A 72,089-nucleotide genomic window follows, 5' to 3' on the forward strand; every position below is an offset into this window, starting at 1 on the left:
CCTTCTACATGGAAAAGAAAATTATGAGTGCAGTGTGAATGGAAATGGACATCCCTTGCTGTTCAATACAAAACACTTTAATCATCACCTACTCCCTACAAAATCACAGCCTGATTTCCTACTTGGCTGCCATCTATTTTTGGTGGGAGTCTTCCAGCATGTTTTGTTCAAGGTCTCCAGTGGATTCTCCCAGAGCAATTGGCTAACAACAATGCCACCTTCCTACAACATGAATGGAAACCTCTGCTCTGGAGGGAACGCTGATAAAACAAGAGCTGCCCTCCACCAAATTATTCCAGTGCAATATTCCCGAAGTAGTAGAGAGAGATATGGAATACTAATAAACAAAGCCCTAGAAATACAACAATAAGACAACCTCCTTCATATACACCTGTTCATTTATTTTGTTCTGTCCCTTCATTTTCTTATGCTTTTCTCAAAGAAGATGTTTATTACCCTGGATGGTCTTGTATGGACAGTGCCTGAGAGAACAAGAAGCAGAGTCGCTCTGGCACTAGCACCGCAGGACTGTTGGACCTCCAATGAGCAGCTGTACCTCCACGAAAGGACATCATCCTTTTGTGGAGCTACAGGTTCTCAGGTGGCAATTGTCCTTGCTCAAAATCCAGCCACAGCTTCTTCCCACATGGTGAAATTAATTGTTGGGGGAAGGAACACTACATACTCTTGTCCAGAGGAAAACATCCAAGGGATCCTACATATCAAAGACTCCTACACATCAGTACATGTGTGTACACATATGTGCAACTATTCTATGTGCAAACACACACACAGAACAGGACTACACAGTTGCTTCCCAACCTGACCTGAAGGAAAATACAGCATGCAATTGGCAGTGGTCATCCAACTGGGATGAGGTGTTCCTCCTGCTGGTATCGAAACGCTCACTTGAAAATGAACTGCTTGGCAGTGGAAACACTCCACAGCTGGAAACCATGAACAAGTGAAAGCAGACAAACAATCCCAAAATTAGGTTTAAACCAGAGAATTAAAAATTTCGAACATAATTTGAAATTGTACTGAAATTGGCTGGTGTCTAAGAGAGCATTTAGTAGCTCAGCACTTCTCTGCTGCACTTCAGAAATCAAGGAGAGAAACAGAGAAACAGTCTTAGATGAAGCAATAAATAATGGACACTTTCAACACATAATTTGCATTTGAATTAACTAGGCGGCTAAATTAATTCATCCATTATGAAAGGAGAATTTTACTGTCTATATTTTCAGGCTCCCTACTGTGCTAAGTTAAATGGGCATTGAGGCAGGGACTACTGGCTTCATAGAAATTGCTACTAAATTAGTTTCCTCCTGATTATTATCTAGTTCACACTCACAATTTGAAGCGTAATGCTGGTAGAAAGAATTGTCCCAGGGCCTTGTTTTCATTCCACTGTTCATACTGGTGAGGGTGTACAGCTATGATGGCACTTTCTGGTAATATGGGACTAACTCAAAGGTTTTTGCCCGAAACATTTTTCCAGGCCTCACTCCCCATAAGGGTTAAATCATGTAACCAAGGTTATTTTGTATTAAATATCATTGTAAAAGTCTGGGAAGGCTGAGGGGTGATTTCTTTGCAGCATTAGTTCAAATGCTCCCTAGAGAAAACATCAACTAATCTTAAAATAGATAGTTGATGGAATATATGACAATAGATTATTAATTAGATAGCTCATAGCATCAAGAGATATCTGAACAAACTTGGAGATTTACAGAGTAGTAAATATATTACATTGTTCTTAATAGTGCATTAACATTGTGTTTGCAACTGCACAGAATTTATATTTTCAGGAACTGCACCATCAGGATTTTCAAAATCATGGTCAAAAATGTTGAAAACATTTGAAGAAAAGGAAAAGTATTGTCATCTCCCCTTTGCAAACAAACAGCAGCAGAGGAGGGCCTGTAGCTCACGCTTCTGTGAGCATTGTGCCTTATATCCTGGTCTACTTCCTTCCTCTCCCCAAGCAAACTTTCTATTTTTCCCCCCTTTAATTTTTTCATAATGTAGAATAGAATCATGACAGTCCTCACAATGCCAGAATATTCTTGCGTCAGCTCATAGAGTTTGCTCACTCCACATGAACCTTCAGAGTGGTGTGAAGAGGAGACAGGCAGAAAACAGGAGGGCAATAACTCAGTGCTGAACTCCTTGTAATGGGACCATGATCCACCATCTAGACAGCTCTAGCACCAAGAGCAAACAGTTTGAAACAATTAAGCTCTTTCTTTGGAATGCCATGATAAAAAAGGCTGCATGAATCAATGCCTACTAAAGCCACCCAAATAATTTCCACTGTCCTTCCTCACTATCTATCAATTTCTTCCATGCGGAAAGCAAAGCATGTTGCAGCAGAAAACAACACTGTTACATAAAGTCCAAAAGGACTGGTCTCCTTCACTGTCTGCTTTTGACAGTGAGAAGATGGGACCAGGATTTGTGACAATGTCATTGCTGCCCATGTCACTTCAATACCAAACAGGACATTGTGTATATGTATTTTCAGCATTAAACATAAGAAGCAAGATATGTCGGCCTGTAAGTCACATTCATCAAGCTCTAAATCCATTTACAGAATTGCTAAGGTTTCTTCCCTTGCTTTTAGTTCCAGAGGAGATTAAAAAATTTACATTTAAACAGAGTGACCTGAACACCCTAACAGGATGGGACGTAAAATACTGATTTTCTTATTAGTAGAAGGTTACAGCACAAAGCTTCCAGCACACACAGAGCAAGGATAGACTGACATCCTCTAGACCAGCTAACGCCCTGGAACATTAAAGGATAACTTTAAAAGTATACACTAAATGAGGAGCATAGAAATTACTTGGGTGAATACAGTTAAGCTACCCGAAATGATTGGCATTTGCAATTGATACTTCCAACAGTTACACTAAGAGCAAACTCTGGCTGCACTTGGGTGGAAAACGAGCAGAGCAGATTGCTTCCCCAAAAGGCTCTCTGATCTATATCAGCCTGCAAAAATTTAAAGACACAGACTTGTAGCTATGATGTATCTAAACATCCCTTTCATCACCACCAGCCTTTGGCTGGGAAGGTGACACTCCCTTTAGGGGCATTCTCAAATACTAAGCAATTCAGTATCAGAGATAAGAAAGAAGTATCTCACAAATTACAATTACGAGAAGAGGATTTCTTCAAGATTCATTTCAAAGATTCAATATATATTTTATATTAAATATTATTTGTGCATTCCTTGAGCCTTTTAACTGAGGGGAAAACCCCTGCCTTTCCCAAGCTAACATGAATAAGGTAGTTTCCTTCCATATCAGAAGCATTTCAGAAAATTAATCGTGTATCTCTGAAAAGGTCATTTATTCAGGATGAGTGACAGGTGCCATAAAATTACTGGTATGTGAGTTCAGCTCAACTGAACACAAAGTAAATCAATTCAGCCTGGTCAAGTATAATTACCTGCTGGAGCAGGATACATAGTTTTGCATTTATTATTAACAATGCCACAGAAGCACTAAGATCAACAACAATTTTGATTAGTGTGAGGTCGTACATAGCTCTTCTTTCCCAAGTGCTTCCTTCTCCTGGAGTTTACAATATGATCATTACAGTATAATAATTTTACTATTTGTACTGCAATAGCCATTAACTTCCAATTTTAAATGAACAAATTACCTTAGATTAGCCCTAGATCAGCAGGACCAAGATTTTTGTTGGAGGGCAAAAAGGCTCAAGGGGATATTTCTAAGAGCTGGAAGCCTGCATGTGCTCACAGGACTTGGATCTGGGGCCTCAGCTCCACTTTTTTCTATTGCCTTGAAACATTTTGGCTTTGTTTTATTTTTTTCCCTAACGTGTAGAGAATACACATATTCTGGGTGAATTGCTTCACCAGCTCTAATCACCATTGGTTATAAAAACCCTCAGCACTCACTGCTACACTGTGCCACTTAAAGGACTTAAAAGTTGCACCACATCAATTTATCAATGAAATGTATGTCTTTGCTTTTAAAATGTTTTCACTGATTGTCATTATTTAATTTAACAATTTAATTGAAAATTACATATGCTTTCCAATAAACTAACATACTATGACAGGGAACATCATTCTAGATTTGGTTTTTGTCCCCACTTTCTGGTATCACATAGTTTTGGAAGACTGGGTGTTTAAACACAAATGTTTTTTAATCTGTTTGTTTTGTTGTCACTTTAACAACAAATGCTTGTAAATGGGATACACATCAACATAAAGGTTAAACATACTTATATGACGTTTAAAACTCTAAGAGAAAAGAGAAAGGCTATAGAGAATAAAGCGATTGATGGCAAACAGCCAAAAACTTCAGATAAATTAGGCTAATATTTTCCATATGTACAACATAGTCAATCACAAAGTTAGGAAGCTAGGAAGTAACTGAAGCATCCCTGTATAGGTAAAGTGCCTACCAGCCTGCAGCATAATTGTGTTGTTACTTAGTAATGCTTATGTCAGTTTTGGTTTTGTATGTAATGGCAAAAGTGTTCCATTATAATAAAATTAAATTATTGTTTAATAATAAGAAAAAACCAATTTGAAATAAAAATAAATCACAAAGACAGAAACATTACACAACACAGATAACAAATTACAAAGGCTGACCTCACTGGACTCGTTGCTAAACCACCCTGCAGGCAAATTTGACAGCATGCATCAGACTACAATTTCCCTGATGCCCCTCCAGAGCATCAGAAACTACCAAGGTTCCCAAGGAGTTCTCTAATCATATGCTGAATAGCATTCAGGCAAGTTATAAGACGTTTAAAGAACAAAGAGTGTAATTCTATACAATACAGAATGCAATTTGTCTTATTTTGTATGGTTTCTGCTGAAGTCCTGGCTCTCGAGGTAGCGTAGTCAAAATCAATTCACACCTCCATTCATTGTGCCTCAGGGATGAATGGATGCAGTCTTTGTGTCACATCCATAAGAGCCACTTCCATTATTCTCCAATCCCCCCAAAACAAGTATAATTCAATTGATTTTCTCCGTGCCTCCGAGGAGGTTACAAAGGACAAAGCTAGCCAAAATGAAAGAGAGCAGCACCCTCCCGGTAGAGCTCTGAAAGTGCTAGGAAGCGACAGTTAACAGAGGGTGTTCATATGCAGGGGTGTCTGGGAGATGGGGGCTGCAAAGATCTGTCTTTCTAAAACTCTGGCAACAAGAATGACAAAGGAACATGCTTTTAATTTTGCTGTCTTTGTCCAGTTATGAAAATGGCAATTCTCCGCTTACATATTTTTATCATTTAATTGACACAATGCATAATGGGCTTCTTCAGGAACCAGTTTCTTATTTTACTCACCATTAGATGCTCCTAAACTACGAAGAACATCTACATAGCCCCAGGATCCTTCCATTTTTACCTTCTTTACTGGAAAAAATTAACATTTTCTTTAAGATAATTTTACCATCAGAACTAATGGGTTAGCCAGAAAATTTCAAGCTATGGGAAAAACACCATTTTTGATTACTTTTATTTTTCTATCAAGAGAATCTAAATGAAAAATAGTATTTTCAAGTCCAGAATTTGAAAACAAGCATTTTAAATTTAATACTAACTACTCTTTGAGAACAAAAAGGAAAAACAAAACAAACCCAACACATCTCACTCTTCCGAATCATATTGTTCGTTTAGATCTCAATATTTACTGTGCATGGGACAAACCAGCATTATTATTCTTATTTATATGACAGCCTGTCATCAGAATATGGATATACTCACATGAACCTTATCAACTGTGTGTATAAGGACTACGTGTTCCCAAATTTTCTGTTTATTCAGCGTAGAAAAGTGTCATTGCCTCTCTCAAATTCATGTAAGCTGTTATAAAATTTGAAAAGCTTCTAGATAAAGCCTTTTGTACATATAGTGAGGAACAGGGAACAGAAATACTGTTGACCTAGGAACATATAGACTGAATATTTTAATTAAAAACTTAGTGTGACTTTCATAGTGTAATAGACATTTTTAGAAGTTCAGTGCCATGATCTATACGGCTTGAGGGATTTCACCTGCGAGATCTATAGATAGACTTACATATACACTTTCAACCTTGAACTCACTTTAAAAAAATCTCAAAAAAATTTAGATCACATAATTTTAGGTCTTGCCATACCAGCTGAAGACAACGGTAGCCTCCAATCTAGCTTCTTCCTTCCTTAAAAGGAGGTTTATGCTGTGGCTGAGGTTTTGGTCTGGTAAACACCTATGGATTTATTCTTTGTGACCAAAACCAGAAACCATGATATTCCTCAGGTTGAAATGCTGGATTTCCTTCTTCCCTTCCAAAACCATAATTCAAACAAAACCAAAATGCCTTAGAAGTTAATTGCTAAAGAAAAAAATCCCACCGCAGCTCATCAGACATGTAGGCTGATACCTCTCTGACATTTCAGATCTCCCTTGTTCTGACTTGGTGAACTCAGCACCCTTTACTCTTAAATTAAATTAGACCTGATGATCTTCTAGTTGGTTATTGAAGAGAGCACGAATGCTCCAGGCTCAGAATGGCCCTCTGCTGCTGAGGAAAAGACCCCAAAAAGCATATGGATGTTAGAAGCCAAAACTCAGCCTCCTTATTTTTCATACGTTTTTTCAAACTTTTCCTAATCTATATCTCTGCAAATATTTTTTTCTCAACAGAAGCTCCAGCTTGGGTGTGTGTGTGAAAAGATGATAGAACATTGCACAGGTGTTAGTAAAATAATTTTACAGATTACATTGGAAAGAAACCAAATGTTTCTTACATGTTTTGAAGAGTTCCTATCTCCACATTTTTCCAGCAGTGGTAGGGCTGTAATTATTTCTGTACCACCCATCTGGATCTTAAGAAGACTGAGTTAAACAATTTATAATCTTTTAGGGAAAACAGTAAATGATAGCCTGAGCTCTCTTGTGAAAGAACATTAGTAACAACTCAGAGGTATTGTCATCCAAACAAAAGAGAGAGGTCTTACCACAGGGACTCTACCTGCACATGTCCCCAAACAACTTGCTTTCTTCAGATGAATAGCACTTGATGAGACAAGGGCTAAATTCACTATTACCTACATATTGTATGAAGTCATAATTAGCTGCAATATATATCCTTCACTTGAAAAAGCTATGAATAGATAGAGTAAATGCCAGGGACTGCCATCTGCTCCCTAAGCCATAATTAACTGCCTGATTACAAAATACATATATATTTATCTAATTAGTTTTAATAGTGCTGCTTTTGCTGGTGCTGCACCAAAAATAAGGGGAAGCAGCAAGTCCTACTGCTTAACGGAGAGAGGCTGGAGATGTGAACAGCTCTCATGGGGAGCTGCTCCAGAGGCCAGCATGGCCTTGATGGGGGTGCAAGAAGGGTGTTAAGGGACACCCAAAACAGCAAGCTGCTACCCACCAGAAGGTTCAGCAAGACAGCACCCAGGGCATTGCTAAGACAGCCTCTCTCTGCCTGTCCCAGCATGGAGCATGATGCAAACCTTGTCTTGGATCTCAGACAAAACTCACAGTACTGTGAGTGACAATGAGAGATGAGAAGCCAAGACAATAGGTGCACAGACGGGCATAGCCATCCTCCACCAATGGCAGACAATAACCAAAAGCTGCTTTCTAAAACAACTCGAGATTACAGATTATCTGAGCCCATATAATTTTATCGGCAACATAGTCCAGAAAGACTTTCTATGGAGATTGGGATACTTAGCTATTTTATTCAGAAAAATATTATCTCTTAATATGTATTTTCCCCAGCACTCTCAGCAGTATAACTGGTGATGCATCCACTGTTAATTTCATGGTAAGTAGCACTAATGCTTTGCCACAGGACAGATTTTGTCATAAATTCTACATTTTGATTGCAACTCAGACACTTTCTGCAGGATAAATACATTTAGGGCCAGATTTTTTAAGTATTTCAGATGCCGAAGGGTACATTTGACATTGATTTCCGGGAAAGCTGCGAATCCAAATGCATCAAAATCCACTTGTTCAGCCCAACCCCGCTGAATCACTCACTGAGTTTCCAAGGGCTATGGGCTAGCTGAATTTCAACTTTAGATTAGGAAAAGATGTCATTATGGTAAGCATGGGACTTCTCATACCAGTCTATACACGGAAAGTCTCCACTAAAGGAACAGACCCACACTGTGATTTGGCAGGACCCTACCTGTCAGTTTCTCTCCTGGATACCAACAGCACACATTAATTATACCTCCTCTGTATGTTTGGTATCTCCCTATTTTAAAGTCCATGCCTTTTTCCTGGAAGCAGAAAAGTCCATCCGTGAGGTAGGAAGTTAATGTGAAATCCTGCCCAGGGCAGTGGTGGAATTACCACCCCTGGAAGTGTTAAAAAAAAACCACATAGATGAGGTCCTTAGTGACATGGGTTAGTGGTGGCCTTGATAGTCGTGGGGTAACGGTTGGACTTGATGATCTTAAAGGTCTTTTCCAGCCTGGTTGATTCTATGATTCTAAGCTGCTGTAGCAACTTGCAGACCTTCCCTACCCTTCCCTGACTATGGCTGGGATCTCTGCCCAGCGCTGCCTCTCCCCTAGGGATTACAGCTTCCCCCTTTACACCGCCACACTGGTGGCACTGGGACGTATCACCTGCTCCCATGTCATTTACACGAGAGAAGAGTCTGTCATCCCAGCCAGTGATTTCACCAAATCCATCATCAAAGCCTGGGAAATGAAGTGTGACAGACTTGTTCTCACTTAATGCCCACAGTGGTGCCAGATGACAGGAGTGGCACTGACGTGACTATCCCACAGCAGAGCAGGTACATTTAGTGACACATTTGCCTGTCTCTATTTTATAGATATCTCCCTCTCCATTCTCCCCCCCCTCCTCCCATATAACTAGCTGTGGATGCCATTAATTCCAGCCTAGCGGGTTAAAAATGTATCCTCAGAAGTCCCTTTATTTCAGCAGATGGGCCGAAATCTCCTGAGTCCCAGAGAGCCTGCACATCCATAGCTTTGCGTGTTGGTGAAGGTGGAATAATTCCAACTGCAGTTCCTTTACTTTTGTGGGGAGATAAAGGCCCCTTGCAAGTCTAGATGAAATATTATTGCTCTGGTATTGTCATTATATGCTGTACAAAACTGATTTTATTGCCAATTACAAGTGGGAGGAGACTGAGATCAGAGGTCTTTTTTGGAGGAGGTGAGGGAATGTAATTTTTCAAATGAGACCAATAAGATCAGACAGCCCTCTTTAGAGCCTGTTCCTTAAATGCCGCTCACGACCTCTCTGACTCATAACAAGACAACTGCTTGAATAACAGAATAGATATTTCTGTTGTTCCAGTAAATAACCTGGGACAGGCTTAATTCTCACCTCTCCTGCAGAGCCTACCAGCAGCGAGCTGAGCAAGAGGGTTTTATCCTGTAAGATTAAGACATGTAGTGAGCTAAAAAAAATTAATTACAGAAAACCCTTGCCATCACCCTGGGCCTGTGTCTCTACTGAGAAACATACAGAGCTCTGTTCCTTTGGCCACAAGCATCCTGCTCCCCATTCTTATCTTTATTCATGAAATTAGGATCCTATTCTTTAAGGCCATCAGCTAAAGCAACTTTACCGCTCTAATAGCTTCTGCAAGTCCTCACATCTGACTCCTGATGGCCTCTCTCCAGAAAAGCACTTAAGTATATCCCTCTGTAGTCAAGGGAACATCCTCTTTGTGGCTTCATGGGAACTTCTCAAACACTGGGATTCACAAGCACACTATCAAATCAGGGCCTCCCGCTTATCTGTCCAATTAACTGCATCAGGCTTCTTAATTATAAGCAAAGCCAGGCAGATATTGCATGCTGTTTGTTGGGGCAATTTTGCATGTTCTGTGAAAAAAAAAAAAAAAAAAAAAAAAAAAAAAAAAAAATCACTATTTTCTTAAAAATATATATACACACATCAATTATTAAAACCATCCTGCATTTTCAGAAAGATTTTTTTGGCCCCACAACATCAGAGGTCTCTGTCTATCAGGATCAGGGATACTGGGGTCTCAACCTACACATGGTATTAGAGAGGGATGTCTGAGTGACAGGACCACTCTTCATAATCATCTTGGACAATAAAAATGAAGCAAACACCTCGGATGGAACAAGAAGGACCACTTTCCCTCTGTTAATTTATATTTCATCATAGATTTCAATTAAGCTGGCCACCAAAGCATGCAGAATTCACATGTCTCTTGCTGCTGCCTCTACAGACAAGAGCAGAGCCAAAGCTGTGTGTTCCCATGATCCCAACAGCCAAGCTTTCACAGCTGTGCAAAATGTTCCTGCTTCCTCCGCATGCCTTGGCATTGAGTTGTTTGCTTTCTCTGCCAGATCGGATGAAGTCTTCTCCTCTGCCTACTGATTTTGCCACATGACCTGCAAACAACCATCTGCCTTATGAAGCCACATTACCTTTAGCAGGGCCAGAAATTTCTCAGTGCTGGCCAATGGTAAGCATTCTTATTTCCCTCTTTCAAAGCAGACCTGAGCATACCTTTGCCTAGGGAGAACAAGCAACCCTCCATCTCTCCACACACCTCAAATAAATGCCGAGCTTCCTCCCAGACGTGAGATTTCTTTTTACTGTAATCCATCTCTAAGTCTCATTTTCACATTCTCCAGGCTTCTCTAAATGGAAAAGCCCAGAGACAGTAGAAGCATGGACATTTAGATGACCAGAGTAATGACAAGCTAACAGTGCATTAATAACTACAAAGTATGAGCTTTGCCATGTTCAGAAAGAGCCTGCTGTGAAAGTAAGAGCAAATGCCTTTTCCCCCATTACTTGCTGAAGGCACAGCACTGCTGCACTGAGCTAATGCCATCCAACTCTCCTGATCCAGGCCAGCCCTGTGGTGATTTTCAATTGGCTTTTTGTCACCTCCTTAATCCAGAAGCTGGCTTCTTGACAGTGGGCAATGAGTGTCTAAGTGCTCTCAGGTAGCTCTCCTAGCAAGAGTCTTTCCTTAGTCAAAAATTGGATGACAGCATGATGCCTTTACCTGTCAACATCCCTGACATCAACCACTTTTCTTATCGATCAAGCACTTCTCTGGCAAGACTTAACCAGGGGCCAAGCAGCTGTGATCTATGTGCAGGGGACATTGCAAGAAAACTTAGTGAAAAGCACTCAACTCTAAGTTTCTCAGGAGGTGTGGAATAATATTGGTGAAATATTTTATCCCCCAAACCTATTAATGAGCCACATTTAAAGCAAAACCATTCTCTCGGGCAAGACTGCCAAGCCAAGGCAATTTCAGTCTCCTGAAGCTGTGTGGACATGAGGGCATCACGCAACATGCTATGGACAGCAGACTTTTGCTGGGAAGCTGTGGTTATTCCTAAAACTCTGGGATAAAGGCTAAAACCTTGAGGGAATGACAAGACTGAAATTTGTTGCCCTTCCTCCACAGTCACAAACAGCTCTTGCTTGCTCAAGGGAAAGATCAGGTGAGTACAGCAGCCTTGGTACTGTTAAAGCTCAGCACCACACGAATTTCTTTTAGACCCTTGTAAAGTGGCTCAAGGCCCAGTAGGAGGAAGGGGAAAGTGTATTTGATGGCTGGGACAGAGAGGCCGATGGGAAGCCATGTACTCTACTGCTGGGCAATTCCACCAGTACTGCCACTGCAATAAAATTGGTAGCACAGCAGCAAGAATTAGCTGAGATTTGTACCTGTACGAAGTTAAAAGCTTTGCCCGAAGATAGTGATTGGGTCCAGTGTAGAAGGAGAACCTATTTTGCAGAATTGCAGCTCTTCGCTTTTCTTCCCTCTTGAATTGGTCTCCCTCTGTGCTGCTCTAGGCGTATGCCTCCATGCTCAGCTACTATTAATTCTGTAAAGCTGTTAGGAACCCATTCACATAAGAAATGGTGAAAGCACATCATCATTCTTGTCTAAACTTAAGAACTTGAGACAAAATCAAAACAAAACCCCACAAAAAATGGGTCCAAATAAGAGTGCTTGAAAAAAATCCAGACAAACTTACAGGGCAAATTCCTCACTGTAACCAGATTCACATATATCAAACCAAGAGCTGAAAAGCTTGGATTTTCTATTTTTATTATTCCATAAAAGAAGAGGAAAAAACAAGCCACAGAGCCTCATTGCTGAGTGAGTGACAGCCTGGAAGAGGTCACCTTCTTTCACAAGGACAGTTACCTTCTTTCTCTAAAGGAACAGGAAGTCTTGACATCTTCTGAAGGACAGAGCATGCTACAGATACAACCTTCCTATTCATAGTAGAGAGCAGGCCAAGGCAGGTATACGTGCCTTTGGTTCCCTGATGTTTTCCTGCATAACACTAGAAATAAAGGATTTTTACCCAGACAGGCTTCTTTTATGGGTTTCATCTGCAGACAGCCTAACTACTTTAATAATTCAGTCAAAAAGCACCATTCATCTATGCTAGTTTGTGCATTGAGTTTCTATCAAGTTACAACACACTCCTTTCAGAAATGAAGTTATTGCAGCTATTCAACCAAAAAATACAATATCAGCTCTCAAACAACCTCTATTTGATGTTTATTCTTGGACCACTGTAACTTGCTAATCCTGCTAATAACTCCCCAGATACAGCTGACAAAGTGATGAGCAACACCTGCCTCCCAGCAGTAACAAACAGTTTTGCTAAGCTGCGAATGTCAAGAGAGAGGTTTTAATACCAGTATTTGAACAGCATTAAAGGCCAAGGTCCTTCTCAAACAATTTCAAGTCAGGAGCTACAGGATTCATACCCTTCCTGCTCAAAGCGAGAGTCTGTGTTTCATACAGGCAGGTTGTATATTTTAAAAGCTAGGCTCGCTTTCGTTCTTAGATAATGAAATTTGTTTCTTTAGACAAGTTATTATTCAAACAAGTTCTCATAGAATTTGAACAGGACTGAAGACAATTTCAGGAAAAGCACAGCACTCACATTGGGTGTAGAAAGGGCACAGCGTTTGAGGCAGCCATCTGCAGCACTTTATCTCCTCATCAAATCTATAAACCAAGGGACTGTACTTTAGAAAAGAATTGTTTGAGAAAGGGTTACACCTCAGGAAACTCAGCTGTGGCTGCGTTACTCATAAAGATCAAGTTCTTTTCCAGAGTGGATTTTGTGCAGAAATCCTGTTGTTTTGAACAAGAAAGGTCACATTGATAAAAACATACAAAAAGCCCCTAACAATACCTGAGAGTTTAGTCTTTGAAATAGTACAAGGGAGAGATTCCTGGTTCCTGCTGGTCCCCTGCCCTCACTGTCCCCAAATGAGCCGATCTGAGCTCATGGCTATGTAGGAACACTGCCAAGCCTTGCTGGAAGAGCAGCCACAGGGATCAATGCACCGTGAGACAGTGCTTGGGCTTTATTGTCCTTCTCAACACAGATAACCTGGTGGTCTCTAGATCAAGTGGGAAGTTTCCATCACACGGGTTCCTCCTCCAAAAAAGTGCACTCAACAGAAATAACATCTAGGAAATAATTATGGAGCTTATTTTATTTGATTCACTTTAATCTTAATATCAAAACAACCTGGCGGAGTAAAAAAGTTACAATAAATTGAAAACACAGTGGCTTTCGCCTTTGCAAAAACTCTTCATTTTCATCTCCGTTTGTCTTCAGGGCAAAACAGAAGGTCAACATCTATGAATTTCTTCAAGGAGAGAAACTCTTTTCTCAGCCCTCTCTTAATGCCATCGCTTTCCCAAAGCTACGAGTTAAATAAAGTTCAGCGACCTGCATAATCAGAAGGTATAACTTACAGGAGACGTAACTACTCCACACTGCATCTATAAATGCAGAACCTGATTTCTCTCTGCCACCAAGACAAGCACCATTTCACGTTTCTTCTTGCCCATGAAATAACTGCATTCTCTCAGCCCCACAGAGGCAGAAAACGGTATTCTCCCCAAACCTCATGCAAACATGGAGGCATCATCCCTTCAGGGCTGAAGAGGAACGACTACAAGATGTCCCTCACCAGCACACACCAGCTCTGCCACTGTAGCCCAAGTTTCCTGGCTTGGCCCTAATAACAATTTGTCACAAGCCACTTTCTACATATATCATAGGAAGTATTTTTGCACTGTGAGAAAGTTGCAGGCCAAAGACACAAGATTTGAACATGACACAACCTCCAGACCAGAAAGCCTTGGCTTGCCAGAGGCGTGGAGAGCACACACCAGTACACATGTTGTGCTCAGAGGTGGTAGGACAAATGAGGCATCGGGTGTGGAAAAAGGTGTGAAAAGAAAAAAGGTGAGGGAAAGTGGTTATTTTGGGAAGCACATCTTGCATTTCACCTAGGGTTCTCCATCAGCGTGTGCTGTTCAGAGGGAGTAGCTTTTCCAGGAGACAGCCAAGCCAGCTGCTAAACACTGGTTTTTGTTTCTAAAGCACCACTTATCAGTCAGGACAGCTGCACATTTTTTTTCTACATTAATTCTCTACAAAAAACATTCCCAAGTACATTTGTATGATGCTGCTTTGCAGTTGAAGGTGAGTAGCTGCACGATATTTCCTACTGTCCCGCAGAGGCAGAGGCTGGTTCAGGCAAAGAGAGCACCCAGTACATCCAATGTAGACAAGGGACACTGAGCCCAGCCCACGAATGGTTCCAGTCACCTCAAGACTGGACCACTTGAAACCTCAGATATGAAGGATAGTATTTTAAACTGCTTCCAAAAGGAAAGACCCCACCTAGCACAGAAATCCAGCATAAAGCATCTCTGGGCTTCATCCAGTCCTGAAAGATGGGTCCAACCAGCCTGGACATTTCTGACCCTGCCAGAGTGCTCACATCTGGGATTTAACCCTTATCCATGAAAGGCATTTTTGGGTCCTTTCTGGCCTTTGAGAAAGGACCATCTCACAGTGCCTCTGCAGTCAGAGTGCTGGCAGAGGCAGGCACGTCTTTCTGCTCTCCTCTGGCTTGCAGCAAGGCAGATCAAGGGACTGACTCTCAGACAGAGGTCTTGCAGTCTGTGGCTAGCTGGAGACAAAAGCAGCCTTTCACTTTCAAAACTGCATTTGTAGATCTGCCTGCAATGTTATAAAGCACTACAGCTTCTGAAAAAAAGAATGGAGGTGTCATGACACACTTCCTCTACACATGCACAAACCCAGCATATGTTGGTTTTCACATGGAAATGACAAATACAGGATAGATGTGTTAATTCTGATTCTTTTAAACCATCCTGAAGACCAGAATGAAGCCCTGCTCTTCTTTTAAAGGACAAACATACCACTTCCACAACCACTTCCTCCAAGTTGCAGTCATCTGGCGATGAACTACACCTTGCATGGGAATCACCCTGCTCGGTGGGTGTCCTGTTGTGGTTTCTGTTAGCAGCATATGAACATCACCCACACGTAATCCCCTTTAAATGGTCCTAAGGTTACCAAAGCAAAGCCTACAAAAGACACACAACACCAGATTAACGATTGGCCTGGATGGGTTTAACTCCCTGAAAACCAATAGTTTTTAATTATATCATCCTTTGGTGATTACATCCCACAAAGGACTCACCACCACCTCCATCCTCTGCCCCAGCTTTCCCCTCCTCAGGCACAGCAGGATTAGACAATGCCATACAACTCCTGTCATATCCAGCCACCGCAGAGCTGTTCCTATGGGCCATCTCATGTTTCCATGTTCTGTGTTCACCCTCAGCCTGCTTCCCCCTCCTCACCCTGGCAAGAAGAATATAAATACCTTACAACCACTTTACTATACAAACAGACCATGCTTTCTCATTGTTATCTTGCTCCCTGAGACAGCAAGGATATCTCTAAAGAGCTCAGCCTGAGGCAGACTTTTGGTCATGGAAAATGCCAGGTCAGACATGGAGAGCTATAAACAGCAGTGAAGTCCAAGGTAGAGGCAGGTAACTGCCACTTGTGTCAGGCAATGTCAAGTTCAGCTACTTCTTTCATGAAATAAAAAAATACAGGAAAGAAATTTACTTGTTTGACTAAGCTTTGTCATTTTGCAGTTGGTTTGGAGAGCACCAAATTGAATTTGAAAATGCTATTATGAGAAAGGTAAATAACAAAACAAATATATTTGAGTAGATACAACCTTTGGGGCTATTTTATCTTCCCTGAGCCAGCTCACTCACTTCTCAGAGTCAATATATCTGAAAAGAATAATTTATAAGCTTTAATGAGGATATTGATTTGCAAAGTCCCCTCTATTCAAGTGAATGAGGAGGGGGCTACAGGGGAAGGAACCTTGTGTGCTGTGGCCAGGGCCTTGTCAGACGTTATAAACCTTCTTGGGGCACAGAGAGCCTGCGCTGGCAGGGGGAAGGTGCAGGATGCAGCTAGCCTGGACAGCAGCCTCACCTCTCCCAGCAAGGACTGACACCAGTGTTTCCAAACAACTCACCATCTAATTTGTACTTATGCAAAAGAGCCATCCCATAACACAAATCATCAAGCAATTAACATGCAACACTTCAGCGAGACTCTCCGTTGCTTGTTGTTGAACTATCTTCAATGCCATTAATGAGAGCTAATTAAATCAATCAAGTCACCACCATACTCAAACATGACTGTAGTTACTGAACCAGTATCAGATCGGGAGTGTTTTCTCAGGCACTGTAAATATCAAGATGCACATTTATCATGCTGTCCTTCCAGCATACATCTGTTCTCACTGCTGCGCGCTTCATTTATCATATGTTGTCACCGTCCCCACCCCCAATACATCTAGGTGTCAATTAATTCTTCCTCGTGCAGCTCAAGTGCATCGTACTGAATAATCTCTATCTTAATATGTATCCACAAGGTCTCCTTAGAGGGGAGCAGCAACGCTCAGCCACGGCCCCCAAATTACATGACTGTGACCATAACCTCTCCATCTCTGTACTGTGAGTTATTAAAACCTCAAACCACCTCCACACACATGGGTATTTTGCAGGGGAAGTGATGGCAGGTTTGACTCTCTTTTCCCCCTTGCAAGGCTTAGCAGGAGATTCGCAGCACAATTCAACAAAATAAACTTTTGTGAGAAGAGTTTCCAGGAAAACCCTTCAAGTAGGTAATTTCAAAATGCTTTTAATAATTATGAGTATTCGAAAAACAGATTTACCCCAATATCTGCAGTATTAGGCAATGACATTTCTGCTATACCACAACTTCATGTTCCTACTGCTCTGTTACCATGAGCATGCAGGGGAGCGATAGTATTTTTCTAAACAGGAGCATCATCTCTCATTATATTATAACATTTGGTCTCTATTTATGTTTCTGCTCTGTCTGGCTAACTCTCCTTTTTATTTACAAATCAGATATATTAATGTGCTTTAATTTTAACACTGGTTGTTTATTTTACAGATAAATCAGTTGGCAAAGAGAAAAAAAAAAACACACCCTAACAGAAAGCAGCACCAGCTCTGACACTATATATACATTTGTCTTTGCTCAATAGTAGACTTAAAATTAATGGTTTTTTTAACTTCACAAACATTCCTGGTGGTGTTTTCCATGTTTTAATTATAAAAATACTGACTCACAACTCAGAGGGAACAGCTAACTAATGCACCATTAATTTCTCGTGCACCTCTTGGCCATAGAAGTGTATTCCCTGCTCTGCCAAAACAAAGAGAGATGGGATGAAGATCCTGTGTGTGTCCCAGACAGAAGGACGGGGGAAATGCACAGGAACCCACACACAAAAAAGGGGTCCCTGTGAAGAGCCACACTGAGAATCTTGGGAGAGCTGGAAGTAAATCCCACCCCATACACAAGCAATTACAGAAATAATACCTCATAAGAGGTAGCAGCAGCAAGTCACAAGCTGGCAATTTCATCAATGGGCACAAATCCTAGATGAATTTACAGGTGAGTTTGCCCTGGCTGTGCAGCCACACGAGGAATAACAGGCACATAATCCTTGTGCCTTGATTTCTCTGAGATCATTTCCCTGGGGGCAAAGGAGAGAAATGCTTCAGATCGACTGCCTTTCACTGGTGTGAGACAAGACTATGGCTGAACAGAGGATCAGTTCTTACCTCTCTGACTAAAAGGCTTTCACAGCCTCATCTGAACACAGCCAAAGGAATAATAATTTGAGTCATTATTATTATGACTGTATGTAATGTCCCAGCAGAGATTAATGCCAGGGGATCCCTTTTCACCCCTCATCCAGATGCAGAAGGACCCAAGATGTGAAATTGAGGCTTTCTGATGGCAGATGACAGCCATAGTTATTGCCATACGCAAAAAGCAAGTGGTATTTTCAGTGTCTGATCTCTCTGGGTACAGAGAACAAGAGTTTCTTTCTTTCCTTCCCTCAAACCCAATTTCTTCTGCCACTGCGCAAAGAAAGTTAAAGATGCTTTGGAAGAGACCGGCAGAGCACGTACCTGCTTTAGCACTGCTAAATCCACAGAGCAGCAGCTAAGCCTGCATTCGGAAAACATTCAGGAGAGCTGATAACCAAAAAGAAAAATCTCAAAGAAAATGTGGAAAACACAATATATTTACAATATTTGGTTATTCTGGGGTTTGCATTCTGCTGACACCCATTTTCTATCATGAAAGTTACATGGGGAGAACAATCCTCACCCCTTGCAGTGATGAAAACAAAGACCCAGTGTCCAAATCCCAAGTCACATAGTGCTATATCTCAGAGAAACTTCAGTCCTGACCCCACCATGTTAATGAGCTGATCAACTGTTAATACAAGTTCCTCCTGCATCTTTTTGTACTGCTGCACTAAGTTGAAGGCCAGGGCAGACTTGTTTATTGAATAAATACATGTGACTGCATAGCTCTTTCCAACTGCAGAGAGGATCAATTAAATTCTTTACTTAAGAGTCTGATGAAATTCTTGGTTTAATCCACCCAATATCATTTAGTCGAGTAAATTCATGTGGCTAAATGCATTCCGGCAGTTAGAAGCATTTCGTCAGGCGCATACACATAATTTTGGTGACAAAGTGATTTTTGTCAACAAAATACTGCCTGGCACACGTACAGAAGCTTGTTTAGCAGCAAGTGAGCACACAGTAAAGGCAGGAATCAGATCCTGAAGATTATGCAGTTATAAAAAGAGAAGAGGGAGAGAGAAATTATCTGTTTGTGCCAGACTGTGGGAAGCAGTTTACATGAAAGGAGAGGGAGTTTACAAGGCAACACCAGCTTCCTATGGGCCTTCAACATTAGTGTAAATCAAATCACCGACACAGAACCACCGTTGCATTGCATGGGTGTTTCTTTTCCTGCTCTGCTTTTGATCCTGCGGTCAGTAGATCTGTTTAATGTGTTAATTGCAAACTCCTCTGGTCTTTATCCAACATTTCTTCTGTTTGTTGGTGTGTCTGGCATCAGAAACATGCAAATAAGGTGACAAAACTCTTCTGCCTGTTGCGGATCATCATTCCTTCATCTAGTCTGCTTTGAAAAAGCACCAGCAGCTGAACCTTGGTCCTCAGTCTGTAACCCTGTGGATACTGGAAGTAAAATCCCACTCAGCCCCATGCGTGGGATCCAACAGTCGTGGCAGGACTATTGCAGGCCCCCACTGGGCTGGATCCCCAAGCAAGGAAGGACGAACCATGTCACTGGGCAATAGCTTAACAGTCCTGGCTCCTGACCTTCCCAAGGTCTCGTGCTCCCACCCTGAAGTGCAGTCACTGAAGGGATTGATTTACTTTTCTGATCAACTTAAACCAGGTGCTTTGTTAAGATAGAGCCTAAATCACACCCTAAGACTGAAGAAACCATTGGTACCACCTCTGGGTACTTGGGTGGCATTGCCGTCAGGGGGGAGATCAGAATCTGAGCCAATATTAGTATTTGTAATCATCTAACAGAAAACCTATTGGTTTAGTCTATACAAAAATAAGTTTATTGTTGTATTTCACTGGCTTGATGCATGACAGTTCTCACTAACACATCAATAAATGGCTGGGTTTTAGGCATAGGAGACGACTGCCTTACACTGGTGTGAGACAGACTATGGCTGAACAGAGGATCAGTTCTTACCTCGCTGACTAAAAGGCTTTCACAGGAAAGCCTCCTCCAGACACAGGAGACGTGTCTGGAGGAAGCAAGGAGCAAGAATCACAGGCAGGTCACAGTGAGGAGCTGGGTGCTGTGTGAAATAATCCATGAGTATAGGGAAAAGAAGAAAAAGCATAAGGGAGGATACAGCTGGTCCGTGCTAAGGAAGCTGAGCTTCAAGGGGTAACACATGCAGGAGCAAGGACTTTCCTACAGCAAAAAGGGAGCGCACACCAATACAAACACATGAAAAAGGAGAAGTGAAGCTTACAGCAGAGAACAGAGCTATTGAACATCATCTATCCTCGGGAGATGCTGGTGGATAGAGGAAGGAGGAAACCTCGGAGCAGCTTAATTTATTTCTGGAAGTGCTTTTGACTTCCAACTGCACCAGAGCTGCAGCAGGAATCCCCAGCCACGGAGAGGCTGTGTGGGGCACACTGGTATTTGCACACCCAAGTCAAAGTGAAGCAGCTTGTGCTGAGCCTCCAGGGTGGTACAGAAATGTTTTACTTTCCAGCTCCCCGAGGTCAATGGAGCAGCTGGGGAAAGGCTTCCAGAGTGCTGAGAAGCAAGAAAACATCCTTCAGTAGGTCTCAAAACCTTGTTTGTGACATGAAAAAACATTGAGGTTTCTTCAGGAATTAGGAGCTGAGTTTTGCCTGCCTCCTGCAGAGAAACACCTTGCCATGCCCCCCAGCACTCACCATTTGCCTTGCAGTACCGTACAGCAGTTTTTACTAACCAATGCATCTCTTTCAGCAAACCTTCTCTTTAGTCACTGTAATAGCTTCTTCAACACAGTTTTGAAGCCTTTGAGCTGTACTTGCAGTTAGGAGTTTGCAAGGTGGGCTGAAGTGCTCCGATAGGAGAAGCTTAACTAACAAGCCCTGATTTTCAGACTGGTCCACTTGGAGATGTACATCTGGCAGCAGGGTTTACATACCTGGGTAATGACGGTCCAGAAAAGAAATTAAATTAGTCTCATCCTTCTCCCTCTGTGGCAGCACTTCAGCTGAAGTGGTAATAAACAAAAATCTCATCAACTAGCCACTGGCCACCAGTGTAATTTGTCTGCTATCGATCTGCAGTGTGATTTAATGGGGTAGAAAAGCAGGTACAGGAGGGCTGTTTCGTCCCTCTCTAGGTTAAGCAGGGCTTTCCAGAGCCTCACTTCCTTATGGGCTCCACTGGCCCTGCCCTGCTCCCACCATGTCACGCTCATGGGTGCTCAGCTCGGGCCCTGCACACACATTTCACCTCCTAGTGTCCCAGAGCCCAAAGTCCCGGGGACTTGCAAGAAGGGGAAATGATTCAATTCTGTGCTTAGCTGCTGAACCTGAGGCTCTGCAGGTTTCATCTCTACCTGCCACAAGATGGGAAGGGGTTTAACATACATCAGGCAATTTTTGCAGGCTCTCACACCCAAACATTTGCCTTGGGAAAAGGGTTTGCACTTACTCTGCTTGCTGGCATTTGCATTCTCTACACCAACGATTGAAAGCTGAAGCTTCACCACAAAACACCTTGAGATTTATGACTATTGTCATCAACAGGAACTGTAAAATTAAAACACAAGACCCCCCTATCCACAACCCAGCTCTGCCTAAGCCATGCAAGCGCCATAAAAAGGAGCCACATGCACCAGCCCATAAATCCCAGCTGTCCTGTTTCCCTGGCTTAATACCAAGTGATAAAGATGCCCTAGAATTTATACGGCTGTCAGTGCCCCCCCCCCCCGCCTTGCTGATCATATACATAAATAAAGCCACAATGATCTCATTTGAGTCCCTTAACCAGCAGAAGCCAGTTCTAGGAGCCCCAGCCAGTCTAGCTGGAGCGACTCACAGTGAGCTTTGATTGAAGCTGACTATTAGTGGATACAATTAAGATGCCGTTTCAGTTTAAAGATGAATTGGCTGTGCAGCAGCAAATTGTGAATGCTTATTGCTGCCACGCTGAGGCAGGTAATCAGGGAATGAAGCTGTAATTGTGGCACCTCTTGTTTTGCTTCTGCTGGAGCACAAGAACGCGAGATTCAATTTAACAAACAATTTGCCACATGGCTCATGCCTGCTGGGTGGGAAAGCAAAGCTTGCTGGCAAGGCTCCCTTTGAGTTTTGCTCCTTTTTAAGCCTGTTATAAGCAAACCTGGCACTTGCTTTAACCTTTGCACCAAAGCAGAAAGGAAGAGGAGAAAGCCAGGAGCATCACTGATGATTTGAGAGCGTATCTTGGGCTTCAGCCAGAGATGATAAAAACCACTCACACACGGTGGAAAGTGCCATCATTCTTTTGATGCTCTTTGGGTCTTTGCAAGCTTCTCTGGAGAAACTAAAGGGTAGCTGGGCCAGCATCCTGGAGCAGCAAACACTGATGTGTGCAAGCGGGTAGGGTTTTACACATGCTGAGAGTCGCTCTCCCTCTGCAGGAGATTCAAGATGGAGACCCTGGGTGATCTTTAAGCCAATTGTCCTTCCCCCACCCCCGAAGGGAGGGAAGAATGAACTGAAGAAGCAGCTACATATAGGTATAGCAGTTCCTCAGCAGCCTGCCTCTGTCCTGCTGCAAGGGATGAGTGCAGAGACACTCTCCAGGGCCTAAGGAACTGGCATTTAAAGGACTCCAAAAGATGTTAGTGCAGAGATTTCCTGGACCAGGCTCATGGAGCAGGGCTTTCTTGGCTTCATTTAGCGCTGTTTGAGATCCACCCTTGCATACAAGAACTGCCTCCAAGTTTCTAGTCCAGACTTGGCTCCTCCAACAAGGCCAATTCCATGGATGTGTTACTGCTGTTAGGGATTCATAATCAAGCAAATAACTTAAAAACTTATTTAAAACCCTGAATCTCAAGGATTCTATTCTATCTTTTCAAGGCTTACATGTGCTTACGTGTTTACATATCTTAGTGACATGGTTTAGTGGTGGACTTGGCAGTCCTGGGGTAAACGTTGGACTTGATGATCTTGAAGGTCTTTTCCAACCTACTTGATCCTATGATTCTATGCTTTGAGACCTCAGAGCCAATCAGAACCTTGGTACTTTTCCAGGATGCAGACATTGGCACAACTTTTTTGGTCAAAAGAAGGACAAAGAAAACTGTCCTCTAGTTGCTAGTCCAACCTAGCTCAGAAAATGAGGACATCAGCTGTCACAGAGAGGTCTTTTTTGTCAATCAGTTTGTCTTTGTAAGTGGTTCTATTTCTCCTCCCCACACACATACAGGAATCAGAGAAAATCAAAGAGCACAGAGGAACATTTAGTGGTTGGTAACTAGAGAGGCTCCAACAGAAACCTTAAAGAAAACAAAACGAAGACCAAAACAAAAGAGACAAAGCACCCTCTGCCGTATTCTGAAGTTCTGCTGGTCACAGTCTTCAGAGAAGGCATTTTCTTGCCTACAAGTACAATAAGGGACTCGCCATCAGTTGGAACCTGCTCTTCACTCCTCATCAGCCTTGGAAAAGCCCCAGGAGAGCCAGCAGCAAAATTTCATGGGACTTTAGGCAGGTGCAACCCAAAGGGGAGGAAAGCTCATCTAATTGAAGTCCAGAGTTTGGACGGACAGAAGCTATCAATGCCGAGAGCTGTGTGCTCTAGCAAAACAAGAAGCAGAGAAGCACAAACAAATGCTTCATGATTTGTAGGTCAGCAGCACCAAGCACTTGAGGGAGGATGAGGGTGTTGAAAGGGAATGATGTCCACATTGGTGAATGCTCCTTTCCAACACTTCCCACCACCAGCCAGCCTGGCCTTCTTACAGAGCTTTCCCTTGCTCAGATGTCTTGCAGGAGACTAAGCCCTGGCCAAGGTGTGATATCCATTACAGAGCTATCATTCTGAGGCAAGATGATGCCTTTTTATTGATCCTTATCAAATAATCACCGTTGCACCATGAGGTTTAGTTTGCTGCTCTGTAGTCATACAGCTGAGGCAGATGCCCTCCACTGGAGAGGCACAACACATTACAGAAAACCAAGCCTAAACTTACTCCTAAGCAGCTCTCCCACCTCTCCCAGCCAGATAAGAATGCATCTTGTTCTTTCAGACAACCTAGTCACAGGTTTCTATTTGAAGGAGGTGAGAATGGACAGCAAAGAAGCATTTGGACTCATCCCAGTGCATATATTCCATGCAAAGCTTTTGGGCTGGTCAAACAAGAGTTTCAGGTATTTTGGTGTGAAGGCTGCACCTTGAGGTATCTCCACAGCTCAAGCCCTCAGTAACCCTTGTACTGCAGAGGCTATTTAGCACCTGCACAAGGAAAGGTAACTGGCTTGGTCTGTAATCCCCATCTGTCCCTTGGCAGCAGGACCTGCTCCCTGGCCAAAGACTGAGAACTGTGATTTTAGGTCACTGGGGAGGAAGGGGGCAGATGCGGCAATTCATAATGCCTCCTTCGGGCTGCCCCAGGCACCTAACGCAGGTACAGATTACAAGGAAAAGAGGTATATGTGTCCCAAAAGGTACCTATCTCAGATGCCCCAAGTTGGCTAGAGATAGACACTGCAAATATCTTTCCCTTCTGACACAAGTAGGTCATGTTCACTGCTCTGCTGTACAGCTGGGCAGGGAAATCAGGCAGAGAAAGGTCAAATACTTCACCTTGCAAATGCTTGCATGAATGCTTAATCTCTCTCCTGTGAGCAGTCTCACCAGCTTCAACACAACCATAGGTATTTCATAAAGAAGATGAAAGATCTCTAACCCACGGCATGGCTCTGAGGCTATCTGGGGAGACAGGCAACAGATATCCCAGTTCCTCACCTAAGCCAAACCCCCATTTTGCACCAGCATCCTGCAGCATAATTCCAGCACCAAGCCTGACCCAAACATCACCACCACCATGTTTTCAGTTATACAAAATCCTGGCAGAGCTGAGTCCCTCTGGTTTTAATACACAAAAGGTTACACTCCTGGCAAACAACTCCATCATCTTAGGCCCCAGACACAGCACGCAATGCTCTCTGATCCAATAAACCATGAGCTCTACTAAAACAAAAGAAAAAAATACCAAAAACACTCCAAACAAAACAACCACACGATGAAAACACACCAGAAAACTCACCTCCATTGGGCTTAGCTCCCTGTAACATGAGTGAATCTCCAAGCTCTATACCACAAACCTCCCACCCAGACAAAAACCTGCAAACACCCCAACCCACCAGCTGACGCCACTTGAGTCTTCTAATGAGACAGATTGGGCAGCCCTGAGTCCATCCCCAGCTCTACCTCACCTCAGCCTTGGCCAGCTGGTGGGTGATTTGGGAGCCCCTCAGCATCCTCAGTGAGTTGAAGCCTTGAAAGGTAACACCTCAAATCAGCCATCCCTTCCAAACGGCAGGTGACCTCTCTAAGGATGCACCCACTGGTGCTTGCCCTTCAGGACTCATGGGGTCAAAAAGGGACCGGGGCTGAGCCTCCAAAAAGCTCTTGGGAATCACTACAAGTGCAATTTGTGCCCTGGTTGGAGCTGAGGAAGAGCAAGAGCACTTCAAGTTGCTCAAGCTCCTCATGTCATGGAGACATCAGCCCTGCTGAACCACAACTCATTGTTCTTATCTTCTTGGGGCAGGTGACAAAGTTATACAGAAAATGTTAACTACAAACACCTTTATTTGGAAACAAATACATATGTTACTGCACTAAATTAAGTTGGCTAAGGAGATGGAAATTAGATCATTTAAAAGCAGAGAGCTCTCCCATATTGTTTCAGCAGAATCATCTCTTTTGATGCCAGGCAAGGGGCTCATCTGGGGGGAAAACAAACACATCTTTTATGATTATGGCCATTCAAAGCGGTTTCTTGCATTCTAAATTGTCTAACATGAAGGATCAATGGTGTCCTAAAATGATGATTTAATTAAATCTCCGCCTTTCTTCCAGTTGAGATCTGCAAAACGGCTCTGGATGGCTGACGGATGGTTTGCCATTGCCTTGCCTGCTTGCTTCTCAGTGGCTTTTCAGACTTTTAATTGCTGCCATTTGAGGATTATTGATTAACTGTAATTGCTCCTTTCTCAGGCATCTCCCTAGTTATCTCCAGCTATGTGGTCTATGCAAAAGATGAAAGCAGAGTGCTTTAGAACCAGTAATGGTTTTTCTTGTCTGTTAATGAAGATACAGATAGCTTGATTATGTGTGTGTTCGACTCCCGCGCCTGGACCCTGCGTTGGCTTGAACTTGAAAGTGTATCAGCCTGCAAAATCTTTTTCTTTAAGGAAAACACAACAAAAGACCACCCCCCCCCCCCCCCGACCTTTTTATAGTCCAGTCACATTAGACAGAAACTAGACCAATGGACTCTTTAAAGAGAAATTCCCCTCTGCGTTCCAGGCCAGGCAAAGGGAGGACAGTTACTCCTCCTCCTGTACCTTTGTATTTCAGGTACGTTTAAGAGTTCATGTTTCAAAATACAGGGCTATTGCACAGGAATCATCACCTGCAACAGGCTTGAAGCTGCTCTTTGTTGCAGGTTTAAGGTCATGCTTTTAGTTTGAGGATTATGATCTCAGACTGCAGTGTTATTGGAAGGCAGGAAATAATCCTGTCAGAGTTGATCTGATAAGTCTGGTGTACCTTTGTGTATAGATTGTGTGACTAAACCAAAACCCCACCCTGCATCATTAATTCCAGAGCAATCACTTTTAGAAGCTGATTATCAGCTAAGTAGGAGTCCAGTAGCAGTATCTGTCTAGAAATAAGTTTTAGATAGCGAGTGGCTGTCCCACAAGACATAAATAACAACAGTCATTAAATACAGTAATAGAAATTATTCCCTTTAATTTTTTCCCTGGCGATGCCTGTGCCCCGACACTGACCTGCAACCAGTGGGGAAGCCAACACCACACTCAGCTCTGCCCTAGATGCACCATTGCAACCAGGTTCCATCATGCCATGGGAAATCGCTCTCGTCCATGGACTTCATGGGCATCCGCAGCCCTAGGAAAATTGAAGACAAGAAGTGGCAGCAGTCAGAAGTTGCAGAAGCTTTGGCACCTGCACCCTGCAATGGGCTCAACAAACCATTCACCTTTCCATGGTATAACCAGGCAGCACACCACTTGTATATATACTGCTGGAAATGTAAATTAAAGTGTAGCAAGCAGCAAGGAGACATATGAAGGGAATCACGGATATCTGATCCGGTTTAGACAACACAGCTTGGGTAGGCAGTTAATTGGGAGCCAAGGGAAAGAGCTTTCCCGGCTGAGGCAGCTCGTGGAGAGAGAAGCTATAGGGTTTCTGCATGAAGAAGCTGACTGTTAAATCGAGTATGGTATTGATGGCAAATGCATTTCATCACCACATTATGTATGTATATTAAAAAAAATACAGCAGAGAAAATGAAAACTAAGAATTTATCAAGCCTTCTGTGCCTTTTTTGAACTTTCTAGGGAATGTTTTCTTCCAGTACACAGGGAGAGACAGCACAGGAGGGAATGCTTTCACTTAAATAAATGTCAGTAAGCTAAAGCAATTCCTTATGTTTATGTTCAATAAAAAAGAAATTAAGTACTGAGACTAATTCAGTAAATATGATGGTCAGGATGATGTTTTTGGTTTCTACACATTAAAACAATTCTTATAGTTCTGCATTTTGAAGAAGGCAGCATTTCTTCTGTATAGAACCATAAAGATTCATCATTACTTTACTGGGGTGACCTTCATTATTAAATCTCTGCTCTGCAGTGAGCAGTGGACACTCTTCAGGCACATGCTGGGAACTTCAGCTGCCTTTACCCTTGAGTTGTTCTTTAGTCCCACAAAGCAAGACTAACATCAAAACAAGAGAAAAAAGATCATGAAAGGAATTAAGAGGTTCCTCTGGGTACAGAAGACAACCTTAAGTGTTGGACAATCCCGTCAATGCGAGTCACACATTCATTTAAGGACTGTAGAAACTTAAAGAATTAAGAGGGGAAAGATCCCATTTCTTTTGACAATAAAGCATCTTTTGTAAGGTTGTAACAGAGCAGAACATGGCATTGAAATAAAGGGGCAAAGACCAAAGTGGGAAGGAAGCAATAAAGGATTTCGCAGGTGAGCTCCACCTTGAAAGCTTACCATAAATGTAATTCCTGTTCAATTAAAGGAAGTTTCTTGCAGTCCTTTAGCAAGTCCTCTTTTCCCTTGTTGTCATCAAAATACGTTTCAATAGATTTTTTTTTTTTATGTGATTCAAGGAGATTCATAGTAGAATTTTTTCAAAAGCACCTTATTTTAATAAAACATTTCCGTTAAACTCAAAATTCTATCATGGACCCCATTCCTTTGGAAGGAAATAGCATTTTTACTTTTGGCTTCAGTCAGGCTATAGGATGATGATGAAATGGAATTACAGTGTATATGTGTATTGTGGACATCTGTGTATCGATAGCAGAGAAGATAAACTGAATTCCTAAGTGCTTAGAGAAACTGGAGCTGGTCCCACAAGCAGGGACAGGAAAGGGCTTATTCACATAATGTCAATGAGCCCAAATCAAGAGCCAGATACAAACATAAGTAAGAGTGATACAGAGCACTTACACTGGAACACTGACTGTATTAGACAGGCATCTTTATTCGATGTATAAATTTAGATGATGGGAATACCCACCCGAGTGTGAAACCCATCCCTAGTGTAACACACTTAGGGCAAGGGCATGCATTTGACCATCTGACTAAGCAATTTGAAGGCAGATTCACTGCTAACTGAAGTAATACATCAAACCTTGACTTATTTCACCAATATGATGGAAAAGCAGCACGTTGTGCAAAGGGAGAGCAGGCAGCCTGCAGCCACTAGGTGGGATAACAGCCTAGCAGGCAACGTGGCTGGGAGATCACTGAAACAGAGCCTGCACCCAGCCTTTGGCCAGCATTGCTCACAAGGGATGGGCAAGTCGAGCACCACGTTATGTGTTAAACCTGCCTCGAGCAGGGAGGAGCTTTAGGAGACTACAATATCTCTTTAAATACTCATTAATGTTCTCTGTAATTGCTTTGTTCCCATTCAAGTGGGTTTATAACTTGACTATTGCATAGTTCTGTCATTGAACTTGACACATTTGTGAACATCCTAACAGGGCTGGTTCAGAGCTCTTGCACAAATTGTAATGCTGTAGTAAAGGAAATGGGCAAAACTCTTGAAATCAAAGGAACTGGCTTAATTTGCGTCAGAGGGATTTGACCTGGAGATTTTTGTGCTATGTTTTATGGAGTAAGGAAAAAAAAAAAAAGGTGATAGTTCCTCTTTAATATTTACAACACATCTTCCATGCACCTTTAACAGCATTGTTTATTAAAAATGCATTAATAGTTCTGTTTTCCTTCAGGCAGGGGGATCCTTTACAGGACAGGCAGCTTAATTTGGATCTTAATGATGACAATGTTCCACATCTGTTCCGTGAATTAATGCATCTGAGAGATGAACTCCAGAGCAAAGATGTAAGAGCAGGAGCTTGGCCTTTGCACATAAATATGCTTAAGGACAAAGCAAGAGCTTTTTCTCCTTACAGCTTAAAGCAGCTCAGAAAGCTCCCAAAAAGAGGAAAGACAACTGCTGAGTAGGAACAGAGCTAAAATAAGTCTTAATTATTAACACCATCACCCCCGTAGTTTGTATATGTGAGTGGTTTTCCTCACTCTGTTTTTCATATATAGAATTGTTGCGTTCCTTTATTTTCCTTTGTACAAGTATGCTCTTAAAATAGGTAGTTGTGCAAACCCAACTTGCAGACCAAGTGATTGATTACCATCACATCTAGTCTCTCCCAGAAGCCAATATGATGCTGCAAACCTTGCTTCCATTGATAGGTTGCCATAAAAAAATCCATATGGGCAATTAGGTTCCCATACAAAAAGGCTTTGCACAGAGGCTTGCACGTGACTTTGCCAGGTAACGGAAAGTGATTTCTGCAGTTTAACTATTTAGTAAGAAGTTGGGTGTATGTGTATGTCATATATGTTTGTGTATACATAGTATTCTGAAAACGGCAAAGATGCTCGTTTGGCAGAAGGAGGCTGAAAATGCCTCTTACATAAGTTAAGGATCAGGAATCTGTAATACTTCAGAAAATGTAAGACTGAAATGTTAACATATCCCATGCAAATCCCGAGCAAGAGGTACGATAGCTAGACTAGCAGGTTTCTTCCACCCAAAATCCTCTTCCACAAAAGCAGTCTGAGGACACAGGGTTGCTTAAAAAGTCAGGCTGGTGGGAATAGATCACTCTCATAACTGAATTTATCATGAAAAATATTTTTGGGCATCATAGCATTGATTTCCCTTCCAATGAGAGCCTTACTTGCCTCTGGAACTGTAACAAAAGGATTATGGATCAACATGGAAAGAATATTCTGGATGATCCAATTTGCCTTTTGATGCGTGGAAGAATCTGATTTTGTAGCATTTTCAGAAGCATTTAGAATTACAAAACTAAATCAGAATTATTTTTACGTATGAGAGAGATACTCTAGTGACCCAGGCCAGAAAACAAGCATGCATTAACAATTTTCAGCCTAAATAACAACAAGCAAAAGTGTAGCAAGAATGAATCATCATTAGATTTCAGGAACTGCTACTGGCACTGGCTGCTGTAATTTCTCACTTTTAACAATCAGGCATTATAGGGGAGTTTGTACTTTGGAAAGTACCAACTCTGTCAAGATTTACACTGACAAGTCAGGCTCTGCTAAAAATAGCAACCAGCAAGGAAAAGAAATGGAATATTTATTTTCTTTAGGAGTAGTTTGTTACAAATAGGGCATCACTGGAAATACATTCTATGTATTCCATGTAGGGCACAGCACAGCCTCTCCGTGCCTCCTCCCAATGCCTCCTCCTCAGCACCACTTTTGTTCCTCCTTTCACCTTGCACCTTGTTTTCTTAAGAGATCAAGTCAAGGTGCTCAGGTTTCCATTGGGTTTAGGAGATCTAACAGCAAAATGTGGCAGCAAGGGCCTTTGACAGGCTGAGAAGTGACTTGTTGTAGGTCTCGGAGGAAATCAGCCTCTGACATGAGACCTGAGCCTTTGGTTTTTGGCATCGTGCTTCCACTGTGAGTGCATCTATTCTTCCATGGGCACTGAAAGAGATGTCAGTCACATGGCTAAAGGACAGAGGAGAGCTATAGGAATGAGAACCCTCTAGAGTGACACAGTTTCATGCTGTTTCTTTAATTTTTTGTCTGGCAAGTGAAATATCTTTCACCAGAAGGTGGGAAAGGACTTGGAACAAAATTGATCTTGGCTGAGCAAACATTTGACAACGTTCTGTGGGAAACAACCATCTGTCTTGGGAGATATCAACTCCAGGAGATATTGATGGCACTAAAAATATCTGCCTCAGTCCATAGTCCCACGGTATTCGGTTTTCAAGCGTGGAGAGAGCTTCAATCCTTCAGCAGTAAACCTTTTTATTTACTTTTATTTTTGGAGTGTTGACTTGCCAGGTGTGCAGTGAAAGGGTCTGGTTTGTTCAAGATGCAGCCACACATGTTTTGACGCCTGGGCTGAGTAGAAACTATAGAGGAGCTGCAAGAGATAATTAATATGGATTAAATGGGAAAAGGGCTTTGTGCTCTGCTTCACAAGTACAGACCGTACACAGAGATGGATGTCTCTATCTCAGAAGAGCTGCCTGGACCCAGTTTGGCAGGCTGGTTTCTTCTGAGATACATGAGAAGAGAGAAAAGAAAAAACATAATCTTTGAAGGAAACTTTAAAAACGTTCTATGAATTCAAAACAGCTCTTTACAAAGAGGCTAATGCATTTATTGAAACTGAGAAGCAGCCTGCATCCCACGAATCATTAACATTTAGACCATTTCACCCTCCGTGTGTGGACAAAATCAAGATAATCCCCAGGTTTTCCATGGAGATGTGAAGATGGGGCAGCCTAAATTCACTGATAAATGTTCTGCACAGAAGTTGGCATATCCACTCCATACCTGTGATTTGCTGCTCTCTGGCTGTCCAGGCAGGTGCTTTTCTGTGGATCTGTGAAGTAAGTAATAGTAATTTTTATCACAAACTGGAGGTCTTGCTACCAGGGCAGATTCCTCTTTGGAAAAGGCAGTCTACTGGCCATCAGGAATCAGTCTAAAGCCTTACAGGAGAAAGCCTTGATCTCTTGTCCCATACCTGCTCTAGTGCCTCTCGCTCTCTTCACCTGTGATCGGTGCAAACTCTCCACCAGAGCTACGCCAACATTCACATCTTCTTCAAAGAGCTTCAGCTGCAGCAAGAACAAGGTGTAAGGTGTATTTGAGATGGGTTTATGGTTGTTGCCCAGGAGAGCCAATAACAAGTGCCACATAGTCATGCCAAGAGCAAGAGCAAATGATGCTTTCTGCTGACATGCCCCTGCCATCAGCAACCGCCCACCAGTGAACCCCAGAGCTGGATGCACTTTCTCCATGTTTAGTCTCTGCTACAGAGGACTTCTTTTCTGTGGCCAAAATGACAATCCCATGGGAACCCATGCTGTTTACCTTGCAGAAGGATGGCTGTTCAGCATAGCCAAATGATTAAAAGGCAGGCACATGAAAAGGGGCAGGCTTACCAAAGCATAACATTTTGGCATGATGAAGAAGCCTAAGATAAGATAGACTGGCAGTCACACTTAGAATCATAGAATCATAGAATAGTTAGGGTTGGAAAGGACCTTAAGATCATCTAGTTCCAACCCCACTGCCATGGGCAGGGACACCTCGCACTAAACCATGTCGCCCAAGGCTCTGTCCAACCTGGCCTTGAACACTGCCAGGGATGGAGTATTCACAACTTCCTTGGGCAACCCATTCCAGTGCCTCACCACCCTCACTGTAAAGAACTTCTTCCTTACATCTAATCTAAACTTCCCCTGTTTAAGTTTGAAGCCATTACCCCTTGTCCTACCACTACAGTCCCTCCCCAGCATCCTTATAGGTCCCCTTCAGATACTGGAAGGCTGCTCTAAGGTCTAATAATAATAATAAATATCAATGCATATTGAAGGCCTGTGGCTGAGTCTTCCTCAAAAGCTGACTTAGATGATACAAAAGAGAGCAAGAAATGTTAAAACCAACCAGTGATGGAGGAGAAAAGATGCAATGACTGCTTCATCCAGATATACTCAGGTGGACAAAGAAAAGGGGGTGTTCTAGCAGTACAGAACAGATTGACAGAAAAGAATTCCCACTTCTGGGGTAGTTGAGGAAAAAAAAAGCCAGCACAAAAATGCTTTAAAAAACAGTAGCTTCATGGTCCTGGAATAATAAATGCTACATATGTGGGGAGAAAGAGAGCAGGGGTTTGTTTACCGGGCAACTGGACCAGATCAGAATGCTCTGGGGAGCCATAGAGATATTGGATCACAGCTAGGAAAGAGGTGAAAACACCTGAAAGAGGAGGAGGGCAAGCAGGAGAAGGGATTTCTCCCTGCACATACAGTGAGAGAAGGAGCCGAGACAAGGCTGATAGGATGCACACTTCCTTAATGATTTCTTTTTCTAGTTGGGTTTGTTTGCATGACAGCTCTGAAATAGGATAAAGTACAGAGAAGGGCAACGCTGCATAATGTGGACAGGAAAAGGGAACTGTTCAGCTTTTTCATTTAAATGCATGAAAATCTCTGTGAGGTCTGTGAGGGGGGGACACATGAATTTAAAAACATTATGCTGAAGTAAACGATGACTCCAGTGACAGAACAGGCTCAGTCTGAAGGCTCATAAGCACTGCTGAAATGATGAACTGTGCTAACAGTCCCAGGCTGTGTTTCAGGATGCTCAGTGTGGCACTGACTCAACAAACACATAATCAAGACAGAATTTAACACCAGAAAGCCCTGTGTAGCTCTTCAAAATGTATTGCTGTGGTCACAGGGACCTAGCTGCAGGGATGGGATGGATGCTACAGCTGTGGAATGGATCTGCCCATCCATAGGGAGCTCCTGAACCCACCAAGGTGGGTGTCCATGTGTGGTGTGACATACCAAACTGCCTCTCTAAGAAGTCACTGCACACATCCTGCTGATCCTTTCTGTCTCTTTCATCCCACTTTTTCCCTAACACCAGCACTGCTCTGCAAGGGAAGGATGCAGCCTTGCAAACTGGCCTTATGGGGAAATAAGGAAGGAACGGAAAAGCCAGTCGATTCAGGCCTGGACATACCCATGGAGGGGACAAGCAGCCAGGAGCGAAGGGACTTGCAGGTGTGATGGTGGGAGCAAAGAGCACATGCTTTGCTTCCTGCTTAGTGGTAACACAAAAATCTCAGTCTGTCACACAGCGCTGAGGACGCTGCCACCCGCATTCTGGCTGCCTTCCTCTGTGCTTCATTGCACAGGGTGACAAAGAGGAAGAAAACACTTGAGAGACACTGGATTGCTGCTCAGGGCTGGAAGTTATTGGTGGTGCCTCACCAACGGGAGACCTTGCTGCCTTTGTACCACCTTTCCCAGATGTCCAAACCCAAACTGGTTTCGTTTTAGCATCTGAGGGATGATCATCGTATCTCAAGAAGCACAGGCAGGCCTGAAAACTAAGGATATGAAAATCAGGCCATTATAAATAATAACCAATGACTCCACATCAAGTTCCTTATTCCCAGACCTCCAAAACCCTAATCCAGATGAAGCCAATTAATGTAAAGAACCACATATGGTCACTAATAATACATACATTTCAGTTGTCCTGTGCAAGCCAAAGCATTTCTGCCACATCATCAAATACATTATATCTGTGCACTCTTTATTCAGTAACGATTTATTTATGTACAGTTATGGTGCACCCTGAAACACACAGCTAACTAATTAACTCATAGCCACCTGGAATGGCAATTAGCACAACAAAATCTGGAGCAAATCCATAAGACTAATCATGGGACGTACATGCTTGAATCACTGAAAATAGTCAGCCTCAATGATTTTAACTCATATAAGGAAAAAACCATGCATTTCAAGTTGAGTGCCAAGAGGCTGCCCAGTGTAACAACAGGTCTGGAAAATCAGGCTCTGGTTGTGCAGGGAGGCATAGGCTTGAGGTCCCTTGGCCTTAAAGTCTGCTCAGTGGGACGTGCTTTTCAATATGGCATTAGAGAGTTAGACCAGAAAAAACGCCAAGTCTTTTATCCTATGGAAGCATAGAATCATAGAATGGTTTGGGTTGGAAAAGACCTTAAGATCATCTAGTTCCGACCCCCTGCCATGGGCAGGGACACCTCACACTAGACCATGTCGCCCAAGGCTCTGTCCAATCTGGCCTTGAACACTGCCAGGGATGAAGCATTCCTTCAGACAAACTTTTCCTGACAATAGATCATGGACTCAAGGTTTTGTGATAGAGAATCACAGACTTGCATGGAACCACTGTACAGGAACCAAAGCAAAACCAAGTTAAATCTGGCTGAAAGACTTCATACTCTGTGTGCACATGCAAGACGGCTGCTAAGTTGATACAAAGCCTTCTGATATTATAACTGCTGGACTTGAGGCTCCTGGTATTTCAGTACTTACCATCTTGCCTCTTTTGCTACAATTACAATTATTGGGCATTGCTTGTGTAACTCCACACTGTGCGTTTGCTGCTAATCAGTGAGTTTAATCCTGCTGAAATGTGGAGGTGGGCTACAAGAGATGAAGCATTTCCTATCTGCATTTAAGCTCCTTTGTGCCTGTTAAAGGGCTTTACCTAAAATCAATGTCAACCTGCTCACTCCCATGCCTAATTGTCACAAATGTGTGAAAACAGAACTCAACATAGTTAGTAATTATCCCTTCATTATCCCCACGTGCTTCTGATAGACTAATCATGATCAGAAGACAGGTGAGTCTCCTCTTTCCATTTTCTGTTTGCAATTTTAGCTTCTTTTTCTGCTAATAAGATTATTATTTTTGTTTTAAAGAAATAACAACAAAACCCACCTTTTGAAGCCTGTGCCTGTCCATGCAGCAGTCAGTGACAACATGTCCCCTAACCTGAAGAATCAGACTCTGTGGTAGCAAATAGCAGTGGAAATAACAGGAACATGAAAATGCTGGAGAGAAGGGCATATAAAAAGCATCTAAAGCTGAGTTTGAAAGAGAATTTGGTGCCCATCAAAGGTAGCTCAGAGTTTGCATATCATCTAGGGGCAATTTTCATTAGGATTAGTTAACCAGCAATTTCCTTCCTCACTGGCTTTTAACCCTTTGTTGTTTATCATGCAAGCTAGGGAGCTCTGCAATAGATGCTAAAATGTTTAGGATAGGCAGCAGGAGTCACTCTGAGGGAGTAAAGCTCAGCATGTGTCCTTCAGCTGGAAATCATAAACACCCCTGGAAACACATAGCTGACCCCTGAGGTGGGAGGGGAAAACCAAGAGAGCACCTTTCCTGATCCCTATGGAGAGAGCTGCCAACTGCCACCTTGATCTGTGCATTAAACACAATGTAAATGCAACTGTTCCTGCTAATCTTACAGTAAGTTTGATCCCAAATTTGCCTTTACCTGCACAGCCTTTATATTCACTCCTGTCTCTCCTCTTTTCCCTGTGTTTAGGGATTGCCTGCCCTTGGCAGCCTCTTACTCTGCTCCCTACCTATCAAAAAATGTTCTTAGTCTTCTATGAACAGTCTTCTGTCCCACCATCTCCAGCTATCCAGCCATTACATGCCTTTTGAGAAACAAAATAAATACAGTTAAAGTTGTTAATAAAACTTATGATCCTGAGAAAATATTTGCTTTGGATATCGTACAGAGAATTTAGGAAGCTGGGATCTCCCAACTTTAGAAACCAGGGAACTGTTTTACCTAGTACACTTTAAAAGAAGGCTGAGGGAGGACCTTATTGCTCTCTACAACTACTTGAAAGGAGGTTATAGTGAGGTGGGGGTCAGTGACAGGACAAGAGGAAATGGCCTCAAGCTGTGCCAAGGGAAGTTTAGGTTGGATATTAGGAACAATTTCTTCACTGAAAGGGTACTCAGGCATTGGAACAGGCTGCCCAGGGCAGTGGTGGAGTCACCATCTCTGAAAATGTTCACAGACCGTGTAGACTGGCCACCTCTCATGCAGAGCATAAACGAACAGCATGGTGGTTTAACATTGACTCTATTAAAGTTCCTCATTCCTCTGGCAAATCCAGTCAACTTTCAGGACAATTAAACTGTTTGTGCCTCCATCCAGTATGTTTGGTGCTGTTAAATTCCAATGCAAAATGAGCCTCATTTAAAACAGCAGCATTGGTAATAGTGTAGCTTGTAATGAGATCTCTCAACTCATTTGGTGAGTTAACAGTGAGCAATCACAATAGTTAGCAATGCAGATAAAGCCTAACTACTAACATCTGAGCCAGCAGAAGGGGATGGGGCTTGCACATCAGAAGTGAAGTTTCAGGCTTCCTCAAAACTGAAGTTAGCCTCTTCCTGCACAAGGGCAAGCCGTACCAAGACAGTGTCACTTTTGCCACCCCTCAGCCAGAAAAGCCTCCCTTTGCATGACCACAAACCTTGGCAAGTGAGCAACCATTCATGCAAGTGAGCATGAATCCAAGGCCAAAGCTTTCACACAACAGCCTCTAGAAGTAACACTTTGGTTCATGTTCTGCCATAGCAAGGGCATGCTGCTTTGTTCTGAGGGGCAGCTCTAGCTTGTGGCTGGACTCCAGCAAGCTGGAACTTCACTTGCTGCAATCTAGTAATGAGCACGCCTGCTCTTGGCTTTTGGGAAAGTCCAGCTCCTCTCTCCCACAAAAACAACCCAGTATGGCCAGCAATTCCTCCAGATTCCACAAACACACATAAGGACCTCTACAAGCATTTCTGAGTGTTACGTGTTTCTTCCATCTCGCCTTTTTACACTGAAATTCAGAAGAGTGCATCTTTCTTAACAAAAAAAAAAAAAAATGAAATCAAACTAATCTCATGCAGAGAAACCTGATCAGCACTTGGCATGCCACTGCACATGCATTTTCCCCAGAGGGGAGGATGCAAAAGCAAACAAAACATGGCAGATGTTAGTCGTGGTATTTAATGTGCTGTTGGAATGTGCTCAGATCCTATAGCGCCGAGAGCTCAGAAGTCTACAGTACAGAAGCCAAACACTTCAAGACGAGCTTTTCATGTTGCTCTGTTTCGAAATACTTCAAGATGATGCGGCACAGAAATAATTTAGGCAAGAATAGATATTCCTAAGCAATACAGAATGATAAAACATTACACTTCATGATATACAGCTGAAATGACACTACCTCAAAAGACATCATCTCATCTGAAACAGATGATCAAAATTGATTTCTGATATTTGATTTTTCCACCAAAATGTGGAGAAGATGAAGAACATTACAGCAGAATTTCTCCAGATTGAAACACAGGCTGTCCTGCATGTACAGAGCTTCAGAAATCACAAGCTGTCTTCATCTTTTCCAACCATTTTGAATTAACTAAGTAACTACCCCAGCTTGTTTTCAAACTGCAGTGGCAGACATGGTTAAATTCTCAGATGTATTAAAAATTTCCCAAGTGAATGAAAAGGAGAATAAACCCAGCTCAGTTTGTGCATGACGCATTATGTCACCACTTGACTTCAGGACATTGGAGTTTGCTTTATCAGGATTTGACACTGTCTACTTGACTAAGCAGTAGCTCAAACTGGAAAGAAAAAGTAATAAAGACACTGAAAATGCCATACCTGTGAGCTTCAAAGCAGCACAAGGCTTGACTGACTAATTTAACACCTTTTTTACTCTTAAAGGAACTGCTTACCCATTGCTTCATCTTCTGTTCACCCAGGACCATACCATCACTATTGCTCAGAGCTGTGGTGCATTTCTCCATGCAGTAAAAGAATAAAATAAAACAGATATAATAAAAAGTTTCATGGCCTCTGCTTGAGGCTTCAGAGGTACCTTGTGGTTTTTGTAGAAGAGCTCATTAAAGATACATTATGGAAGCAAGAGAGCAATAGCTGCCTGCGCAGAAAAGGTTTGCAAAGGTTTGGGGCAGTTAAAGGAGAGCAAAACCCTCTCCTAGGGAAAGCAGTGACAGAGGCTGCTTTATACTTCTTGACTCCTGGTTTTGATTCAAGCACAATGTCACAACTCATGTACATCTGATTGCTCTTCCCAGCCAGGGTTGTTATGTCCCCAGGGAGAGAAATAGCACCCTGGGATGCAGGCAGCAGTTGCCTGGTGCCTCTTGTGCAGTGCCCTGCTGGAAAAGTCACAGCACAATGATCTCCTTGGCAAGTGTGGAGCCAGATCTAACCGGTGATGGGAATATCCTGAAACTGCCAGGGACTATGGGTGACGCGACCAGAGTGGGTGTTCCCAGGGCTCACGAAGAGCTTTGCTGTAATAAGCCCCATCTTCCGTGAGCTAATGACTGAGCTGTGGGAAAACTTCCCCTAAAGAGAGAGCCCACATTACTCTGAAATCCCATTCCTGTTGTAGCGTCTTACCCCACACCAAAGTGTAATTCCAGATAGATACAACTCAATGCCACCAGCTGCTGATGTTAAAAAAGCCCAACAAAACAACAACCCCCCAAACATAATGAAACAAGTTGCCCAACTCCAGGATGTTATTTAGATACTATAAGACTCAAAAATTTGCTCATTATGAATCTTCTCTTACTGAAGCCTCTACATTTCGTATGTTCCAGCTTTTCCCTAGAAGCAGAGAAGCAAGAAAACTTGCCCTTTTTTCCCCCCCTCTTTCATTCTTTTACTGAAAGAAATGTGCCTCCTCTTCAAGTCATATATTGCATAAGGTACTTTGGAAATCAGCAAGCAGATCTGCAGTAGCATTCAGGTTCCTTCTTCATGTTGAATTTAGGATTACAGGGAGCCAGGTATAATTTCATAAAAAATTAAAGGGAGCAGAAATAAGCAGTCAAAATTAGCATGCAAAGTGGAAGCGGTATTTTTTCATGGGTGAATATTAATTCTACAGAAAAGAAGTAGAAGTAGTACCCTTAATAAAACAGTTTTTTCTCTTTTAACCAAAGACATTATTAAAACAAGCTCTTTGAAATAAATCGTCACCAAATACACCTGACAAAATATCCAAGGGAATTCTTTCTCTTTCTATTCTTTTGTTGTCTCATCTGTGAGGATATCTGTGTTGTTTCTTTCAACGTATTTCAGGTAGCCTGGCAGCTTATGTCTTGTAAATAAGATTAAGATCCAGGCAGGCGGCATGAAGGGCTAAAAGAAGTTACTGCAAATCAGGGAAGAAGTGGGAGAGAAGCTGAAGTCAGAGCTAGTGCCTGAGGGCAGCTCTGTGGGTGCAGATTGAGTTCTTTGCCAGTCCCCTACCTGGGGTCAGGTTTGTCACCCCCTGTGTCACAAGTGGCTCTGTCCACGCACCCTGTCACCCATCCAGAGCCTTTAGGAATAAAAGCAGCAAAGCAGGGTGTGAACAGTGAAATAGTGCAGGGGAAGGGGCTGCAGGAAGCTCACCTCATCTGCAATTATTGTGAATGGCTCTGCCTTGATCTAGGAAGGAAACTGCAGGTATTTCATGGGAAAATCACCTTTTTTGAGGAAATGGCAGCACATGTCCCTATGCCAATTCAGTAGGAATAGCTCTTTAACATGGGAGATGTTAAATAAGCATTTTTGTATCTGTTCTCTCCTTTTGACGCCAAGTTGTAAGAACACAGAATAAGGACAGGTATGTCTGCAGGTGTGTGAAAGCGTACACATCAGCTTCTTGTCTGCATTGCCCAAATGTAGCCAACAGACTAAGCAGCTCAGCAGCCTGCAGAGGATTAACACATCAGGAGCAAAATGTAATCAAAAAGCATGTTTTCCCTCTTGTCCTGAGTACCGGGGGGGGACAACATGCTAAAGGGACTGCATTGTACCAAGTGTCACATGGCATCATTAAATATCAGATGTGCCAGCAGATAATTTAGGTAAAGACCAACAGGCGCAAGGACACGCAGAAGCGTTATCAGCCACGACTCCAAGGATGACAGGTTGTTACCGCAATTTCCTAAGAGGCTGCAGCTGTGAAACTCCCTTTGTCTTTTATTTTTTGCCCTCCCACTCAGCAACCTTCAGAAACTGGAGCTTAAGTCTCTTTTAAGTTGATGTGCTACAAAAGAACCAGAAGAAAGACTCAAGGGGAAGATATTGGCTTTAGCTATTTGATCCAGCTTTTTACATTGCTATTCTATGCCCAATTCTGAGAAAAAGAAATCCCTTTATCCTCCGATTCCCTACCTAATCAAAACTAGGCTATTTTATCCAAATAGCAAAGCCACGTTGCTTAACGCCTGCATTGATTTCAGCCCCCGGAGAGTCAGATCTGAAAGATTTTCCTTGAAGGACTAGTCAGCAAGGAGCGTAATTTCTGCTGCTCTACCTTTGTCACAAAATATTACTCTTCCCATCAAGAAAATGTTGCAGCAGCATGAGGAGGGAAGGCAGCAACAACGGGTGCAGGCAACAGCCCCGCTCTGCCCCATCAGTGGCTCAGCAAGTTCCAGCACAGCATAGGACCAACAAAGGGTGCTGCAGCCCCAGGCCAGCTTCCAGTGCATTTTGCCTGCATGGGGAAAGCATCAGGGGATGATGGCCTGTGGCATGGCCTCTAAGTTCCTGCAGGAGCAGGGAAAAGTGGCTTTTATCAGGGCAGGTCTAGTATCAGCTACAATTTCCTCAGCAGGCAAGTGCCTTCGCTGCATTTCTTGTGACACCAAGGAAGGAGACAAGAAAAACTACAGCACCAGGGTGTCTGGTGTGATATACAGCACATCATATGCAGGTATGGGTATCTTCAAACCCCCCAGCTCTACCAGGACCTCCTGGGGAAGCAGTAGCTGCAGCCAACCCTGTGGAGACAGGGCACCTGATCCCAACCCTAGCCTTACCCTAGCCTGCCCCCATGGATGGAGATATGGGGCAGTGGACAAGCAGAGCTTTCCATAGCTCACGCAAACAGTAAATCTTACAAGGTTTCAGGGTTCTACCACCTCCACAGGGTAGATATTGCTAAAGGTGGGGAGAAGGAGAAGGAAGGTTATCAGCAGGCGAAATAGCATTAAAGACCTCCTTCTCTTGAGGAAAGCAGGCTTTACAAAATGCAGTAGGAATTCAAGCACAAGCCAACACCTATTTAGTATCTCAGTTTTCCTGGAGATTTGCAGCAGGAGCATGCAAGTGTGGAAATCCCTCAATTTCCCTTTAAAATATAACCTATCAGATGGGCAGGAAAGACCAAACATTTTGCATCTCTTCTAGGGATCCCCGTTACCCAGAGAAAACAATTATTAAATCAGTGTATAAATCAAAAGCTACAACTTGTTTTTCCTTTACAGGTGTCAGCTCCTGAGTAGAAGATTGCAGCTGTAGAAGCTGATTTTTGGAATACAAATGAAAAGCACTTTCTGTAGATGTCCTACTGGTAACAAGCTGTGGAGAACTTAATCCCTTCGGCTCCCAAAATCATGCAGATGAAGCCCAGCTGTCATTACACAGTTGGGTCCCCAGCAGCAGCAGGGAGAAAAGGAGTGGATTTCAAAGTACTTTCAACACTAAGATGAAGCTGTTCAATTCAGTCAGGAATTGATTTGAATGATTCACTGGGCAAATGAAATATTGTGACTGGGTTTTGTTTCTTTTCTTTCTAATATCTCTCTTTTTTTAATATATATGTATTTCTAACATTTCCTCACATGCTGCTCTGTCTCACCCTTTACTAAAAGAAAAACCAGATGCTGCAGAACTGTTATCCAGCTTTCAACCCAAACACAAACTCTGAAACTATTCTTAACCTCATGCCTGCAATCTCAAATACTCATAACATCAAATATAGCCAGATCTATTCTACCAGCACAGGTCCCGCTAAAGTCAACATATACTTCTAAGAGCAAGCCCTAGCCCAGACCACTGCTCTCCATGAATTCCAGATTAAGGTCAGGCTGATATCTTATCCTGAGCTCTGCCTTCACTCTCACAATTCCAAATACCTGTAAAATGAAATGTATCACTGCCAATCTCCCACACAGGGAAGAAGGCTCTCTACTAAGCAGGGCTTACGTGCTTCTACTTTCCCCTCAATCTCCACTTAAATCTTACCCTGACCTTTGTTTCAGTACATCAAGGTTAACTGCAATGTGCTCACACTGGCAAGCTAAATCCTTCTGAACACTGCCTTGCACTCACTTATCTTATGTGCTGACAACAAATGAAGCAGAAATAATGGATTTTCTTTCTTTTTTGCAACAGAGCATCCCAGAAGACCTTGCACAAGGCCCATGCTGCCCAAGGAGATGATGCTGCATTGCCATCCCCTGTTGCTGTTACTCCTGCTTTAAAGACCCTGAGGTTTTCTCTAAACAGAGATGCAAAGATGAATTTACTGCTTCAAGAAGCAGAACTGGTGGTGCAGAAAGCCACTAATTACTGGATTATGATTTGCTTTGGAGCTTTGCAGGCCAAGCCTTCCACAAAGACATTGATACTTAGGCCTTCTCTTTTGTTCTTTTGAGTGGATTTCTTTGGTGGTTTGGTTTGGTTTTGGTTGTTTTTATTTGTAATTATTTGTTTCTTTATAAAAAGATCATATAGTCCTGTCTCCTATTTTCTCATCTGAAAGTGTATTTAAAGGAATCATCTCCTTTTTGGCCTTAGTTAACCCCAAAGGAATAAGAAGATTCTGAGAATATCAAGAAAAACTTTGTCCAGTCAAAACACTGACAATTGGTCAAATTTTAAGCAAAATGCACCAGCAATGTTTAAGAGCTGGGTTTACGTCCAGTTTCAGCCTGTTATTGGTATTTCTAGGGCTTGATCCAGACCTCTGAGCATCATGGTAGTTGTTACCAAGCCCAAGAGCTTTGGGATCTGGCATGCTTTGCCCTGAAAGACCATTGCAAATCCAACCACACACCTGCTAACCTGCCCCAGGTGCTGCAGCTGCATACAGCCTAGGAACAGCTCAAAAGCTTGCCAGGAAAAGAGATAAGCACATTTAGGGGTATCTATCTGCATAAATGAAGGAGAAAACTCAAAGCGAGTGCGATCAGACCTTAGGATGGTTGCGTGAGGTGATACATGATTTCCTGCTTTCCTGCATCATCTTACTCATTTCCAGAACAGTCCTTTATCATTTACAAGCTGGCTATTAAATTACAGGGCTGGAAAAATGCTCAATGTTCTCCACTTCCTTCACTGAAATGGCACTGCTGCCCACTGCTGAAGCCTGCAGCTCCAGCCAGAAGAGTCAGACACACGCAAGAGGAAGGTCTGTGTTCTCAGAGCAAGTAAATCACTCCAGTGTACTGTTCAACATCTAACTCGCAGCCAGGACAATACCTTTGGGACCTGTTGGTGGAGGCAGAGGTTGCTCTCAGCCCATCGCTGTGTACTGACACAACAAGAAGCAGCAACTTATTCTGACTTTTGCAACAGCACCAACATTTCTGTGAAAGATGAAAGCGGTCAGCCAAGAGATGGGGGATTCCTTGCCTTCCTCCAGCACACTCAGCTTGAGAAGGAAACTGAGTCACTGGCTGCAAATTCTGCAGACAGCCCAGGCAAGCATCCAGCAGCCTTCTGGTCTGGATCACTGTGACCCCAGACGAACTTCCCTTAAGGGAAACATAGATCCACTCTCACCTTTGGTTGTTTTTGGCAGTGCTAGCAATGTCTCTGTCAAACACTAGCCTAAAAATATCCTTCAACAGCTGCACCTGTATCCTTTTATTTCTCAAGAAAATCTTTACCTTTTACTGTTTTATTTTTAAGTGCATGAATAGACAAAAGAAAGCAAAACCAACAGGGGATACAAAAGCATTACTGAATACGATTACAAAGGAATCATACTTAATGAGCTCGTAGCATACCTTATTTTCTCCATTTGGCATCTTATTAATACATCAGATCCTTTTTGCTTTAAACCATCACCAAGTTCCAAAGTTCACGTTAAGTGCTGATGTGCATTGGCTGGAAGGTGTTTGGTACCTGAGCAGCAGAGTCACCACTGGGGTTGCTATGGCAAACAAGCTGTTCTATCGGTCAGGAAAAGAAAGCTCTGTATAAATATTGAGTAATTACTCAGAGAAGTAACAGTGCTAGAGCAACAACACCACCTGAAGTAGCTTCACCCAGTGTAATGCAGCCAAACCCCTTCTCTACAGTTAATGGAGATCTGTGATTGCAGCATATTGTATTTTTGATTTTTTTCCAGGAGCTACTCTTTTAGGCTGAAATGCAAACTGGGAGGTTATCAGACTGTCCTGGGTTCAGTTATTTTTCTCCTTCTTAATAGCTGGTGCAGTGCTGTGTTTTTGACTTTAGCCTGAGAAAAATGCTGATAACACCGATGTTTTTAGTTGTTGTTAAGTATTGCTTACTCTGATCAAGGACTTTTCAGTCTCATGCTCTGCCAGTGATAGGACAAGGGGTAATGGGTTCAAACTGAAACAGGGCAAGTTCAGCTTAGATATAAGGAAGAGGTTCTTTACAGTGAGGGTGGTATGGCACTGGAACAGGTTGCTCAAAGAAGCTGTGAATGCTCCATCCCTGGCAGTGTTCAAGACCAGGTCGGACAGAGTGTTGGGCAACATGGTCTAGCATGAGGTGTCCCTGCCCATGGCAGGAGGTTGGAACTAGATGATCTTAAGGTCCTTTCCAATCCAAACCATTCTATGATTCTATGAGGAGGGGTGTGGGAAGCTGGGAGGAAGCAGAGACAGGACACAGGACATGAGATTCTCCTTCTCATCCCTCCGGAAGCATGGGGAGGGGGAAGGAGAAGGGGGAGTGAGTGAGCGGCTGCATGGTTCTGAGTTACCAGACCCAAACACATGCCTTACACTTTTTTAGAAGTCTTTGACCAAACAGTCTTCTTACCCTGCTCCAATAAAGCCATCCCAGAGTTTTCAGGACACCCAACTTTGCAGCCAACCACTTAGATGACCTTTCTGAAATTATAATTCAAATAGGTGGCTCCTAACAGTATGGCATATATGAAACTATTGGACAGAATCAGGTTTCTGCCCTGCATTTGAGAGGGTTTTCCTTCATCACACCTTATCTGAACTGAGTAACTCGATGTGATGTTACTACTCTTGACTCTGGGTTCACAGGGCATAATCAAATCAGAGTGTGCTGCATTTCTCAACATAAATAACTAAATGGCAGCTGTTCAAACAGAATGGGGAGTGGTGAAATCCTCATCTACTAGAGTATTTCTGACAGGATCCTGTCGGCAGTATATTGGCTCTGTGCTGCTCAGGATCTCTGTCCATGATTTAGAGGGAAAAAAGAGCACATCAGAATAACTACCAGTGATGTGTCACACAGGATGTACGACACGCATGCACACAGCAACACAGAAATTAGTAGGACAATAAATAACAACAAAGTCTAGTCAAGTAAATGCAGTGAAAGGCAGCTGCTAGCGGAGGCGTGTTTTAAGTTGCTGCATTGGATTCATAGTTAAAGGGAGCTACGCTTGATTTCCAGTCAGGTAGCTGTGAAGAGACCCTCCTGCTTCTCCCATCCCCTGGTCATTCTCATCAACCAGGGGCTGCTGAAATGGTCAAGAGACTTGGCTGTCCACTGCTGGTGCTGTGCTTACCTCCTATCTTGTGGCCTGGAGCCATCAAAAACAAGCTTGAACTTCAGAGCATCCAGCTGGGAGAAGGGAATCAAGTGAGGAGACTGGTCACTGATAGAAGAAAGCCTGGGAAGAGAGGGGCGAGTTTTCATAGTTCTATCAGAAAGTCAGAGCTGAGGACACTAAAGCAAACGGTGTTATCATCTTAGGAGTCTGTTCATTAGTTTTCATGAACAAAACAAAGCACAGTTTTGTCCATCATACTTTTAATTTAAAACTTTCTATTGTTGAGAGCTGGCAACCTTCTGGTTGTCCTGGAAGTCCCTTCTGGTTGATGTGCCTGCTTAAAGGTTGCATCCAACCATTACGGTACACAGGTTATTCTGTCAAATCTTCCATATTCCAACTCTCGCAACCTTCATGAACTGGCAGGCACATCCTCACTAAGCTTACATGAGAAGTTAACTTTTGTCTTCCTACAGGCTGTTGTTTCTCACTGTAGAATAAATGATGCCTCAGCTTCTTAAAAAACCCAGATGTATTTCTGATAGCATTGCCATAAACGTCAACCATTAAAGCAGGAAAGAATTTAATAAACCAAAGTTTCACAGTCTTGTTACCTCATTACATTTGTGCCTCAGCACCACACAGTCACTAAAGTATTTCTCATCACTACATGATTTTCAGGCTACTTCTCCCAATTTTATAGATGAAAAAACAGAAAACCAAATAGCTGATGCCGCTGCATAAATCTCTGTACAACTAATGTCCCACCAAATGTCTACTGCTGAATCAGAAATCGAACACCATCCCTGCCAAATCCCAGTTTCTCTCAGCCTGATCTGTGGTGGGACAACACTTCCAGAGGGAGGGCAGGGGTTGCAGCCAATGCACTTCAATATCACTGCTCTTGGGTAAGCAGATAGCGGCTGCTGGTGAGGCCACGTATATTCAACAGTGCCCAACATCAGTGTGAAAGCACAGGCAGGGACAACTCACCCTCAACCGTGTCGTCCAAGGCTTTGTCCAGCCTGGTCTTGAACACTGCCAGGGATGGAGCATTTACCACTTCTTTTGGCAACCTGTGCCAGTGCCTCACCACCCTCATAGTAAAACTTCTTCCTTATATAAACGTAAACTTTCCCTGTTTAAATTTAAACCCATTACCCCTTGTCCTATTGCTACAGTCCCTGATGAAGAGTTTATGGAAGAAGGAACACATAGGTAAACATCCAGGATGCCCTGAATGGCATGTCCACAGCTCACAAGAGGTAAGCAGAGCATACAAGTTCTGGAAACTCTTACAGTGTGACTTACAGATGTGTCCCCTTGTGCAGCACAAAACAGTGCTGAGCCCCCACTCCCAAATTTGCTTTAGGTTCACATCCTTGCCCCAGGTATTACAGAGAGCATTTGTGTCCTCTGCCCTGCACAGCACAAGACCCCTCTTGGGCTTACCAAAGACAATTATCAACAAAATTTAGTCTGGCCAAATGAAGATTTCTTTGTTTTCTCATTCTCCAGGCATGGTTTGAGCTTTCACCCCATTTTCCTGGTACGCTCCTCTCCAGCTCTTTGAGCTTTACAGCTACAAGGACAAAACTTCCAAAACCCTTCCCTGCATGTCTTTCCACTGGCCTTAAATGCTAACGTATTAAATAACCCCACTGTGTGCTGAGGGACCCTTTACATTATTTAAACGCTGTCAGTCAGGTGTGAACCTTTCCATTGATTTACCATTCACTTCTCATCCTCTCCTGGATGCATTAAGCAGCTGCAACCCACAACTGGTATTGAAGAATAACAATACCATTTGTTTGAATCTGATGCAGCGCTGCTCACTTTTGCAGCCCATATAATTCTTCTCACTATGGTTTATGTGACATTAATGACAAAATAAATAATTCAGCATGGTTTTCACCCAAATGTAGCCCTGTCAGACACTAATATATAATCTTTGCTAGCTTATTTAACAAAACAAGCCGCTGAATGGTACTTTTAAAGGTCGAAACTCTCATTTTAATTGAATTTGGTGGCAAAGCTCCCCTGAGACCTGATGGTAACTAACAGGTACAAGCTCCTGCCAACCTGTCTTCTCATTTAGCCCTCACATTTGTGCTCTGCTCCCACCCTGAGGTCTGTGTCTTCTTACCCTGCACATCTTAGACTGGCTTTTTATGAAGCTGCACTTAGCTTGAAGGGACCATGAACTGAAGCTGAACAGCACCAGGAATGTCTGCACAGGGTAATTATGAGAAAAGAGAACTCCTACTTCACTAATGATGCCTGGCAGTGAGACTTCATGAATGAAACCACTCCTGTTCTGCCCCTCAGGGTGGTGGGTTCAGTGATGAACCAGGCCACTCCAAGCATCTGAGGAAGGCTGCTTGGCTACAGAAACACTTTAACAAGACCACTATTAAAAAAGAGAGGAAAGGGAAAAAGTTCTTACTTTGTACATGCATGACAAAATTTCCAGTAACTTCGCCAAGGCCAGAACATGCCCTTCTATTTTTTCTTCATTTCTCATACGCTCGTTCCTACTTGCTCTGTGTTCGTTAAGGCTGTCCCTGAACCGCTGTGTTAGAATTGGTGTCACTAGCTGTATAATTTGTGCATAAAGTAACACTCTTACCAGAAAAACCTTGCAGCTTACAGTACTGCTTTCCCTTAGAGGTGTATTTGCTCCAAAATGATCTCAGGGTTGCATTTGGATTAAGATCCTTATTTCCTTGTGACTCTATGTTCCCCTCCTGCTCTTTTTTTTTCAGGCACACCACTAAATTTCATAGAATCACAGGCTGGTTTGGGTTGGAAGGGACCTTAAAGCTCATCCAGTTCCAAACCCCTGCAATGGGCAGGGACACCTTCCACTAGAGCAGGTTGCTCCAGGCCCCTATGTCCAACCTGGCCTTGAACACTGCCAGGGATGGGGCAGCCACAGCTTCTCTGGGCACCCTGTGCCAGTGTCTCATCACCCTTACACTCTCACCTGACATCTTCTTTATTGGGATGCATTGTTCCTGAGCTCAGAGGAGGTGATCCTTGAATATTATCCAGCTTTCTTGGGCCCCTCTTCTATCCAGGGCTTTATCCCATAGTACCCTACCCCGCAGAACCCTGAAGAAGTCAAAGTCTGCTCTCCTGTAGTCCAGAGTAGTGAGTTTGCTGTGCGCTCTCCTTACCACTCTAAGGATCTTGAGCTCCACCATTTCAGGGTAACCATTTGTTGATTCTCCAGATTTGACTAGCCCTTTCAAATCCCTTCCCTTTGATCTGCAGGATTGATGTTTGTCTGTAAGCAACACATTCAGAGCTGGCAAATACATCATGCCAAATTATTCTCCCCTGGAGCAGGGTCAATTTAATATTCAGATTGGCTTTTCATTTATCTTGGGTCTGTAAAGTGATTTTGCTTTCTTTCAGCTTCAATTTAAGCTATTGGTATCTGATTTCTGATTTTGCAGAATTGAACTGTCTAGACTGCTATCCAGGGTGTTTTTCCTCATGTCCATGGAGTCTGTTTTTCCTGTTGTGCAACTGCTACTGCTGTTTGGAAAGATCATAGTGTGCATTAGGTAGATGATGAAATAAAGCCTAATGAATTCTCATGGAGAGAGAAATCATTAAAGCTTGTGATTTGAAAATCATGAATGGCCCATTTCCTTCAAAATAAGATAATAATGAATAGATGATACATTTCAAAGTGTACTCTAAGTAAAATTGATAATGGTTTCCTTGGAGCTGGAAATTGTGTGCCAGGAAAAGGATGCATCTGCCCCAAAAGCAACAGAGATTTAGAGAGAGTCAGAGGCAACTAAGGTACCCATTTGGGTTTTTCTTCCCCAACCCTTGCCCAACAGCATTAACACAGTGAAGAGTAAATACAAAAACCCATAAAAATGGAAGATAACTTATCAAATGAGATGAAGAGGAAATCTGTGATGGGAAAAGGCACTGCTCTGTTCCTTCAGCAAGTTCATTTACTGAAGCTAAAAACCTCTAGCAAACCCCAAATGCTGAAGCTACACACCATTCATTTATTCACATCCTCCTTTTTGCAAACAAGCTGACACAATTCTAGGGTTCAAAACTCATTTTCCTTCATATTGCCCTAAAACAACCAAACTTGCAGACTGAACATACATAGGGGAGGTTGTCATCAAGTAGATGACAATCAATGACAGTAATGGTCATAATCTAAGTCTGCAAAATGTCTCCCACCCAGAGGAGAGTGGTACCTGAGAAACATCAGACTTGGCTGACCAGCCAAGCTCCATCTCTGGTAACCATTAACATCTAAGCTCAGAGCAAGAGCCTTTAAATTTCATGGCTATAGTCTGTGCTGCATAGAAACATAGAATGGTTTGGGTTGGAAGGGACCTTAAAGATCATGTCCTAGATCCATGCATCCTTCTACAGGGCAAATATATCAGCCAGAAAAAGAGGCAAAGCTTAAACTGACACCATGGGGACATCAACACTGGTCTCGTAATATGTCATGTATGGAAGCAAAAATCAAAGTGGCCTTTTTGTATAAATGGTCCAAGAGAAACACTGCAGCCAGGCAGAGAACAACTGATAGCACAGCAGAGCTCTTGCAAAGGGCTATCTATAATCCTGACTTCACGTATGGTTTGCAGCCTGATTTGCTCAGTCCCATCTTTAGTTTAACCGTCCATTTAGTTTGAATTGCATGCAATACTTAAGGAAGCATAGGTGGGACTGACATGAATACAGATGAATTCCTTAGGTCTGGAGTTATGACAATGATACCAGGAAATGAATTCCCAGGGGTTTTAAAAGAGGAGAAAAAGAGAAATCACTGCTTCCTTTTATTTGTGTTCCTGATATTGTCAGCTTCTAAAAACATTACCAAAGTTAACTTTCTGTACTAAACTTTTTTATGAGAGAAATAAAATTCTTTTCGTTACAAATAAAAAAGCATACTCCCCAGCATAGCAGCTCTGCTATCATATTTAAGGCACCTCCCAGGGTAGAGCTATTCCAGATTAGAGAGCATTTTCATTTGAACTAGAGGTTGGATTGCACTTTTCATTTCTGTACGCCACAGAAAGGCTGGGATGCTTTGGAAGCAGTGCTGTGCTGTTAAGTGGATTGACTGCATTCAGCAATGCAGCAATTTCCAGTGACCCCATAAATTGCAGCCTTGAAAACACTGACCAGAGCCTGGTCTCATTTATCACAAAGCGTGGGAGCTGGTGGCTCCCACTTGCCCCTCGGTCCTCCTGAGGAAGGGGCCATGACAAAGAGGGAGGGAAAGGTGGAGCTCGCTGCAGGCGCTGACTCCTTGGAGCAATAACTACCTTCCTCCTGTAAAGCAATTGCTGTGGGATTTTGAAGACTGAAATCTGCTGTGCTTTAGCCTGACAACAAGAAGCATTTTGTTGCTTTTTTCCCAGCTCTTCCACCTGGCTGGGGCCTCCACATCCCTTATTTTCCTCTCATGCCTCACCTTCCCTTCCCTGTCAGCTTTGGGGCTGGGGAAGAGTGGTGACAATTTTTCAAGCCCTTGTGCCAGCTTGATCACAAAGGTCAAGACAAGTCAGCGATCTCGTGTAAAGCTTTAGCTCCTTTGAGAAGATGCTCTTTCAAACCAGCATCCCTGGTTCACCCCAACCCACCACTCCGGTCCTGCAGTACTGCAGGCTGTGGTGGGGAGCAGGGTAAGCAGGGAGCAGCCTCCTCACTCACTGGCATATGCAGGAGTCTTGCTGCCAAACCCACACAGAGCCTCCTCCCACACCTCTGAGATACTCTGGGTGCTTTTGTCAGCAAAGCAGAATACTAGCATGAATAACACCGATAGTGTCAAGGACAGCAAAGAGCAATCAGCACAGCCAGCCCTGCTCTAAATGCTACCAGAATATTTATAACCTGAGTGTTTTGCCCAGGGAGCTGCAGCCTAATTTAGGCTCCTGCTTCCTGCTTACTTTCCTCTCCTCAAACACATGGTAGTTTTCTATCTTTAATCTCCAGAGTTTTTTATTTCCAATGTCCTGAACTTGTATTTCTCCTTCCCGTAGACACAAACTCTTTTTCCACTGCAAGGAGAAGCTGAGCTGGTCACCTTCGCTGGCAACACTCGCAGCTTCACAGGATCAGGCCCATTACAATGAATCAATCATCCCCAGCTATCTGTGCACACACTTGAACAAGATTAGTAAAAATGGCTTCACACAATAGGCTACCCAGCCCCGGCTATATCCTCCCAGCTTTGTTTAAGAGTGGTTCCTTTCAGATTTATTCTTGCTGCTTCACAGCCATTTTCACTAGACCAGAAGTCAGCTCTGCTCAGTGATTGTGCTGGTCCTTTCATCCTCCCTGAGCTCAATCAGTGCAGTTCTGTGCACTGGCACAGATATCAAATACAAAGGGATTTAAGGAAACTAACTGGTAGTAGTGAGGCTATAGTTAAGGATGTCCAGCAGAATCATAACCAGATTTGAAGTGATGTGGAAGTCCTGGCAGGAGCAGGCACAGGGATGCAGGAGTTGCACAGCTCCTACCATGCTCATTCAACTTGCCCAAGTTACCACAAGGGTAACTTGTGACTACCCTTAAGGGAGGGAAGGAGCACGCAGCCTGACCACACACCCCTGCCTGTGGTACCTTGCTCACTGTGCATGAAGGATGCCCCCAGAATGGCCCACATCCCTCTGACATAGCCTCTGACTATGTGGCCTCTGTGCATTTTGAGTCTCACGTCCCCTTCTGTGGGTCTTTTCATGCCTTGTCTTTGCTACAGTCTCAAGAAATACCGTGTCTGCCTGACCCCAAAAGATGAGATTGCTGGGCTCCTCTCAGCTTGCACTTTGAGAGGAGCACAGCTCATTTCCTGTGCACTGGCGTAAATGTCTTCCTTGCCTTCAACCAGTGATGCACATCATACAAAGCAACAGTGGATTAAGGACTTCACCACTGCAAGCATGTAAATGCTATTAGTACTAATGGGAAACATCTATTTCAAAGATGCTCTTTTAGACAGATTTTGTGCATTAAATAGAGGTAGGCGAAATGTTGCAGGGCAGCAACTTACTCATGGAAAAAAAAAAAGCAGAGCTGATTGACTGAAGCCACTGACCATCACTGGCATTGGAAAAATGATCAAAATGTTTTCAGTTTGTATTTCAAATGATAACTCAAAGTCTAAGTAAAAGATACTGAAAAGCCTTCAACACTGCCACCAAGAATCAAACCTAAAAGGAAAGGATTTTTGCTTGTGCTAGCTAACCAATAACTCAATTACTCACCCAGCACTAACATGAGGGCAGAGAACTGGAGCATTCCCTGCCACTGGCACAGGGGAGATTTAGGTGGGTAATTCCATTAGCATTGTGGGAGTCCCTTCACATCAATCTTCGTGGCATTAATGAGGAAATGAGGCAGCAATAATAGAAGAAGTTTGGGAACAGTTCCTTGGCTCCACTTCTGGATCTCAAGCAAGGACATCTCAGGTCTCCCACCTCTGCCAGAGCACAGCTTGTGCATTGCTAAATCTTCACATTTCTCTGGGCTTGGGCTCCGCTGCAGTGTTTTAGAGGTCTCACAGTGGCCCTGGAAGCAGGGAAATGTAAACCATTGCAAGTAACAAGAAACAACAAGTTCTATTTCCTTAGCATTCACAAATTTGGATGCCTTTAAAAGCTGTGTGCTGAATTACATGCTAAAGGAAACGAAAGAGTTAAGCATTCAGGAGCGAGCGGATTTGCTCCTGCAGCAAACGCACAAAGCACTTGACTCTGTAACATCCTCACCAAGTAATTGTGTGAAGGCTCTCGGTGTCGCAGCTATTGTTTCATCTCCTTATCGGCACTGCACACTGCCTCGGGCTCTGAAGCTCTTCCCTGAGAGGGCTCCCCCCGGGATGTTCACACACACGCAGAGCCCCATTAAGATGAAAGTGCTCCTGGCCTCTGCCCATCTTCCTGCACTGTGTCTGCAGACTCTCACGATGCAGAGCAAAGGAACAGGTTTTGCTTTTAAGTTAGAAAAGTAGAACTGCTGCTGGAAAAAAGAGAAAGGGAAAAATAAACCCTGGCTGCTATTCCAGTGGTGGTTCTTCCCAGGAAAGCCTGGTCTCTAGGCCTGCTAGAACTAGAGATAGGGCCTGTCAGATAAATCACTTTATGTTTTCCAGCAGTTCCTGCTGCTACAATAATCACACCAAACTTGTTTATAAATGAAACCACAAGTTATTCCAAATATTGGTCTTATTTAAAAACAACAAAATAATCTCTCTCCAACAGCTAAAAGGAGGAAAATAGCAACTATGTGGGGGACAGACACCCACCTTTCCGAAATCTATGTGGCAAGGTCACAAGGAGCACTGCTTGTGGGAAGATGGGAGCTCAGCACACTGGAAAGGAAAGCGCCTTCTCAGTCAGGGCTATCAGAGGTGACCACAGAACCCTGCACAGCTTCTTCTATTGGAGATGACCACAGAACCCTGCACAGCTTCCTCTGGACTAAAACCTGGAAGGACTTTTTTCCTAATTCTAAAGGGAAATAATTCATTTGAATTTTTGTGGTGGGTATAAAAGCTGTTGATTCTACAATGTACTCTCTTTTTTTTTTTTTTTTAAGGTACTGAAGGAGAAAACAGCCCAAACCAGCAAAAACTGCGTGTCTATTTTGTAATTTATTTTGGTTCTTGATGGCTTTTCTTTCTGGCCCACCCATGCTCCTCACTTCTGACTGTCACAGTTTCAAATGAACTTCTGATTGAGCCTTTCAGTTAATCAAGGGTTCATCAGCCCCTCAGTAGCACAATAAGGGAAGATGCACTGGCCACCTGGATCACGGATTCATGCGTCTACATTATCGACATAACAGCACTTTACTGCTAGGCTGCTATATTTAAACTTTGATGCTCTTCTCAGTGTGAGAGGCAAGAGCAGTTAACAGAGGAAAACCTTTTTCCCCTCTGACCAGATCATAAACTCTTTCCTGTTGGTTAGATATCAATCCACATCCCAAGCTGGCAGGCACAGCTTCTCCCACATTGTACTAAGATCACTGAACTAAGCCAAGCAACTGGGAGAAAAGTTGATATGATACCTCCCTTTCTACTCAGCTGAGTTTGGAGGGTGAAGACACTGCATGTATTATTATTTTTGCCTTCCCAATGCTACTATTTCTTGGAAAGAAAAGCTTTGCAAGAGTCCCAGAAGATGCAACTAAAGCATTCATGATCCATTTTTCCCACCTCCCAACCAGGCCTTTATACTCAAGTACTAACAACGTCCTCATGCAGCAATTATATGGCCTTTCCTTCACACAGGTAACATGCAATTACGTATGCAGTGGCTGCACGTGTCCTGGCCCCAGCTTGGGTAAAGACTTGGCTAGATCCGGCTTGAGCAATGCTGTGCCTCTCAGTAAATATCCAGAGCTCAGCTAAAGCAGAAGCAGTTGCAGCAGCTTACACCACCCGAGAGCCTGCTCTCACAGTGTATGTATTCCACCCTGGCTTTACAAACCATTTTGCAACTGTGTTGGCAGCTCAGGAATTTAATTGCAAATCTCATGATATTGGGTGGTGCTTTTAATGAAAACTCCAGCTCCTGGGGAACGCAGGAATCTCAGCTTTCATTTAAAACCAATTAACTCTCCTAATTGCAGCAGCAACCTGAGAACACCCAGCAAGAAAGTCCTAAAGGATGAAATCCGAAGGTAAATAAAAAGACCCTGTTCCTTCCCTGCACAGTTTTTATTTAAGAGAACGCTCCCAGGATTTTCAAACAGACGTCACAGGAGGCCTGACTCCTATGTACAAAGCTTCAATTCAGACATACTGACATAGTAGCATGGGCTGGCAGAGAGAGAAGATAACAATTGCCTTAAGCATTTAGCAAAGACTTATTTTTATACTAATAATGAGATAAAAGCACTTTCACCATAGCTTAGAAAAGGAAAACACATACATTGATAGCAGCCATTAGAAATAGGGTGACACCAGACAGGCAGAATTACCAGTTGCATCCCTTTAACATTTATTTATCACGAGAGTGTGGATTCAGCAGGGTTCAGGGATTACAGGGTAGCTCTGGAGTATACCTGGAATAGAAGAAAAACACAACTGAAGTTTAAAAGAAAACTAGAGCATTTTGAGTTATGTTGAGTTTAGCTCTGAAAATCAGTATCACAGCCTTTCCTAAATCTTGAAGCCTAGGAGCTGGGAAGGAATAGAGCCTGCAATATTTACAGTGTGGTGGGAAATGGTATGTCTATTTTCACAAATCCAGCTGGCTTGCAGAAGAAGGGAATAAGGATGGCCAGAGTATTCTAACTCATATTCTGACTGTAAATTACAATTCTTTCTTTCACCTATTTTCTGGTTATTAAATTCAAGTTGAAAAAGCAGCTTTCCTTATGTTTACACACCCACACAGTTAATTGGAAGCAAAAAGTATGTCTGTTTATGGGCAGAAGTGCCACCCCTCTTTGAGAGAAACAGGCTATTGTGCAAAATTCATGTAATTGGTTTCTATAGCCCAAAGCTAATCAGGAACGATTTCTTATAGCAGAGGAGCAGATTTATACTGAAGTGTCCCTTGAAATTTCTCATTCAAAGGCTGATGGTTCTAATGACTGCCTTCAAATTGCTATCAGTAAATGTCTACGCAAAAATGAAATTCAGTGTGCAATTTGGCAAACAGCTGTACATTCACAGCCTTCAGCGACTAATCTAATCTAGGCTCTAATTTCTCTTTGTGTAGATTTGTAACGTACACAGGCTTGAGCTTAATAAGACCATTAGCACAAGTAGATTTACTCAGGCCCATAAGTGCTTGCAGAATGAGGTCCTGCTTATAGTCAGCTGGCACTGGGCCAGCCCCATCCCTGACCAGTGTTGTACAGGAGAAAAGGTTACTTTTCCTCCCCTTCCCAGCAGGTCTCTTATTGACCCTCACGGTAAAAACACACCATGGACTTGAAACCAAACCACCCCAGTGCAGCCCTATGCCTTGACACAAACCTCAGGTCCTGGATAAGCCCGGTTCCTGCCAGGGTAACTGCATCAAGCCCAAACAATGACCAGCTCCCAAAGCTTGGGAGAGTCTCCCTTTACCAGAGCAACTAGTATTTATACTGATGCCTTCCCCTCAGATCCAGAGCCAATGGGATGGCGGTGCAAGAGTGAATTACCTGCTATTTCATTCCCCCTTCACTTCTGGATGAGCCTTCTGAGTTCCAAGTGAGGGACTGCCTGTGATTAAACTGAATCTAATGTGTGTGTTTATGAGACGTTTTGACTGACAAATCATTTTCCCTATCAGACCCAGATACAATGACGATAACTCAAATTTTTGGAGCCAAATGGCTTTGGAAAGCTTTCCTACCATTATACTATATGAATGTCAATGGGTCTAGCTAAGTACAGGCAAAGACTGATGGCAGCACTTTCTGCATCTCCTTTTCCCACCAAGGAGGTCTACATTACATTGGCTGGCAAGTCTGCCCCAGAAAAGGATGAAAGAAGGTGCTGTATCTTATTCTTATGATTTGCACTATAAAGAGTTTATCTGCGTTTCTCTCATTAAAAACAGGTCGCAAAAGATACCACTATGAGTTAAACACTTACTTAGTTTTTTTCTGAAATAAGAGATCTCCTGAAATATTGAGGTGTATAAAATGCTGTATCTTTCCAGAGTAAGTAATAATATTACCATTAAAAGAAAATTCAGAACATCATAAACCCCCCAAATCCTCTACTTGAGTTTGAACCACAACTCGTTGAAGTAAATAACTGAATACAAATCTTGACTTTAAGTCTGTTTTTCAACCTGTTGTTTCTGAAACAGGAGCCCAAAATTCCTCTTGTACCCTTGTGGGAAAGACCAGGAGCTTGCCACTACTGTCCGTTTAGCCTGCACCATCCAGAGGTCTGTACAGCTTTGATCTACACAAGCTAGAACCGGCTGGTTTTGATGCGTGAACCCTTTCATTCATCTTCAAATCGAGACAGTGTGGCAGCTGTGCTTAGCACAAAGCAACAAAACAGGTAAGGATTGCTCAGATATTGTATGTCAAACTACCATCCATCACTCAGCTTTCCTATTTCTACAAGTGTGGCCGTACTGCCTCCTTCCCTGGCTCCCTCTCTGTTTATTATTTCCTTCCAGGGGCATATCAGGAGGAAAACATGAAGAAAGCAGAAAAGGAAAAGGAGCAAAGGCACAGCAGAGATCACACATGTGCTTTGGGCCCCCAAAACAGTTCTGCACAGAGGGAGGAGGAAGAGGGAGGAAGGGGAAGAAAACCTGGGAAATAGCATGAGGCAGGATAACTGAATGGAAAAAACCACAGAGCTGGATTTGCTGGGTGAGAAAGGAATAAGGGAGCAGACTGAAAATAATAGCCCCAAACAGCAGATCCTGGAGGAATTTATTGGAAACTTGAGCAAACTAAATATAAGAAAACAGTGTAAGCAAACCAAGGGGGTAAGCAGGCAGTGCTACAGCAAAAGAACACAGATGATTTCCCATATTAAAAAATCACAACATTTCTGCTGACGGAAAATAACAAAGACTGTTGAAAAGCAATTTCAGTTGAGCGCAATGCTCACTGAAACCACTGGAAGCTTTTGCATTGTCTTAAATAGCCAATATACCAGATCCTCAGCCCTTAAGCAACTAATTATGGGATGAACTAGTCATGCAGACAGCCATGGGATGCTCTTATGCTCTTTAGCAATGCAAAAATCATCCACAAAGTAGAATATAAGATGCATCATTCATGCCAATCACGACGTTTATTCACATGATGAAAACTGGCCCAAACCTACATTGTAGTCAGGAAATTAAAAGCTGGAATCAATGCCCATATAAAGAATAGGATTTGTTGCAGGGAAGAAAAACATTAGAGAAATCCAGGATCTCTCTGGCACTGTGGTGGTAGGGGGGCATTTCTCTTTTGATATACCTCCAGTACATGTCTGTACAAAGCAGGCGTCTGACAGATGAGCTGCTTGGCAACTGCTGGCAGGAGGATCAGGAGCAACTGATACAGTTCTGAAGAGTTTGGGCAGATGATGGACCCGTGCGGTGCTGTATTGGTGAAGGCTGGAAACATGCAGGAAGCACTGGTTACTCTGCAGTAGCCACCACTGAGCAAAACATCCCTGCTTTTGTTTAATTGTGTACAAGAAAAACCTTTCAGATGAGCAACCTTCCTCAGGCACCTTCTATCTAAGGAGACCAGGAGTTTTTTCTCACCCCATCAAAGCACCTATCCTTATCTGCAGCAAGAAAGGCCCAAGACAGATAAAAGGCTTTGATAAACAATAAGTTTGTGCAAAGGGAGAAACTGGAGCTGGACAGGGGAGAGAAAATATAATGAAAAGCTCGTGGGTCAAGATAAGGGCAGGGAGAGATCACTTAATACTTAGTGTCATGGGCAAAACAGACTTGACTTGGGGAAATTAGTTTAATTTATTACCAACCAAATCAGAGTAGGGTAATGAGAAAATAAAACCCAAATTTTAAAACATCTTTTCCCCTCCTTTCTTCCCAGGCTTAATTTTACTCCTGATTTTCTCTTCCTCCTCTCCCCAGCAGTGGAGGGGGATGGGGAATGAGGGTTGTTGTCAGTTCATCACATGTTGTCTCTGCTGCTCCTTCCTCCTCAGGGGAGGACTCCTCACACTCCTCCCCTGCTCCAGCATAGGGTCCCTCCCACGAGAGATAGCCCTCCACGAACTTCTCCAATGGGAGTCCTTCCCATGGGCTGCTGGGGGACATCTGCTCCACCATGGAACTCCACAGGCTGCAGGGGCACAGCCTACCTCACCATGGCTGCAGGGCAATCTCTGCTCTGGCATCTGAAGCACCTCCTCCCCTCCTCCTTCACTTGACGCTGAGCTTGGTGTCTGCAGTGATGTTTCTCTCACATATTCTTACTCCTCTCTCCAGCTGCAGTTGCTCAGGGGTTTTTCCCCTTAAATAAATTATCCCAGAGGCACTACCATCATCACTGATGGATCTGGCCTTGGCCAGCAGAGGGTCAGTCTTGGAGCTGGCTGGCATTGGCTCTGTCTGACAGAGGGGAAGCTTCCCACAGTTTCTCACAGAAGCCACCCCTGTAGCCCCCTTGCTACCAAAACCTTGCCGTGCAAACCCAATACATGGGTGACAACCTCAAGCAGTCAGGAGGGCTCCGTCTGGCAACACAGCTCACCTTCCCTCAGTGCTATACATGTCACTGCCTGCTCTTGAGGAAGTACCTGATACCCCCAGTACAAAAAGTAGAAATAGAAATCAGATCCCAGGTTGAATGTTTTCTATCACTGCTGTTTCAGTCTTATTTATAAGAGAGTTTAAAAAAATCTTTGCCTTGAGATTTCACAAACAACAAATGCATTTGCAATGATACAATAAGAGAAATGCTTCCAGAGCCAAAGAGATTGATAGACTTTTCCATGGTCTGTGGGATCTTCGCCCTCATTAAGGTCAAGCCAAATTACCTTACGAATAATTTAGCTTCAACCCACAGCTCCTTGATTCTGAACTGATAGATTATGCAGCCATTAATCAGCTCAAGGTCTGCTTCTGCTTTTGACATTCAGAAGGTAACCTTACTCCATGCTGGTCCTTTTATTGAGTTTCTCAGATACATTAATACTCAAAAAATAAATCTTGTTCCCTGCTAAGCACTGATGATTCCTCATGTTTCATGAAAGACCGAATTCACTCTTCAATAAATTTGTTTGTAATGCACCAATTTCATTTTGCCTGCTCCCAAGGAAGCAGATTTCTATTTGACGGGCTAGAAGATGCAAGATATTATTTACCACTGTACATCTGCATCTGTAGTTAGTTGCAGAGCCATAAATTTGAGAGACAGTGCAGTAACTGATCTTCAGTTAATTTCCTGGAAAGTCTGAAAACTTTGTCCTGGGTGATCACTGAGAAAGATATAACAACAATAAAACAACCCGAGATGGCCAAACCCAATTTAATAGTTCCCATAAAGATCATTTTTATCAGAGCTCTGTAGGACTTCATTCACTGGTACAATATCACTCCCTCCATGTAACTGTGATAGTGAAAATTCACTTTTATATCCTACTCAGATTTTTTTTTGGGTAGGATTCCTATAGCTATGTTTAGCTCTCAGATGCGTATCTTTCATACTAACTACCTGTATATGCAAGGGCTGAATTTCACCCAGTGGGGATGTCCAGCGAGGTTTAATTTTGACAGATGGATCAAAGGGCATGGCCTCATCTTTCACTGTCTGCTTCAGCTCCCAAGAGATGTGGGTATGCTCTTGAAATAAAGCTCTGACTTTCCATTACTGTCCTAAAGCAAGCCGTAGAACCACCCTTTCTTCATTTGTCTTAATTATAAATATATCTTCTAGCTCATGAAAAAAAAGAGAAGTCCTTTTCTTAAGTGATTAATGAACTTGCAGGATCTCCTGCAGATACAGTCAATAGCCTTCCCAGGGCCCATCTGCTGAAAGTCCTGCTTCAAGTACTGCTTGTTTACATGGTATCTACATTAGCTGTCAATTAGATACAGCTTTGGTTGTTTTGATTGCTTTTCCATCTAAACACCACCAATCCTTGAATTAGCCATCAGAACATCAGGTCCCAGGCTTGCAGCACTGCTCTGTAAGGGCATGATTTTGAGGCAGCTGCTGAGAACACCTTTGTTGTAGACCTCCAAAATACAAGAGCATAACGGACGAGCAGGGCACTGTGTCCATTAAACTGTCTCACCCCACAGCCAGAAGAGGAAGAGGGCACACTAAAGGATCAAGTTTGCATGCAACTACCTTCCTATTGAACACCAACACAGGAAATAAGAATTAATTACAGCTTGCCCTATTATAGCCCCAAACCCTCTATTAACTGCCTGCCTCTCTTTACTTGGTACTATTTTGCATAAATACATTGAGCTATCAGGTGAATCAAACCCCACATCTTGGCTTGGCATATTTGACTGTTCTTAGATAGGTAGATATACTACAAAAAGCACTCATTTGTAAACTTGGGTTAGGTTAGTGCATATAGTGAACTCAGCATGTAGAAGGGTTTTTAAATACCATTTTAAGATACTATTTTAAAATACCTACAGTGCTGTCCTGCATACTTGTGCATGAGTTACAACAAACTAGGCAGCATGTGGCAGGACACCATTTACTGCTGAGTGGGTCAGTGAAGTGAAAGCCTTTGGTTTCATGTGCTGCCCCTTGCATTACCAAATCTTGTGATTTTTACATTAAACCTGAAGTATCTGACACAGAGAAAGGACTAACTTTCCACAGGACATAGGGAAAAATATTTTATAGATACTTCACGTATCGGATTAAAGTGTTTTGTATGAAAAACTCAAAAACAATATTTCAGTTTTTCATTTCTTAACAAACATTTCTTGTTCTGTTTGACTTGAAGAAATCAATATGTAAGCAAGACATTTATACTAACCCCAGCTGTTTCCTCTTCCTCTTCGTGGGAAAATTTCATAATAATAAGTGAAACATTATCATTTGATTCTTGCCCTATCCCAATTAGTCTTTTCCTTATTAGATCCAGCTCTAGCCTCATGAGACTCTTACTGTCTTCTAAAAATACATCTCGCACGACTCGTTGTAGGGAAAACTTCAGGCTTTTAAAGGTAAAACCAGAAGACAAAGAATAACAACAAAAACAGGAGTGAGAAGAAAAAAGAGTTTGCTATTCTGCGGGGTTTTTTGTTTGTTTGGGTTTGGCTGTTTTCTCTTTTTAGAAAATAAAACCCTTGCCATTCCTGAGGAGAACCAGAGGATGCAGTGCTACACTCGCCTTTGCTTGGCTCATGACTGGGAACTGGTGTACAGTGCTGACTATGTGCATTCAATATTACATCATTTGAGCCCTCAGCAGCTCAAATAGCCACAGCTCTAGTAGCCACTCAGCTAAGGAGCTCTACAGCTGTGTGTGTATATCATATATCCATATCTATCTATATATGTCTGTATATATCTCCAAATTTGCACTACCTGCGTGCAAGGCAGATGTAGATTTTCAAGACTTCAGAATCATAGAATCACAGAATGGTTTGGGTTGGAAAGGACCTTAAGATCATCTAGTTCCAACCCCTGTGCCATGGGCAGGGATGCCTCATACTAGAGCAGGTTTCTCAAAGTCTTGTCCAACCTGGCCTTGAACACTACCAGGGATGGAGCATTCACAGCTTCCTTGGGCAACCTGTTCCAGTGCCTCACCACCCTCACAGTAAAGATTTTCTTCTTTATATCCAAACTGAATCTCCCCTGTTTGAGTTTGAACCTATCTCCCCTTGTCCTATCGCTATAGTCCCTCATGAAGAGTCCCTCTCTGGCATCCTTGTAGCCCCCTTCAGGTACTGGAAGCTGCTCTGAGGTCTCCACGCAGCCTTCTCTTATCCAGGCTGAACAGCCTCAGTTTTCTTAGCCTGTCTTCATAGCAGGCAATGTGAGTGACATGTTTCTAGAGGAGTTCTGCTTCTGTTGGAGAAACTCCATAAACAATAGATTTTAGCACACAGCAACACTTCCTGGGACGTTTATGGCCAGAATGTCAAAGCTGTTCAGCACCTGAAATAGTCAGTTTGCCTAGAAGCCCCACAACTAATTTTAGCAGCTAAATGAGAGCTGACCTCAATCATGCAAGTCAGCTCTTTGGAAAAGTCTGGCTACAAGCTTTCATCTAAACTGACTGCTCCCCAGGCAAGCGCTAAATATCTTCTGACATTGTCCTCCTACTTTTGTGCCCTAACATATGCAGTCTGCTTATTTATAGAATGTGTGAGCTTCATATACATAGGGCTGAATCCCTCAGGACAAAGTCTCACTTGGTTTTGCACAGTGCGAAAGGCTTCCTCTGCTCACCTACCACACAGGAGAGGGCAACAGGACCCAGCTAAACCCAAGTTCAATAACATTCCTGTGAACAGTAACAACTGACAAGAACAAGAGTAGGAGGGAAGAGCTGATTAGCAAAGTTTGAGAGCTCCAGGCCCACCATGCATAAAAGGGAGCAGAGGGAAGATCCCAACACATCATCAGCAGAAGTCATCCTTCAGCCACCTACAGGGATTGCGTAATTTGGAAAGATGTGCAATATGTCTCTGCCTGGCCCGAGGGCTGGAAGACCCCAGGGCTGAACAGCAGAGCCCATACCCAAAATATAGGGTATTTAATGTTGGAAACACAGCCCCTAAGCCCTACCCTTTTACAGTCAAATAAAGTTCCACAAATGCTCAAATAGTAAATCCAACAACAACCACCAAACAAAAAACCACCCACACCACGTATCATTTTTGTCCGGTTTGATTTATTGGAACTAACAAATAAATCATCAGAAACCTAAGTTGGTGCTATTACGTTTGGGTATTAGTAAGAAAAATAATGTTTCTTCTTTTGGAGATACTTGCAATTTCTTTTGTACTATATGTGCAATAACATAAAGTTATGTTATTGCACAGAGTTGCACACAGTTGTGCACAACCCTAATGAAAATGCATCAGCCTCCAATGTTAGGATAGACACACTACTTTTTGCAGGTGTAAAGAATTGAGCTCAGATGTTTAACTACAGAGAGCAGTAGCCATAATCTTATAAGCCTCCACCCCCATCAGATGTAGGCAAAGCAGAAAATTCCCTTCATCTAAGGCTATCGCATATCCTGGTAGGCACCGAGCTGTCGGGCAGTTCAATCATCACATAAATAAGCCTTAATTGGCATTACCAAATGTTTTGAAATCATATTGCCTGCTGCTGGCACTCCAAAAGGTATCCCTCTGGAGACAGGAGAGAAAAAAACAATAAATCAAAGATCATTTGTAATTAGATGCAGCAAACCCATAGCTAACTGGTATGCGTCAGGGGCAAAAATAGCATCAGCCAAAATGGCAAATGCCTTTTGGTTTGTCAGGAATTGAATGTGTAGCACCAAGCAAGTAATTATTACAGACTCTGATCAGCGAAGCAGACAACCATTTGCCTCGTTATCTTGCTGCCTGCCCATATGAACAGCATCAAACAACTATTAAAAGACACCCCTCTCCCCCACAAAGGGAACACCGGTGGTGAGTATCTGAAAACCTCCTCGTTAACAAGCTAACCTTTGATACTGGTGGGAAGACAAGGAAGCATTTACCAGCCACTGTATCGATAATTATGGAATAGAAAATGGTAGCTCATTGTCTATCCCAGTGGGAAGAGAATGAAATCACACAGGCATGGCTCATGTCGGGCCTACGGTGACCAGCCCTTTCATGGCATCTCCCAGCCTTGGGCAACAGCTGCCAAAAAGGCAATTATCCATGGAGCTGCTCCCCTGGGGCTGTTCAATGCAGGGGTGACGTGTATTTGGAGATTACTCAAAAGCCTTTCTGCTGGTAATAGGAGGCTCTGTGGCACACAACCCTCAGGGACTCCTAAACACCCTGGTTAAAAGCATCCTGAAAGGCCACACGCATGGATGGGCAGTGGTATCATACATCAGGGCTGGAGCACTCAAACACAATGATTTTGGAGCTGCGAGCTTTCCCTGCGGACCTTCGAATATGTAAGGATGGGGAACCAATTTTAAGCAGAATATCTGACAGTAAGCCAAGAATCCTTAAATACTTCATTATGCTTCAGCATCCAGCCGCCCAATTTTGGTAGGGGTATAAATCCCTCTCCCATTTATAGCCTAACTGTTTTGTCCCCAGCCACATTGCAGGGAGAAGGGAGAAGGGTACACCTGGAGCCTGCACCATGCTCCCCAGGGGTTGCTATCTTACTCAGATGCAGCCTTTACATCAAACTACCAGTTATCTTTTCAATTAATTGTAGGTATCATAGTGGTTGACAGGACAGCCTTACTACCAAGGGATAATTTAATATGACTAAACTGTAATCAAAGTGTTAATAGCCTCAGAATTTAATCTGCGCAGAGAAGTAGGATTTATAAAAGGGAAAGGACGACCAAGGCTAAGATGAATAATGTTAGTTGTAATATTACAGCTAGTTGTAATAGTATAATTAGTTGTGATATCCAGAAATAAAAATTACTCTGCTTTGAGTTCCAGGACGTGTGCCAAAAATGAGCCGTTAGTCACAGAGCGGAGGAACAGTTACACAGTCCATTATCTCATACACCGCAAGGCCCAGAAATGAATCCTACATGTCACAGAAAAATTAAGACTCTGCGTTTTATAGCAATACATAGCTTTTAATTTTAGCCCTTAAACCAGATCCTTCCTGATTATCAGTGTGCCGTGCTTTCCCATTTCCTCCCTGAACCAAGCTTGGAAAAGTCTATCCTCAGAAGCCCTCCTGGCTCCTAACAACCCCCTGGCTGAGCTTCACTTTTCCACTGGGCATGGTTCCAAGTTGTCCCTCCTGGCCAGGCATGCTCAAACCTGGCATCCCAGCCTGCTCCCTTCCTCCACCCTTGCCACAGTCTTGTGGAGGAAAAACCTCCAACCCAAACACATAAACCCCAGCCTTATCCTGCCTTTTCCTTGCAGGGCAAGGATGCCGGGTGATGGCTTGGCTTGCCTCCATCAACAGGTGCTGCTTCCTTGCGGGGTGAGCCATCCCGTGCTGCTTCCTGGCTCCGTGTTCAGTAACACAAGTAATTATTTCTAAACCCAAAATGCAGAAGGCATCAATAAAGCCGGTATTCAGCATCATAATGTGTAATCAGGAAGCTACACAAAAGCAAAAAGTGATGTGACTGAGAATCACTCTTTTTTTACTCCTAATTATGATGGCAGCCAGTTTTTACCATCTCATTGTTACTCACTCACTTGTATGACAGACACAGATGCAATTGCTTGAGCTGGTAGGGGTCTTTTAAAAATTATTTTGAATGACCTCTATATTATAAAAGTTATTTTAAAGCCATTTCCTGCTTTTAGGTAGCCATAAAGAAATTAAATACTTTTCTAGGTCGTGCTTATCCTTTTCTCCTTCATTTCCTGCCACATACTTTCTTTTCTTCCTCTCCTCTCAGTGCCAATGTGCTTATGAAGGAGGAAAACCGGGAAAGAAAAGAAAACTCACTCCAGGGAAAACAGGCAGGAAGGAGAGAATAGAAGTAAAGTCGCGATTTGTTTTGTTTTGAAAGGGAAATCACCTGGGATTGAAATAAGTGGAACTTTTGTCCTCTTCTCACATACACACATCCACCCCAGCCCCTTTTCTTCCTGGTCCTGGCTGACTCGCACCTTCTGGCAGGCACGTAGGTGCTTGTTTTGATGCTGAGGGCTGCTGCTCCACAGGATGGAGTCACCAGAAACAATGCTCCCAGGAGATGTTTTGTGTAGGGATAAAACAAGCACCAAACTGGGCCTCTGCCACCCCTTCCTTTGCACACACAAAAGCAATGCTGAGGTTTTGCGACGGCTCTGCTCTCGGTGTTGTATATATTGGGAAAGACACTACTTAATACATCTGGGGAAGTACTTCCCCATACACGCACAGGAGCCCTGGCGCAGAGGCAATTAAACACTCCAGGCTGCACATGCTCACACAATTACCTTTTGTGACTGTCACTAAATAAACGCTGCACTGAGCCAATAAATCTTACAATAGCCTCATTTTTCTCGCAATGACGCCTCAGGCGAGGCCTGTGTGGCCCAGAAAGGAAAAAGGTTAACTTTTGCTGAAATTCCCTAATCCTGCTTATCTGCTGCTTCTCCCTAAACATCTGCCAGCTTCAGACACCTGTTATAAATACCAGTTTGTCTTGCATTGGTTCCTGGAGTCTGTCAGCAAATCAACCAATTAGTACTGTCAGTGAATCATTCATTAACTGAACTCTTTGGTTGCAGCTAAACTCAGACTAATTGTGGATTTAGCTCCTATCTAGCAAGATCAAATCAATCAAAAAACAGAAAGAAGAAAAAAGAGACCATGGGTAAATATGAAAGATCAATAGGTAATAAATTAAAACCTTCATTAAAATCTTATCTGAATGCTAACAAAAAACATGAGTAAAGTGAGAGAGATTATTTCCCATCAGGTTATTCTGATTCTCATCATGTTTTCTCCCCATTTCAACCCTGGAACTGATTAAATACCTGGTCAAAGGGTTAGAGTAAATTTTGGTGTCCTAAGAAAGACTCCCTCCTCCCTGGCAAAGACACTGTGCAGGCAGCTCAATGACACTTTGAGGGTGAAGAGTGACCACATGCAAGTGCAGGCATTTTTCCTGCATGTTTTCTCCTGTGGATTTGGAACTGTAGCTACTGACCTTAATGGCAAGGAGGGAATTTTACTGCTAGTTGCTCTTGCTATCTGTGCAGAAGCATCACAGTTACTAAAGGAGGAGCAGGAACTAGTTCCCTCTTGTGTGTCATCAGCAGAAGTAAATAACATCTATGCATCTCTGCTGTGCAAACCACAGTGTAATTAGGGGGAGCTGCTCAGGTCGTTAAGTTGACGAGCTGATATCTGTTCCTACCCTTGGAGGTTCAGGGCCTGTGTTGTACTCCATTCCTACTATTGCATTTAACACTGTTAGGCCAACAAGAATGTGAGACAAAGAAAACAGAAGAGCTATGGCTAATTTTAAGCTATGCTCAGGTACACCGCTTTCAACAATATCGAGACCAGGTACATAAAAAAGTGAATTTCTGTTGAGGCCAAGAATGAGAGAGGGGAAAAAAGATCAGTAAATCAGTCTTTTCAGATTGATACACCCAGTCTTACTGCGATCCATTGGGCAGGTTTTGCTGTCAGGAAAGCTCATGGGCTCAGTCTGCAGGAGGTCTGCACACACCCCAACTTCAGATACTGCCAAACAATAACCTCTCCCTCCCTTTCTGCCTCCCTGCCACTAGTTATCCAGCCTCTGAAACCTCTTCATCAACGATGGTGTATGAGCACAAGAACCATGGGGTGATGCAGACCCAAACTGTTGGCCTGCAGGTTTGGCTCCAAACACGCACCTGTTTCTCAATGTCTCTGTTGCATTTGCAGTGGTAATCATTACAAAACTCACTTTTAAACTGAGCTGTGCAGGACGTGGGTGCTCCTGGAGGAACTGTAGACTGCTGCATCCTACAGATTGGGAAATGGCATGTGGGTTACCTGATGTGCTGTCTTTGCCCTAACCCCATCCTTTGCTTTTGCGGGCTAATGTTGAGACAAGCAAATTTTGGTTTATGCATGTGCATGAGTTATCCCAGCTCTTTGAGTATCCCCTTTTGTCCTCCTAGAACCTGGCTCTGATGCTTCTCACTGGGCCAGTCTGCAGCCAGACAGGAACCAGCTCTATACACAGGTCTCCTTTTTTATACCGACTTCCATAGCACTGGGCTGGAAACTGCCAGCAAAGTGAAGTAAGCAGGGAAGAGGCATTAGCATCCTCTCCACATCTGTTTCACTGCCCAACTCTCAGTTGCAGGTGAGGCTGAAGCCAAAAGACCTAATGAAGCAGAGAAGAACAGCTACACTCCTGACATAAAAGGCATGGCAAGCTTTCATCTTCTGAGAGGTTAAAAATAAACAGTTTAGCTTTCAGCAAAGTGGTCTGATTAGAGGCAAAGAAAACTACACTGATTTCCATGGAAATGGAATATTTTGTTGCTGCTACTTGATCTCGTTGAAATGTATTAAGAACACAAAAGAGTGCAATTCCAATATCTGGAGAGTGCTGGCATATTTTAAAATCTTAAATTGATTTCTTTTAAAAGAAAGCTGGCTGATTTTAGTTTCTTAATTAGTTCATTACCACTGGAAACGGAGCATGCTCTTGTAAGGTTATAGCAGGATATTATAGAAACAGCTGCAACCTACAACAGAAGAGATACAGACGTAGGCAATATCTCTACAGACAAATCAGGGACTTAAGATCCTCTATGCCCGTTATTTCCTCTCTAAAACCACAAAGAACTGTTCTTTAAATCATAAATCTTGCTAAATTTAAACCAGATACTAGTTTCTATGGAAAACGGATCAATCCCTAAATTTTGTTCACTTCTTTTAACATGTAAGAATACTTCATAAGAATAAGGCCTGCCTACGCATGCTTTAGAAGCAAAATAACTCAATTAGTTTGAGTTCTCATCTCATTACTGTGGTACCTATCTCCATAGGGAGGTTTCTTTCAAATGAGCAGTGTCCTATTTCAGTTTAACCCATAGTAACAAAATAATCACTCAAAATAGGGCACCATTGTCATGACGTTCACTGTGATAAATACTAAATATAGGTGTGAACGAAATGCTGCTTTGCTAGCACAGTTATCATCTTTATAGACATACCGCAGGATGGGATCATCTCCAACATTTCCACATGTACCAATGAGACGTTGTCACAGCAAGGCCCAATTGAAATAAATTTTCTAACAAACAAATGCTAAAAAAAGCCCAAATCTGTGTTCTTAGTTAAAATAACACACTGTGTGATAATAAGAAAAAAATAAATCAATTTCTTCTTCCATTTCCTCAAAGTGAAATTTCAACAGAAACAATAAACTCTTTAGGTTTTCATTTTGACAGTGTGACTTTTTTTGACAGAAATCTTATCTTATTGTAATTTTAGGTGACAGAGCAACTGGGGCTTCTAACCAAAAGGCTGTTGTACTTTTTACCTGTACATTATGCTTTCCTACATGCTTGCAATCAGCATGTGCTCTGGTTCTGGTGGTGAAGACCCAGGAAAGAAACTAGAGCCAGGAAGGATTTGCCCACAATACACAGACAGCCTTAGGCTGATTTAGGACAGCTTACCATTCCAGACTAGTCACATTAGGTATTGATCAGCATAAATAATCATTCATACTGTGCCAAGATTAGTGCTCTTCTCACATAATGGCCTCATGAAACCAATTCTGCTGTTTCCTTTGCAGACCCTTTTTGGCTGAGGTTTTCTATACATTTAACAGGAAAGATTGCCCATGAAAACATCTAAGAGTGGATCCACAAAGAGATGCAGGCACCGAAATACATAATTTGTGGTGCCTGCGAATTTCCATAGCCCTGATCCAGGTCTCAGAACTTCTCATTGAACATATGGGGAAAACCACAACAGACAGCAGGTATGGCAGCTATCCAGTAAGAAACACTGAGGAGGACAGTGGGACATAAGTCCCATTCCTGTATGTATCCAGGTGGCTATGGCTAACGGGAAACCAGAGAGAGCCTGTTAAGTGAAGAGACAGGTAAGTACAGGAGATGGAGGAATTATTTGCAAACAACCTGGGTAAGGGTGTACCTACCCTCTTATGGCCATTACACTCTTCCTTTTTTTGCTATTTGCTGATGATTCTCAAAGAGGCTAATACTGCACTTTCATAGGCTGGGTCAGCTAAAAGCTCCTCAGTGTTTGGTACTTGCAGCCACATGGATTCTCTGTGCAAACTTACTTGCATTAAGGAATGGATTTCAAAGCAGCAGATCAATGCTCAGGAGAGTTGTTAGGGTGGAATACAGAGACCTCATCCAGAGATGAAAGGAAGAACAGCATGCAATAATGACAGAAAAGGAACTCATCAGCTGTATTTTCATTCATTGTGCCGTACCTGGCAAAAAAAAAAAACCAACCAAACAA

The sequence above is a fragment of the Strigops habroptila genome, chromosome 6 (genome assembly GCF_004027225.2).
Source record: "Strigops habroptila isolate Jane chromosome 6, bStrHab1.2.pri, whole genome shotgun sequence".
NCBI lineage: Eukaryota > Metazoa > Chordata > Aves > Psittaciformes > Psittacidae > Strigops > Strigops habroptila.